This window comes from Acipenser ruthenus, chromosome 51, assembly GCF_902713425.1.
Source record: "Acipenser ruthenus chromosome 51, fAciRut3.2 maternal haplotype, whole genome shotgun sequence".
Classification (NCBI taxonomy): Eukaryota; Metazoa; Chordata; class Actinopteri; order Acipenseriformes; family Acipenseridae; genus Acipenser; species Acipenser ruthenus.
In genome coordinates, this window is record NC_081239.1 from 4895025 (window position 1) to 4967113 (window position 72089).

Consider the following 72089-nt stretch of genomic DNA (forward strand, 5'->3'; position numbering starts at 1 on the left):
TCTGTTGGAGAAACCATGGTGACGGGTTGATTGCAGGGAGGAGGTTTTGGGTACAAAGGGGAAACAGCTACGTTAGTATGGGGCCTTGCGCTGATGACGAAACACAGCCGGTGTTTGTTATTGTTTTGTTTTTTTGTCTCTGACAGAGGAGGAGTGAGAGTCGGGAGCTGCAGCCATGGAGCCAGCACAGACCCGGAGCACGTCCCTCACAACACAGCACAGCACAGCACCAGCACTCACCACAATTTCGTACACAGAGGATTGTGGTTTAGGAGTGTTATTTATTTTGTTTTTCAGGACTGTAAACCTGCCGTGTTCCCCCCGATACCATCGCTGGTAAAGGGGTGGTTTACTGTTATTATTTTTGGCTTTTGTTGGAATAAAAACACGGACCTTTTGGGAGAACTCTTGTCTGGACATTGTCTTATATTTGCACCACTCACATCCTGTTCACAAAGACATACAGCTAAATTTCAGTATTTACTGTTAGGCTACTTTTTTGTTCATGTGTTATTGGTAATCATGCTGTTTGTTGTGTTCATAAAGTTCATTCAAAGTGCTGTCGGAGAACAGGTACTGTGTGTGTTGCTGGTGATCTCCCGAAATAAAGTTATTGAATGTCAGTCTGCATCCATTTGTTTTAGTTTTATAAACCACTGATTAACACTTCACGATTAACACTGATTAACACTTTACGAGTTAAAAAAAACCATCATTTACTATTCTAAATTTAAATAGATACATTAAGGACAGCTAGGAGTGCGTGTACATCAAGCAGGAAAAAGGAAATAATATCACAAGCAAATATATACTGTAGGCCTGCAGTTTTTTTTCTTTAGGTGGATTGATTTGGAACGGTGAATAAACATAGTTTGAATACTATCAGCTTACAGGGAATCTCTCATCCATATTCTAATTAAGCGATAGAGCCCGTCGATTTCTCTACCGTGAGGTAGATGACCGCGACTGGAGTTATGCGTCCCAAGCTGTAGGCGAGGGCGGTAACAAAAGTCAATGTCATCTACCACATGGTACATCCCACATCGAGAGGGCTCTATCGCTATTAGAAAACGATTTATTTATTTCCTCTTTAAAAAATACTTATATTTACCTTGAACTTCTGATATTTTGCCGGGTAACCTTCCACTGAGGAAAATAGTCCCTAATTAGAATAGAAAAACGACACTCACGTAGAGAAAATGTTGTTATTATTATTATTATTATTATTATTATTATTATTATTATTATTATTATTATTATTATTATTTGGCTAACATATTTATTTATTGGGGTCTTACTCTTTCTTATTATAATTTATCTGGACATGTACAATTGTTAAATAGTCCGTGTAGAGTCGGACTCAAAACTTGGAGGCGGGGCGTCATTCAGTCAGGGAGTGGATTGGCTTGTGCGGAAAGAACTGAAGTAGGGTTGGCAGTTTGACTGGTTGGTTTTGAGGGAGTTGTTTAGATCCAGCTGATGACAGAATTGTGGACCAATCTTGTCTTTCCTGTCGAGAATTGAGCCTTCATTACAGTGTCCTGTCACAGACATGTTCTCTTTCAAGTACGAAATATTAACCATCACTAATGGGTTATTCCCCTTTAAGAACCCAAGAACTGAAAAGCATTATGCCAACAAACTCTCGCGAGAGTGCATGACGCAATGTGAGTTGCCCCGACAAAAGCACATTGCAGCCATTTGCAAATTCTCTTTTCCTTTTTCACTAAGAGTGAAAGCATCTGAGCTAAGTATTACTTAGTAGTATTGCCTGTTGTTTAAAATAATTATTATTTATTGCTGAGTTTTTGATCTAGTTAGCCCGAACTGGCAGTGAGCCAGCGGGAGCCTGCGACTTGCGTTCGCCCTCCCCCGGGTCTAGTTCACTATTACTGCAGATAACTCTCCTCTGGACAGGGCTCTGTTCCAGGAAAAAAAAAATGTCTATCCCGGTTGAGATAGTTTTGTTGTTGTATATTATTTTTTGTGTATTCAGTGTTGTTTTACATTAGTGTATATCCTTTCCCTTGTATTTCTTTATCTTACAGAAAACGGGATCAAGTTCTGTGGGCTCACTGTATGACGGCTGTAGTACAGAGGTTATCTTTAGGCTTGAGGATAACCTGTAACTGTGGATCTACTGAGTGTAGTATTCGTGCTGCTCATTCCACAGTTACGCAGTCTCCTCTGACTGTACAGCTAGCTAGCGTGCATCTCTTCGTGAGATCGCCTGCATTTTGTGGGATTGCTAGCTGCTGCTGTTGCGCATTAGCGCAAGGTTTGTGTTTTTTCTTCTTTGTACCTTGGTACCAGAGTTGACGCAGCCTTTGAGTTATTATTCTATATTGAGACAGTACCGCGTCTCAGTACCGCGTTTTCATACACTCGGTACTGACGCTACCGCGTTTGCATACGCTTTGGTACACGCAGTGTGCTGTTTTCAGAAAGCGATCACTACGTTCCAGACTTATGCACCAGTCGAGTGATGGCTCCATTACCCCGGCACAGTTACCTCCTATGGAGGCAGCTGGTAGCAGTAGGGGGCGCTCTAGGGAGCGCAGTTCTGGAGAGTGCTGCTCCAGGGAGCACCATTCCAGTCATTCCAGGGAGCTTAGCCAGAGACCTCGCTCAGCTGAGCACAGTGCCAGGGGACGTGGCTCCAAAGAGTCCGCCTCCAGGAAGCACAGGAGGAGGAGTCCTTCTTCTTCCTCCTCATCCTCTTCCTCTCCTGCTTCTTCTCCTTCCCCGAGGAGTAAGAAGAGAAGGCACAGGTCCCAATCATCGGACTGCTGGCGGTATATGTGTAAGATGTTCCAGCAACAGCAGTCAACTTTGACCCAGTTGTTGCAGGAGCGGTCTCTGTCAGTGCAGGCACCTGCTGTGGTGCAAGCGCCTGTTGTGATGCGAGCACCTGTTGTGATGCGAGCACCTGTTGCTCCACCTTCACAAGTGGCTTCTCTCTCCCCCCAGAACTGGCAGAGGGTGAGTTGGGGGGGGGGGGAATGGAGGACGCTCTCTCTGTCCTCGCTTCAGAAGGAGCTGAGGAGCGTGAGGTGTTCTTTTCAGAGGATCCAGCGTTGGACTCGCTGCCTCTGATTCCCTTGCCTGGGGAGCTCATACCCCTGATGCGTCGAGCCAATGACGCACTTAGGGTGCCATGGCCGACTGCGACAGTTGAGAGGTTTATGACGAGCGTTAGAAGCTACCCTCTGAGGCCCCGCCCATCCACCCAGATTTTTGGCAGGAACTGACCTCATCGTGGCAGCACCCGGCCACAGCCCCTGCAGCCCCTCGGTCAGGTACGACCTATAGGGTTCACGAGGGGGATAAAATAGGTTTGCTCCAGTTTCCCTCTGTCGGGTCAACTATTCCAGCCTTGGCACAGCCAGCGAACCTTGCGCTGCTGTCCAAGGACGTTGCTTGTCCGAACAAGCGATGTCGGGTTACGGAGGTCCTTCTAACAAAGCTGCTCTGCTGGATGCGCCCATCACACCAGGGCATACATTCGGCCCTGCAGTGGACGACTTGTTGCTTCGGTCCAAAACGGCAAGGGAAGCAACAAAGGTGTTCAGTGACCTTGCCCCTAAGCCGGCACCACCGCCTAAGAAGCAGTGGTATCAGAGACCACCGCCTCGGCCACAATGGCAGCCTCAGGGCGGTCCACGGGACTCTCCAGCGGACGCTGGTAGGTCGGGCCAAGGGCGCGGTAGGCAAAGGCGGTTCCAGCGCAATGCTCCTGATAAGAAACCGCAGGCGCCTAAACCAAAGCAGCAGCCCTAGGAATTTGCTGCCACAGGCCCAGGGCCCCTTCTCCAAAGCCCATCTAGAGTACTGGGGCCAGTGCACCCACGATTCGTGGGTGCTCACCACTATATGTCGGGGGTACTCCTTACAATTCAGCCATGGACCACCCCCCTCGGGGTGTGGTCCATACACTGGTCAAGGACCCCCAAGCCAACGACTCACTGGCTCAGGAGCATAAAACCCTCCTGCAGAAGCAGGCTATTCGCATCTTACCACCCTCCGACATGGTCGGGGGCTTCTACTCCAAATACTTTCTGGTGCCCAAACGGGACTGCGGCCTCAGACCGATCCTCGATCTCAAGACAGGTCAACCTGTATCTGAGCCGCAGGCGGTTCAAGATGTTGACCTTGCGACAGCTGTCGCAGTCCATCAGGCCGGGCGACTGGTTCACGACAGTGGACTTGCAGGATGCCTGCTTCCACATTCCCATAAAACCAGGGCACCAGAAGTATCTTCGGTTCACCTTTCAAAAGAAGGGCTACGAGTTCCGTGTACTGCCGTTCGGCCTATCCCTAGCGCCACGTGTTTTCACAAAATGCATGGACGCTATCCTGGCCACTCTGAGACTGAAGAGTATCAGAATTCTAAACTACCTGGACGACTGGCTCATTTGTGCGGAGTCACCAGGTCAGGTGCAGCAACACACAGAACTTGTCACCGATCATCTATCCAGACTAGGTCTGAAGGTGAATTATGCGAAAAGTCAACTTACGCCAGCTCAAGTAGAGCTCTACTTGGGTCTGAGTCTGGACTCCCAGTCCATGACAGCAGCGCTGTCGGACGACAGGGTGTCAAGCATATCAGCCTGCCTAGACCTATTCCAGTTAGGCAGAGCTTTACCAGTGGTGACATTCCAGAAACTTCTGGGCCTGATGGCAGCAGCTTCTCAATCCCTTCCCCTGGGCCTCCTGCATATGTGGCTCCTTCAGGCCTGGTTCAACAGGATAGCCCCTCACCCAATTCTGAACCGCAAGCGTTTGGTGACAGTGTCCAGATATTTTCTCCAGACTCTCTCTTGGTGGAAACAACTGACCCACCTACGCCTAGGCGTCAGAAGTCGTTACCACCGACGCCTCCAACTACGGTTGGGGCGGAGTGTGGAACGGTCAGGGTGCACAAGGGGTGTGGCGGCCTCTGTGGCGGGGCCAACACATAAATCTTCTAGAACTGCAAGCAGTGTTTCTCACCCTTCAGATCTTTCTAGAGGAGATCAAGCAGAGACACGTGCTTGTCCGGACGGACAACACGACAGTGGTGGCTTACATCAACCACCAGGGTGGTACAAGATCACCCAGTCTCAACAGGGTGGTCACCAGGCTTCTGGTCTGGGCTCACACCGACCTCCTCTCACTCCGAGCGGTACACCTACCCGGAGTGGTGAACATTGCCGCAGACCTCCTCTCGAGGCAGGTTCCGGACGGCTCAGATTGGAGACTCCATCCTGAGGTTGTGAGCCTCATATGGGAACGGTTTGGGAGAGCAGAGATCTACCTCTTTGCCTCCCGACACATTGCACACTGTGGTTCTCCATAAGAACAGACGAAGGGTGTCTAGGGGTCGACGCATTGGCTCACCAGTGGCCAGCGCGTCCACTATATGCGTTTCCGCCGATAGTCTTGCTGCCTCTGTGTCTGGTGAACATCAGACAAGACAGGGCCACAGTCCTACTAGTAGCACCTCACTGGCCCAAGAGAGTCTGGTTTGCCTCACTGATACAGCTCCTGTGCGGACAGCCTTGGCAGTTGCCCAGTCGCAGCGACCTGCTCAGCCAGGTACAGGGCGGTCTGTGGCATCACGACCCATCGAGCCTAGAGCTCTGGGTTTGGCCCCTGAGCGGCTCCATTTGAGCCGTCTGGGTTTGTCTAATAGGGTGATTGACACCTTACAGAACGCTAGGGCTGCCTCCACTCGTTCCCAGTATGGCTACAAGTGGGGCGTTTTTCAGACATGGTGTCTGTCGAAGGGAGAGGATCCCACGACATGCCCAATGGCAGTGATCTTGCAGTTTTTGCAAGACCTGCTGGATGATGGGAAGAGCCCTTCTACTCTAAAAGTCTACCTGGCAGCTATTTCAGCTTGACATGTGAAGATAGACTCAGTCTCCCCAGGAGCACATTTCCTGGCGGGACAGTTTTTGAAGGGGGCTAGGAGACTCCGTCCTCCAAGGAAGGACGTTGTTCCTCACTGGCGGTTGAATGTCGTGCTGAATGCACTAACGAAACCTCCTTTTGAGCCCATGCATTCCGCAGAGCTAAAGCTTTTGTCTTTTAAGACAGCTTTTTTGGTGGCAGTAACTTCTGCTAAGCGAGCAAGTGAGCTGCAGGCACTATCTGTCGCCAAAGCCTGTTTATATTTTGACACTCCGGACAAACCCTGCGTTTTTGATTAAGAATATTTCGGCTTTCCATGTCAATCAGTCGGTGGAGTTGGAGGCTCTTCACCCTTCTCCTTTTCAGTCCGACAGAGACAGAAAGCTCCACACGCTATGCCCCGTCAGAGCGCTGGTGTACTATGTGGAGAGGACAAAAGGTTGGCCCCAGTCAGAGCAACTCTTTGTTTGATACGATTCTCAGTCCCAAGGCCAGGCTCTGTCTAAACAGCGCCTGTCTAGGTGGCTAACGGAGACCGTGAAGCTGGCATATCAACTGGGGCAGCAGTGTGGAGTAGTGGTTAGGGCTCTGGACTCTTGACCGGAGGGTCGTGGGTTCAATCCCAGGTGGAAGGCACTGCTGCTGTCCCCTTGAGCAAGAGCAGTCGCGCGTGAGGAGAGCTCCTGCTCTGAGTTCATAAAACAGTGTGTTCAACTTTTTATTTTCAAAATCTTTTTATTTATTCTTATTTCTAAAGCAGCAGGGCACCTTTTTTGTTTATAAAAAACTTTTATTTAGTGTTTTAAAAACACATTTTATTTATTTTTTTCTTTTGTTCTCCTACACTTGCTTGTTTGCAAGTGTAGGAGGGCAGCCATTTTGGCTTGTTTTCCTTTGTTTGGTTTGTTCTTTTAATTTTTACTTCCTTTAAACTAGTTTCTTTTCTTTGCTTTTTAATTTTTTATTAAAGAGCACTTCCTTTAGTTTATTTTATAATTATTTTAAATCATTACACTGTTTTAGTTTTAGTTTTAAAAATCCTTTTGTTTTAATCCCCTGCTTCTGCCTTGTGCAGAGTGGGGGAAGGGCAGGCAAGGAGCACAGGCCATGTGCTCCTTTTTGCCCTTAGTTTGGTTCTTTCATTCTTTTTTAGTTTGAAACTATTTTTTAGTTTTAAACTTTGATTTATTTTTGAATTTTTCTTTTACCCCTGCACTATTGAAGTGCAGGGGTGTGTGATTTTGTATTTGTTTATTTGTTTAAAAAATAAACAAATACGTTTGTTTGTTAAAATAAAAAAAAAAAAAAAAACTTTGTGTTTTTGATTGTTTTATTTTTCTTTATTTTTGTGTGTGTGTGCCCCTGCACTATTGGAGTGCAGGGTGGGTGTGTGAATTTTTATTTGTTTGTTTTAAAAATAAATAAATAATTTTGTTTGTTTTTTTTTTGGAAAAAGAAAAAAAAAAAAAAAAAACCTTTGTGTTCTGTGTGCCCCTGCACTATTGGAGTGCAGGGGTGTGCAATTTGTGTTTGTTTTATTTTGATTTCTTGTTTGTTTGTTTGATTAATAAATAGATAAATAAACAGATAAGAATTAAATAATGAGTGGACAGACACCACAGCCCCCCAAACAATGGGCAAAGGCGGCCGCGAGCAATGCGGCCCCTCCATTTAAGAACATCACCAGGAGGCACGGGGTCAGGTGCCTCCTGCGGGACTCCCTCTCGATCGAGGGCTTCGTCAAGGCCATGGTGAAGGCGGTGGGACCAGCAGCAATCGTGGCGGCCTCCAAAATGTACGGGAAAGCCGTATTTTTCCTGAAATCGGAGGCCGCCGCGAACACCGCGATCAAGAGGGGTCTCAGCGTGGGGGGCATGTTCGTCCCTGTTGAGCCCCTTGCGGGGCTGGGCAGCAGGGTCATCCTGTCTAATGTACCACCTTTTATTCAGGATGCCCTGCTAATGCCCCACTTGCAAGCCCTGGGGGAACTTAAAACGGCTATCCACCCCATCCCCCTGGGCTGCAAGGACCAGGCCCTCCACCACATCCTGTCCTTCCGCCACCAGGTGACCATCCACCTGGCAGGTCGGGAGACGGTGAAGGGCAGCTTTGTGGTCCCCTTCGAGGGGACCAATTATGTAATCTTTTTCTCCTCGGAGGAGGTGCGGTGCTTCCACTGCAAGGAGCTGGGGCACCAGAAAAAGAGGTGCCCCAAGCTCCAGAAAAGCGCAAAGCCACCCGCGCAAGCACCGCGCCCCTCCGAGTCCACCTCGCCCCTGGGGCCTTCCAAGAGGCCCGCAGAGAAGGGGGGCAAAAAAATACCCGCCCCCCTACCAGTAACATCCGGGGGGGGAAAGGGAGAGAGGGCCCCCGAGGCGGCCGGACCCTCCGCGCCTCCCGAAAGCGCGCGGGGGGAGAAGGCCGCCGAGTGGACCTTGGTCGCCCGCCGCAAAAAGAAGGTGGCGGCCAGGTCCACCGGGGAGGCCAAGCGGGGGGAGATGAAGCCCGCCGCCGCACCATCTGGCGGTGGGTCAGGGGGAGTCCCAGAGAAAGGGACTCCCTCGACGGCTCCACCCGCGAGGCAGGGCGGTAAAGCCGCCCGTAAAACCAAACACCTCCTCCCCGGGTACGATGAAGAGAGAAGCGCTGCCGGAGGTGTGCTCCCCGTCGCCGTGGCAGGGCAGGGGACAGCCTCCAGCAGCATCAGGGGGAAGAGGAGGGCGCAGGCGCGCCTCCCCACGTGTGCACGCAAGTGCACACGTATCGGCATCTTGGTGGGGGTCCCCGGGGGGGCGAAAAAGGGCCCCCAAAAACCAAAGCGACCGCCTCGGCATCCCCCCTCTAACGGCAAAGAGGGCCTCGGCCCTCGTAATGCCACAGAGGGGGAGAAGGGTCCATCCCCCGAGGCGGTCCGGGGCTCCGCAGAATCTGCGGAGCCCATGGAAGAGGCCCCCGCCGAGAGGCCAAAGGGGAGGGAGGAACCCGTGAGGGCAAGTGAAGCCCTTCGGGTAGATCCCCTCCCCGTCACTACAGAGACCTCGGAAGCCGACCCCGACTCTACCACCGAGGGGCCGGCCGCAGCGGAGGTCGCTGAGGGGGCGCAGGAGGGGCCCCCGACAGAACACCTGCCTCGGGCACCGCCTTCCTCCAAAGGCGACACGGGTCCTGAAACCTGTGTTGCCGAGGAGGGGGCGGCGGAAACAGCTTCCGAGGCAGGCATGGGCTCCGCAGATAACGCGGAGACCATGCAGGCGACCTCCGCCGAGGGGCCGGAGGGGGGAGAAGAACCACTCCTCCCACAAAAAGAACTGCCTCTGGCTACCGTCTCCGGGGAGGAGGCGGATACGGCCCCCGAGGCAAGCGTGGGCTCTGCAAACAACGCGGAGCCCATGCAAGCGGCCCCCGCCGAGGGGTCGGAGGGGGGGGGAAGAACAGCCCCCCCAAGAAGAAGAGCCGCCTCAGGCTTCCCTCTCTTGCGGTGACGGGGGTTTCGGCCCTCGTGCTGCCGCGGAGGGGGAGACGGAAACACCCCCTGAGGCAGCGGCGGGCTCTGCGGAGCCCGCGCTTACATTGGTCTCCGGAGCGCGGAAGGGAGGGGAAGAACCAGAGAGGGCAGAAGGTGGTGCCCTCGAGGTAGATCCCCTCCCCGAAGTGCAACGGGGCCAAAAAACCGGTCCCCGACCCAACACCGAGGGACCGGTTCCAGTCACCGAGGGGGCGCGGGAGGAGCCCCTGAAACAACAACCGCCTCGGGCTTCCCTTTCCGGCGGCGACGAGGGCTCCGGCCCTCGCGCATCCGTCGGGGGGGGGAAACATCGCCCGAGGTGGTCCCGGTGACTGATGCGGGGGAAGGGGAAGAACCCGAAAGGGTGTATCCCCTTTCTCTAGGGGAGGGAGGGGAAGGACCCGAGAGGGTGGATCCCCTTCCTTCGAGGAAAGAGGACGGGCCTGAGACCGTGCCTCGGACCTCAAAGGAGGGACCCAGAGAGGGGACAAGACCATCTGGCTCGGCGGAGTACGCCGAGCGCCAGTCTGCGCCCCCGAAATCCAGGGTGCAGACGGTCCCCGCGAGGGTCCCTCCGCCGGTCTCTCCCGTCGCTTCTCCTGGGGGTGGGGCGCAGGGAGGACCGGTGAAGCTCAAAATAAGGCGCAACGTGCTCACCCACCAACGGGAGTGCGTTGTGCTTTACCATCGCGAGGGGGGCGATGGAGAGCTGAGGGAGAGGGAGGAGGATACCGAGTCCACGGGCAGCGTGGGCTCGGAGGTTCCGTCCGTCTCTCTCCCTGACATCCCTGCGGCGGATCTCCTGGAGTTCTTGGAGGCCACTGTCCACCGCAGGGACAAGGTACAGCTGGCCCTGGACAAATGGGGGGATTTCCAGAGGATCCTAACCTCTGTGAGGTCCTTCCTCAGGGCCAGCCACGCCAATAAAACTTCGGGCTCGAACGTGCACATTCGGGCCCGCAAGTTACACGACCAGTTGGTGAGCTTCGGGAGAACTCAGGATCTCCCGTGAGCGTCACCGACAACTCCTGACAGAAGATCATGTATCACATCGGTACCGTGAACGTCAACGGGTGTAGGGACCCTTTCCGCAGGGCCCAGGTAATCTCCTTCCTGAAAAAAGGGGGTGACTCTGTGTGCTTCCTGCAGGAAACCCACACGACTCCAGAGGCGGAAGCCAACTGGCTTCTGGAGTGGGGGGGGAGAGTGTCGTTCAGCCATCTCACCGGCACCTCCTGTGGGGTGGCGACGCTCTTCTCCGGGTCCTTTCTTCCCACGGTACTCGATGTGGTAGACGTCGAGCCGGGCCGTCTGTTACACCACCGGATCCGGGACGGCGACAGTATCGTTCACCTGGTGAACGTGTACGCGCCGTCCACGGGTCCGGCGAGGGTCCAGTTCTTTCGCCGGATGTCGACCTACATGAACAACATCAGCGCCGACGAGTGCGTGGTCCTCGGGGGTGATTTCAACTGCACCCTCGAGGCCGCGGACAGGGTGGGGGGTCAAGAACACTACCCTCTCTCGTCGGCAGCTCTGAGAGAGCTGACCGCTCAGCTCTCTCTGGTCGACATCTGGCGTTGGCATCACCCAGACGTCCCCGCCTTCACCTTCACCAGGGTGAGGGAGGGGCGGGTGTCTCAGTCCCGGATCGACAGGTTCTACGTCACCAGGAACCACGCTCACTGCGTTCGCTCCTCCGACATAAGGCCGGCGCCGTTCACGGACCACAACCTGGTGGCCGTGGCGGTGGCCCTGGTGCCAGTCGGGCACGCCTCCGCCTACTGGCACTTTAACAACGCCTTGTTGGAGGACGAGCGCTTTGAGCAGTCTTTCCGGGACTTTTGGACGGTCTGGCACGGCAGACGATCTCGCTTCCCCACGTGGCGTCAGTGGTGGGACGTGGGGAAAGTGCAGATCAAGATCTTCTGTCAGGAGTACACGAGGGGCGCAAGCAGGCGGAGGGACTCACGGATCGAGCGGCTGGAAAGGGAGCTGCTCGATCTGGAGAGCCGCCTGGCTCGCGGGGACCCACTCGAGCAGAGCGTGTACGAAGAGAAGAAGAGCACCCTGCGGGACCTGCAGCTCCAGCGGTCCCGGGGGGCGTTTGTGCGCTTGCGGATCCAGTTCCTTCGGGAGATGGACCGCGGCTCACACTTCTTCTACGCGTTGGAGAAAAAGAAGGGAGACCGCAGGAACATCACCTGCCTTCTGGCAGACGACGGCTCCCTTCTGACGGATCCGGAGAGTGTGAACGAGAGGGCCAGAGCCTTTTACTCTGACCTCTTCTCTCCGGATCCCGTCGACTCCGACGCGTGCTGGGTTCTGTGGGATGGGCTTCCCACGGTCGACGAGGGCGTCAGGGATGAGTTAGAGGGCCAGCTGACCCTGGCCGAGCTCTCCGACGCCCTCAGTCGGATGCCCTATAACAAATCGCCGGGCATCGACGGGCTGACCGTGGAGTTCTTCAGAAAGTTTTGGAACTTGCTGGGGCCCGCCTTTGCGCGGGTCCTGGCGGAAGCCTACGAGACCGGGGAGATGCCCCTTTCGATGAGGCGGGCGGTGATAACGCTCCTGCCCAAGAAGGGGGATCTCTGCTGCCTTAAGAACTGGCGCCCGGTCTCGCTGCTATGCACGGACTATAAAATCGTGGCCAAGGCCGCCTCCTTGAGGCTCAAGTCCGTGCTGGCAGACGTGATCCACCCCGACCAGTCCTACACGGTCCCGAACCGGACGATTTTTGATAACATCTGTCTGGTTCGGGACCTCCTGCACTACTGCAGGGGGACCGGTCGGTCGGTCGCCTTCTTGTCTCTCGACCAAGAGAAGGCGTTCGACCGGGTGGATCACGAGTATCTCTTTGGAACCCTGCGGGCATTCGGATTCGGGCCGAAGTTCGTCGGCATCTTCCGAATGCTGTACGCCTCTGCCGAGTGCCTGTTGAAGGTGAACTGGTCCCTGACCGCGCCCCTCGCCTTCAGGAGAGGAGTACGTCAAGGCTGCCCTCTGTCCGGACAACTGTACGCGCTGTGCATCGAGCCCTTCCTCTGCCTCCTTCGCAGGAGGCTCACGGGGATGGCGCTCGGCGCGCCGGACACGAGGGTGGTCCTGTCGGCTTACGCCGACGACGTGCTCCTAGTGGCCTCCGATCCGGTTGATCTGGAGAGGATGCGGAGCTGCCAGAGCGTTTACTCTGCCGCGTCCTCTGCCAGGATCAACTGGACCAAATGCTCCGGGTTGTTGGTAGGCCCCTGGCGGGTGGACTCCCTCCCTGCCGCGCTCCAGCAGTTCCAGTGGAGCGCGGACAGCTTCAAATACCTGGGAGTCCACCTGAGCCCCACGGAGACCTCGGTCGCAGCCAACTGGGTGGAGTTGGAGGACAAGGTTGCTGCGAGACTGAGGTCGTGGTCGGGTCTGCTGAAAGTGCTTTCCTTCAGGGGACGGGCTTTAGTGATTAACCAGCTGGTGGCGTCGATGCTCTGGCATCGACTCACCGTCCTGAGCCCGCCCCCTGAGTTTGTGTCCAGAATCCAGAGGAAGCTGACGGACTTCTTCTGGGCCGGAAAGCATTGGGTCTCTGCGGGGGTGCTGAGCCTCCCTCTGGCCGACGGGGGACAAGGGTTGGTGTGCATCAGGACTCAGGTGCACACCTTCCGCCTCCAGACCCTGCACAGATACCTGTACGCGGACCCGGCCCCGCAGTGGTGCGCGCTGACCTCCCTCTTCCTGCGCCAGCTGCACCGCTTGGGCTACGACCGGCAGCTGTTCTGGCTCGACCTCCTGGGGATCCGTCTCCCCGAGCTGCCGGTCTTTTACAGGGACCTGCTCAAGACCCGGAGCATGTTCGACATCGGCCGAGACGCGGTTCCGACCGAGGGGGAGGAATTCCTCCTGGAGCCCCTGCTGCACAACCCCCATCTAGGTGCGCAGGCGTTGGAATCCCCCGCGGTGCGGAGCCTGTTGATCTCGGCCAAGGTGACCAGAGTCTGGGATCTCCTGGATCACCAACGCTCGGCGTGGCTGACTCCCAAGTCGCTGGTCGCCAGGGCAACTCGGGGGACCCTCAGAACAGCCCGCCGAGCGATCCGGGAGTGCAAGGCAGCTTTGCACCCAGACTCTGTCGGGTATCTCGAGGGGGTCCTCAGGACCGGGGAGCCATCGTCCCTCCCTACCCCCGGCTCTCCGGTCCTGCTGATCAAACCAAAGGATCGGGCTCCCCCTCAGCCTCCCCTCGAGAATCACCTGAGCAGGATCTCGCAGTTCTCCTCGACCCCCCTTCGTTCCGTGTCGAGGAGGACCCTGTACGCGATGGCACTCCACACCCTCCACTTCCTCGCCCTCGTCTCCCGCCGAGACACCGCTTGGTGGGAGCCCCTCCGACCACCGGAGGGTGAGAGTCCCCAGTGGGAGGCCTTGTACTCCCCGCTGGTCCCCAGAGGTGCTGGGGACCTGGGATGGAGGGTGCTACACGGAGCGCTCGCGTCAGGAGAGGTCCTGCGTCACTTCACCGACTCGGACCCTGCATGCCCTTTCTGCGGCGAGTCCGAGTCGGTGTTCCACATTTATCTCCTTTGCGCCAGGCTGCAGCCGTTCTTTTTGTTCTTGAAGAACCTCCTGCTGCAGTTCTGGCTGCATTTTTCCCCCACCCTTTTTATTTTCGGGCACCCTGTTCGTGGCTCCACCAGGAAGAGGGACCTCCTGGTGAATCTGCTCCTGGCTCTTGGCAAACTCACCATCTACAAGACCAGGAAGCGTAAGATCACCGGGGAGGGTCTCTTTGACTGTGGGGCCATGTTCAGGGCCCTCCTTCGTTCCCGGGTGGCGTTGGAGCGCGCCGACGCGGAGTCCGCTGGCGACATGGCGGCTTTTGTCGACCAGTGGGCTCTGGGTGGCGTGCTCTGCACCACTCCCCCCTTTGTTTTGAACATTTAATTTAATTTACTGGCTTAGTTAATGGCTGGTTTTTGTTGGCCCCCCCTTTTGATTAGGGGGTGCCAAACCGAATCTTTTCACCGGCTGCCTTCGGGCAGCTGGTGCGTCGGCTGCCAATAGGCGGCCGGCGCAGTTTTTTATCTGCCCTTAAATAGGCTGTCCCCTTGAGCAAGAGCAGTCGCGCGTGAGGAGAGCTCCTGCTCTGAGTTCATAAAACAGTGTGTTCAACTTTTTATTTTCAAAATCTTTTTATTTATTCTTATTTCTAAAGCAGCAGGGCACCTTTTTTGTTTATAAAAAACTTTTATTTAGTGTTTTAAAAACACATTTTATTTATTTTTTTCTTTTGTTCTCCTACACTTGCTTGTTTGCAAGTGTAGGAGGGCAGCCATTTTGGCTTGTTTTCCTTTGTTTGGTTTGTTCTTTTAATTTTTACTTCCTTTAAACTAGTTTCTTTTCTTTGCTTTTTATTTTTTTATTAAAGAGCACTTCCTTTAGTTTATTTTATAATTATTTTAAATCATTACACTGTTTTAGTTTTAGTTTTAAAAATCCTTTTGTTTTAATCCCCTGCTTCTGCCTTGTGCAGAGTGGGGGAAGGGCAGGCAAGGAGCACAGGCCATGTGCTCCTTTGTTTGCCCTTAGTTTGGTTCTTTCATTCTTTTTTAGTTTGAAACTATTTTTTAGTTTTAAACTTTGATTTATTTTTGAATTTTTCTTTTACCCCTGCACTATTGAAGTGCAGGGGTGTGTGATTTTGTATTTGTTTATTTGTTTAAAAAATAAACAAATACGTTTGTTTGTTAAAATAAAAAAAAAAAAAAAAACTTTGTGTTTTTGATTGTTTTATTTTTCTTTATTTTTGTGTGTGTGTGCCCCTGCACTATTGGAGTGCAGGGTGGGTGTGTGAATTTTTATTTGTTTGTTTTAAAAATAAATAAATAATTTTGTTTGTTTTTTTTTTGGAAAAAGAAAAAAAAAAAAAAAAAAACCTTTGTGTTCTGTGTGCCCCTGTACTATTGGAGTGCAGGGGTGTGCAATTTGTGTTTGTTTTATTTTGATTTCTTGTTTGTTTGTTTGATTAATAAATAGATAAATAAACAGATAAGAATTAAATAATGAGTGGACAGACACCACAGCCCCCCAAACAATGGGCAAAGGCGGCCGCGAGCAATGCGGCCCCTCCATTTAAGAACATCACCAGGAGGCACGGGGTCAGGTGCCTCCTGCGGGACTCCCTCTCGATCGAGGGCTTCGTCAAGGCCATGGCGAAGGCGGTGGGACCAGCAGCAATCGTGGCGGCCTCCAAAATGTACGGGAAAGCCGTATTTTTCCTGAAATCGGAGGCCGCCGCGAACACCGCGATCAAGAGGGGTCTCAGCGTGGGGGGCATGTTCGTCCCTGTTGAGCCCCTTGCGGGGCTGGGCAGCAGGGTCATCCTGTCTAATGTACCACCTTTTATTCAGGATGCCCTGCTAATGCCCCACTTGCAAGCCCTGGGGGAACTTAAAACGGCTATCCACCCCATCCCCCTGGGCTGCAAGGACCAGGCCCTCCGCCACATCCTGTCCTTCCGCCGCCAGGTGACCATCCACCTGGCAGGTCGGGAGACGGTGATGGGCAGCTTTGTGGTCCCCTTCGAGGGGACCAATTATGTAATCTTTTTCTCCTCGGAGGAGGTGCGGTGCTTCCACTGCAAGGAGCTGGGGCACCAGAAAAAGAGGTGCCCCAAGCTCCAGAAAAGCGCAAAGCCACCCGCGCAAGCACCGCGCCCCTCCGAGTCCACCTCGCCCCCGGGGCCTTCCAAGAGGCCCGCAGAGAAGGGGGGCAAAAAAGTACCCGCCCCCCTACCAGTAACATCCGGGGGGGGAAAGGGAGAGAGGGCCCCCGAGGCGGCCGGACCCTCCGCGCCTCCCGAAAGCGCGCGGGGGGAGAAGGCCGCCGAGTGGACCTTGGTCGCCCGCCGCAAAAAGAAGGTGGCGGCCAGGTCCACCGGGGAGGCCAAGCGGGGGGAGATGAAGCCCGCCGCCGCACCATCTGGCGGTGGGTCAGGGGGAGTCCCAGAGAAAGGGACTCCCTCGACGGCTCCACCCGCGAGGCAGGGCGGTAAATCCGCCCGTAAAACCAAACACCTCCTCCCCGGGTACGATGAAGAGAGAAGCGCTGCCGGAGGTGTGCTCCCCGTCGCCGTGGCAGGGCAGGGGACAGCCTCCAGCAGCATCAGGGGGAAGAGGAGGGCGCAGGCGCGCCTCCCCACGTGTGCACGCAAGTGCACACGTATCGACATCTTGGTGGGGGTCCCCGGGGGGGCGAAAAAGGGCCCCCAAAAACCAAAGCGACCGCCTCGGCATCCCCCCTCTAACGGCAAAGAGGGCCTCGGCCCTCGTAATGCCACAGAGGGGGAGAAGGGTCCATCCCCCGAGGCGGTCCGGGGCTCCGCAGAATCTGCGGAGCCCATGGAAGAGGCCCCCGCCGAGAGGCCAAAGGGGAGGGAGGAACCCGCGAGGGCAAAAGAAGCCCTTAGGGTAGATCCCCTCCCCATCACACCACAGACCTCGGAAGCCGGCCCCGACTCTACCATCGGGGGGCCGGCCGCAGCGGAGGTCGCCGAGGGGGCGCAGGAGGGGCTCCCGATGGAACAGCTGCCTCGGGCACTGCCTTCCTCCGACGGCGACGCGGGTCTTGAAACCTGTGTTGCCGAGGAGGGGGCGGCAGAACCAGTTCCCGAGGCAGGCATGGGCTCCGCGGATAACGCGGAGCCCATGCAGGCGACCCCCGCCGAGGGGCCGGAGGGGGGGGAAGAATCACCCCTCCCAGAACAAGAGCTGCCTTGGGCTCCCGAGGCAGGCGTGGGCTCCGCAGACAACGCGGAGCCCATGCAGGCGACCCCGGCCGAGGGGCCGCAGGGGGGGGACGAACCGCCCCTCCCAGAACAAGATCTGCCTCAGGCTCCCCTCTCCTGCGGCGACGGGGGTTCCGGCCCTCGTGCCGCCGCGGAGGGGGAGGAGAAAACACCCCCTGAGGCAGAGGCGGGCTCTGCGGAGCCCGCGCTTACATTGGTCTCCGGAGCGCGGAAGGGAGGGGAAGAACCAGAGAGGGCAGAAGGTGGTGCCCTCATGGTAGATCCCCTCCCCGAAGTGCAACGGGGCCAAGAAACCGGTCCCCGACCCAGCATCGAGGGGCCGGTTCTAGTCACCGAGGGGGCGCGGGAGGAGCCCCTGGAAAAACAGCCGCCTCTGGCTTCCCTTTCCGGCGGCGACGAGGGCTCCGGCCCTTGCGCGTCCGTCGGGGGGGAAACATCGTCCGAGGCGGTCCCGGTGACTGATGCGGAGGAAGGGGAAGGACCCGAAAGGGTGTATCCCCTTTCTCTAGGGGAGGGAGGGGAAGGACCCGAGAGGGTGGATCCCCTTCCTTCGAGGAAAGAGGACGGGCCTGAGACCGTGCCTCGGACCTCAAAGGAGGGACCCAGAGCGGGGACCAGACCATCTGGCTCGGCGGCGTACGCCGAGCGCCCGACTGCGCCCCCGAAATCCAGGGTGCAGACGGTCCCCGCGAGGGTCCCTCCGCCGGTCTCTCCCGTCGCGTCCCCTGGGGGTGGGGCGCAGGGAGGACCGGTGAAGCTCAAAATAAGGCGCAACACGCTCACCCACCAACGGGAGTGCGTTGTGCTTTACCATCGCGAGGGGGGCGATGGAGAGCTGAGGGAGAGGGAGGAGGATACCGAGTCCACGGGTAATGTGGGCTCGGAGAGTCTGTCCGTCTCTCTCCCTGACATCCCTGCGGCGGATCTCCTGGAGTTCTTGGAGGCCACCGTCCACCGCAGGGACAAGGTACAGCTGGCCCTGGACAAATGGGGGGATTTCCAGAGGATCCTAACCTCTGTGAGGTCCTTCCTCAGGGCCAGCCACGCCAATAAAACTTCGGGCTCGAACGTGCACATTCGGGCCCGCAAGTTAGACGACCAGTTGGTGAGCTTCGGGAGAACTCAGGATCTCCCGTGAGCGTCACCGACAACTCCTGACAGAAGATCATGTATCACATCGGTACTGTGAATATCAACGGGTGTAGGGACCCTTTCCGCAGGGCCCAGGTAATCTCCTTCCTGAAAAAAGGGGGTTACTCTGTGTGCTTCTTGCAGGAAACCCACACGACCCCAGAGGCGGAAGCCAACTGGCTTCTGGAGTGGGGGGGGGAGAGTGTCGTTCAGCCATCTCACCGGCACCTCCTGTGGGGTGGCGAGGCTCTTCTCCGGGTCCTTTCTTCCCACGGTACTCGATGTGGTAGACGTCGAGCCGGGCCGTCTGTTACACCACCGGATTCGGGACGGCGACAGTATCGTCCACCTGGTGAACGTGTACGCGTCGTCCACGGGTCCGGCGAGGGTCCAGTTCTTTTGCCGGATGTCGACCTATATGAACAACATCAGCACCGACGAGTGCGTGGTCCTCGGGGGTGATTTCAACTACACCCTCGAGGCCGTGGATAGGGTGGGGGGGCAAGAACACTACCCTCTCTCGTCGGCAGCACTGAGAGAGCTGACCGCTCAGCTCTCTCTGGTCGACATCTGGCGTTGGCGCCTTCAGACGTCCCCGCCTTCACCTTCACCAGGGTGAGGGAGGGGCGGGTGTCTCAGTCCCGAATCGACAGGTTCTACGTCACCAGGAACCACGCTCACTGTGTTCGCTCCTCCGACATAAGGCCGGCGCCGTTCACGGACCACAACCTGGTGGCCGTGGCGGTGGCCCTGGTGCCAGTCGGGCACGCCTCCGCCTACTGGCACTTTAACAACGCCTTGTTGGAGGACGAGCGCTTTGAGCAGTCTTTCCGGGACTTTTGGACGGTCTGGCACGGCAGACGATCTCGCTTCCCCACGTGGCGTCAGTGGTGGGACGTGGGGAAAGTGCAGATCAAGATCTTCTGTCAGGAGTACACGAGGGGCGCGAGCAGGCGGAGGGACTCACGGATCGAGCGGCTGGAAAGGGAGCTGCTCGGTCTGGAGAGCCGCCTGGCTCGCGGGGACCCACTCGAGCAGAGCGCGTACGTAGAGAAGAAGAGCACCCTGCGGGACCTGCAGCTCCAGCGGTCCCGGGGGGCGTTTGTGCGCTCGCGGATCCAGTTCCTCTGGGAGATGGACCGCGGCTCACACTTCTTCTACGCGTTGGAGAAAAAGAAGGGAGACCGTAGGAACATCACCTGCTTTCTGGAAGACGACGGCTCCCTTCTGACGGGTCCGGAGAGCGTGAACGAGAGGGCCAGAGCCTTTTACTCTGACCTCTTCTCTCCGGATCCCGTCGACTCCGACGCGTGCAGGGTTCTGTGGGACGGGCTTCCCAAGGTCGGCGAGGGCGTCAGGGAAGAGTTCGAGGGCCGACTGACCCTGGCCGAGCTCTCTGGCGCTCTTAGTCTGATGCCCTACAACAAATCGCCGGGCATCGACAGGCTGACCGTGGAGTTCTTCAGAAAGTTTTGGGACTTGCTGGGGCCCGCCTTTGCGAGGGTCCTGGCAGAAGCCTACGAGACCGGGGAGATGCCCCTTTCGATGAGGCGAGCGGTGATCATGCTGCTGCCCAAGAAGGGGGATCTCCGCTGCCTTAAGAACTGGTGCCCGGTCTCGCTGCTGTGCACGGACTACAAAATCGTGGCCAAGGCCGCCTCCCTGAGGCTCAAGTCTGTGCTGGCAGACGTGATCCACCCCGACCAGTCCTACACGGTCCCGACCAAGAGAAGGCGTTCGACCGGGTGGATCACGGGTATCTCTTTGGAACCCTGCGGGCATTCGGATTCGGGCCGAAGTTCGTCGGCATCTTCCGAATGCTGTACGCCTCTGCCGAGTGCCTGTTGAAGGTGAACTGGTCCCTGACCGTGCCCCTCGCCTTCAGGAGAGGAGTACGTCAAGGCTGCCCTCTGTCCGGACAACTGTACGCGCTGTGCATCGAGCCCTTCCTCTGCCTCCTTCGCAGGAGGCTCACGGGGTTGGCGCTCGGCGCGCCGGACACGAGGGTGGTCCTGTCGGCTTACGCCGACGACATGCTCCTGGTGGCCTCCGATCCGGTCGATCTGGAGAGGATGCGGAGCTGCCAGAGCGTTTACTCTGCCGCGTCCTGTGCCAAGATCAACTGGACCAAATGCTCCGGGTTGTTGGTAGGCCCCTGGCGGGTGGACTCCCTCCCTGCCGCGCTCCAGCAGTTCCAGTGGAGCGCGGACAGCTTCAAATACCTGGGAGTCCACCTGAGCCCCGCGGAGACCTCGGTCGCAGCCAACTGGGTGGAGTTGGAGGACAAGGTTGCTGCGAGACTGAGGTCGTGGTCGGGTCTGCTGAAAGTGCTTTCCTTCAGGGGCAGGGCTCCGGTCATCAACCAGCTGGTGGCGTCGATGCTCTGGCATCGACTCACCGTCCTGAGCCTGCCCCCTGAGTTTATGGCCAGGGTCCAGAGGAAGCTGACAGACTTCTTCTGGGCCGGAAAGCATTGGGTCTCTGCGGGGGTGCTGAGCCTCCCTCTGGCCGAGGGGGGACAAGGGTTGGTGTGCATCAGGACTCAGGTGCACACCTTCCGCCTCCAGACCCTGCAGAGATACCTGTACGCGGACCCGGCCCCGCAGTGGTGCGCGCTGGCCTCCCTCCTCCTGCGCCAGCTGCACCGCTTGGGCTACGACCGGCAGCTGTTCTGGCTCGACCTCCCGGGGATCCGTCTCCCCGAGTTGCCGGTCTTTTACAGGGACCTGCTCAAGACCCGGAGCATGTTCGACATCGGCCGAGACGCGGTTCCGACCGAGGGGGAGGAATTCCTCCTGGAGCCCCTGCTGCACAACCCCCATCTAGGTGTGCAGGCGTTGGAATCCCCTGCGGTGCGGAGCCTGTTGATCTCGGCCAAGGTGACCAGAGTCTGGGATCTCCTGGATCACCAACTCTCGGCGTGGCTGACTCCCGAGTCGCTGGTCGCCAGGGCAACTCGGGGGACCCTCAGAACAGCCCGCCGAGCGATCCGGGAGTGCAAAGCAGCTTTGCACCCAGACTCTGTCGGGTATCTCGAGGGGGTCCTCAGGACCGGGGAGCCATCGTCCCTCCCTACCCCCGGCTCTCCGGTCCTGCTGATCAAACCAAAGGATCGGGCTCCCCCTCAGCCTCCCCTCGAGAATCACCTGAGCAGGATCTCGCAGTTCTCCTCGACCCCCCTTCGTTCCGTGTCGAGGAGGACCCTGTACGCGATGGCGCTCCACACCCTCCACTTCCTCGCCCTCATCTCCCGCCGAGACACCGCTTGGTGGGAGCCCCTCCAACCCCCGGAGGGCGAGAGTCCCCAGTGGGAGGCTTTGTACTCCCCGCTGGTCCCCAGAGGCGCTGGGGACCTGGGATGGAGGGTGCTACACGGAGCGCTCGCGTCAGGAGAGGTCCTGCGTCACTTCACCGACTCGGACCCCGCATGCCCTTTCTGCGGCGAGTCCGAGTCGGTGTTCCACATTTATTTACTTTGCGCCAGGCTGCAGCCGTTCTTTTTGTTCCTGAAGAACCTCCTGCTGCAGTTCTGGCTGCATTTTTCCCCTACCCTTTTTATTTTCGGGCACCCTGTTCGTGGCTCCACCAGGAAGAGAGACCTCCTGGTGAATCTGCTCCTGGCTCTTGGCAAACTTACCATCTACAAGACCAGGAAGCGTAAGATCACCGGGGAGGGTCTCTTTGACTGTGGGGCCATGTTCAGGGCCCTCCTTCGTTCCCGGGTGGCGTTGGAGCACGCCGACGCGGAGTCCACTGGCGACATGACGGCTTTTGTCGACCAGTGGGCTCTGGGTGGCGTGCTCTGTACCACCCCCCCCCCCTTTGTTTTGAACATTTAATTTACAGTTTTTTGTTGGCACCCCCTTTTGATTAGGGGGCGCCAAACTGTATTTTTCCACCGGCTGCCATTAGGCAGCTGGTGCGCCGGCTGCCAATAGGCAGCCGGCGCAGTGTTTTTCACCGGCCATTAAATAGGCTGTACCCTTGAGCAAGGTACTTTACCTAGATTGCTCCAGTAAAAACCCAACTGTATAAATGGGTAATTGTATCTAAAAAATAATGTGATATCTTGTAACAATTGTAAGTCACCCTGGATAAGGGCGTCTGCTAAGAAATAAATAATAATAATAATAATAATAATAATAATAATAATAACTTTCGAAGTTGCCCCCGCCGGGGAAGATCACTGGCCATTCCACTAGAGGGCAGGCCACTTCTTGGGCGATGTTCCAAGGTGCATCTGTCCTGGACATATGCAATGCAGCAGGGTGGGCGACCCCCCACACATTCACGAGGTTCCACAGGATGAACATCGTGGATCCGCTGTGTCCTGGGTTTGGATCAAGGGTGTTGAGGGCTGCCTCAGAGGCCGTCCCCTCAACTAACGATCGATCGGTAAGTGACTTGTCACCTTGTAGGACTGCGCTCATAAGAGTCTTGCGCCTGTCCTCACGACAGATTGGGTATACTTACCCATTAGTGATGGTTAATATTTTGTACTTGAAAGAGAACGTTTATTATCATAACCCTGGTTCTCTGAAATAGAAATATTAACCATCAGTCTTTGCAGTCGCTGCGGAACCGCAAGACTCAAAAGTAAAAAGAAAATTTGCAAATGGCTGCAATGTGCTTTTGTCGGGGCAACTCACATTGTGTCATGCACTCTCGCGAGAGTTTGTTGGCATAATGATTTTCAGTTCTTGGGTTCTTAAAGGGGAATAAACCATTAGTGATGGTTAATATTTCTATTTTAGAGAACCAGGGATATGATAATAACCTAATGATTTCCCGTGTCTCTAGACCAGCGCCAGAAAGTATGTTTAAGTAGCTTTTTATGTTATCAGGTTAGTTGTAGATTAGAGTGTTAAGGGAAAAAGCCGCTATTTATGTGCAGATTGATTTAAAATTTAATTCACAGATAAACACTTCAACGTTCCAGCGGGCATCTACGCAAAATAGAAGCCTGCTTGATCTGGAAACTGATTGGCTGTTCACACTCAATCGTTTTCTAATTGATATTAGTGTTTGAACAACTAACATGTTTCTAGTAATAGTGTAGTCCAAAATTCTATAATGTAGAGCAACTAAAGGTATTTCTATGCCTTTAAGGACATTACTTCTGTAACATATACCTTATTGCTGTATAATAAGCATACATTATGTGTTCTATATCAGTGGTTTTCAAAGTACGGGTCGCGACCCAGTATTGTATATATATATATATATATATATACACACACACACACACACACACACACACACACACACACACACACAACTAGAGTGATATAAAGCACACAGGCTCTTTTAACTGGTTTTCAGTATGAGCCCCTCCTACCCGAGCCAGACAAAGTAAAAAAATCAATCATATTTATTACAAGAAAAAGAGACTCCCCACACAGTCAGTCAGGTAACAGGGGGCAGAAACAGACAAGACCACCAATTGTAAAACCGCAACTGTGCTTGGACCACTCGGGCAGGTTAGTTCCCACCGTCAGGACTAAGAGAATTTACAATTAAAAAAGAAAGAAACAAAAAATGCAGTGAAATAAAGACCAAAAACACAAATAATCAATCAATTAAATTCAACAACAAAACGTGCAATTAAATACTCAGGGCTTCCAATGTCCACTAAATAATAACCCCGCCCTTCAAAATACCTCTTTCCGAAAGTTAAGTTTCACATACACAGTAAAAATACAAGTTAAAACAAACGTGCCAGCCGCGCACACTCTAAAATGCGTAAAACACACACACAGCGGAGGAGATAGCAGTGCTGACAGAGCGGAGCAGAGGTAGGGTGACCAGACGTCCTGATAAAATCGCGATCGTCCCGATATTTATTAGGGGCTTTGTCCCGCGTCCCGATTGAGGTACTGTCGGGACGCCATTTGTCCCGATTTTTTTAGTAAACGTTGAAAACCCAGGCGTAAAATGTCTATTTTTTATTTTCTCATTAGGAAATTTCGTTTATGTGGCTGCTGTACTGTCTCGCAGTGCAACAGCATTGGTTTATGGCTTGTTGTTTGAGTGAGTTGTTTGCATTGCAGCTATGCAGCTATCCAACCACGTTAACCTGCAATTATATGATGCGGTATGCGTCATGTGTTTTACTTGGTGCGTCTGGTTTTATTGGTGAAGTGTCATGGTGGCTGGTGTTGTTGACGAGCCTGTCACTAAAAAGCAAAAAAGACCAGGTACCGAACGCAGTGGGGGGAAACTGGATTCAATCATATGACTGTGTTACAAAGGCATTTTGTAAATTGTGTAAAAAAAAAGAGCGCGGCATCACGCCGGTGGGATACAACATTATTATTATTCGCTGCTCTGTCTGACAGTTTTAGTCGCTACTTTCCTGCAGAGGGGTTTGAAAATCTGAAGGAAAAGCTTTGGGTGAAAGATCATTTTGCTTTCGAAAATACTGAATCAATAATGGAGCTAAACTTGATGCCTGAGCAAGAAAACGAGTTGCTGCAACTCACCTGTGATAGCACACTGAAAACACGCCACAAGTCATTACATTTGTCATCGTTTTGGATCAGTGTTTTCAAGGAATATCCACTGTTAAGTAAGATTAGCGTTCTATTGTTGCTGCCATTCACAACAACCTACATGTGCGAACTGGGATTTTCGACTTTGACAAGGTTAAAAACAAAAGAAAGAAACCGACTCAACAGCGCACCTGACATGCGAGTAGCGCTTTCATCCTGTGATCCAGATTGGAGTGAGATCATGAACAGCAGGCAGGCCCACCCGTCACATTAGCTAAGTAAAACTTATCTGATCGTCTTTTTTTTTATTGAATTTAAAAATGTTATACAAGTAACGTCAATGTCTAATTTTAATTATTACTTAAAGTGAAGCGGTTAAAGCTAGCATGTATCAATTGCCCAGGCTTTATTGTGATTTTATGAAAACTAGTCAGAAGATATTATTGTTTTGGGTCGCGGGGTTAAGTGTTTTTCCTCCACTGGGTCGCGAGAAAAAAAGTTTGAAAACCACTGGTCTAGATCATTTTAAATGACCTTTGCTAATGCAACAGTGTTTGCCACTCCTCCTATTTTTGTGTCATCTGCAAATTTAACAAGTTTGCTCACTATACCAGAATCTAAATCATTAATGTAGATTAGGAATAGCAGGAATTAGGAATTCCTCACTCTTTCTTCTGTGTGACGCTCCTTAAAAAAGGAGAGTAATCCAGTCATTGCCGACAGGTGAGGGAGTAATTTAACTCGTACTAATGATTAAACCTGCATACATGGAAAGGGGAGGGGAGACTGCAAGAAAAACAGTCAACACAATTAACTGGTTTAAACCCCAGTATAACAGCTCCGTGGACAGGAGGGAAAACGTAAACCAACTGCATCCCAGTAGCTAATATTAAATTAAAGGAATGTTTAAAACACCATAGAAATGGACACTAAATAAAACATACATGTATTTCATAAAATAACGTTTGCTTTTAAATCACTTTTACTTTCAGTTTCAGTTAAGTGACAAAAGTTCTAGAAAGTGCAATACACAGCTTTGATTTAGATACAGTGCACACACACAGAGGTAACAGTTGTCCATTCACCACAATTAAAGGCATTCATTCCATACAGCAGCAGAACATTACCTTGCTATTTGTCTTGGGTCCAAGCAAAGAACAGGAATAGCGCTGTATCTCAATGCACTGTCTGAAGTTCTGAGTAAAAAAAAAACACTTCTGCAGTTGACATATGCTTCCGGTTTTATTGCTTGCTTTCCCCGTGTGTCGCTGGAACAAAACGTGATTGGTTGAAATTGGACTTGAAAACCCCCTGGACTGCAGCCAGGTAGTTTCTCGGAAACAGCCTATTTTGTGGGACTTATCACAGACTGGGTGTGCAAACAATGTGTGCTGGTATCTGTTGTACAAAGCATCCTGCACGTTTCGCATGGTATTGAACCTGTGGGTGTGCCGTTTAATTCGACCTGGCATGAGTGTTAAAGAAGACTAAAGGTTGAAGTTGATCTTCTTCCTGATTTGTTCTCTTTAGAGCAATCATACCTCATTTTAAAAGGGTATTCCATTTTGATGATCTAACTTTATCAATATTAAGTCGCCACTAGTTTGGCAAAACTCTGTTTTAATGTATATTCATAGCAGATACTATTCAAAGTAATTTGTTAACAAAAAGGAGTGGAAGGGAAGGGCTGCTTATTCTGTCCAAATCAAACACTGGGGGAGTGCTCACAGAGGAGATTGCTCAAATGGTAAAACTGTTCTACAAGAGGGAAGATGTTAGTGGGCTCATGGCCGGAAAGAAAGATTTAGTTTCTGTTTACAATAAACAGTCGGGAAGGGAGGGAGCACCAACAAAACCAGCTTGTTCTCTGCAATCTTATCTGAGTGCCTGTGTTCCCCACCTCACAGGCAGGCATAGCATGTAGATAAGGGTCTCGGCTACAGTCTATCAAAAACTGACACAAATACAAGCTTGCGTGATCTGACCTGGGTGAGGTCAAAGGTCACAGATTCACACAACTTCTCTTTCTTGTATTACACATCAATTTTGATATAATGAATATATAGTCCTATTTTAAAACACCAACTTTCTATGTCAATTATGAGGGTGTTAAGACCATGTAAAGCAGTGGTTCCCAAACTTTTTTTGCTGTGCCCCCCTTCAGAGATATTATTTTTTGCTGTTGCACCCCCCATCTAGTAAACAGTACATTTAGAAAAATATAATTTTCCTCAAATAACGAATTGTAACGTCACATGTAAAATGAACGCATGCTCCAAACAGGCAGTAGCTTTGTGCTCGAATTCAGCAGTTTATTCGCACAGGACAAATAAACAATTAAAGACCACACCAAAGCAAAAAAAAATTATAAAAACTCTCTGTGCTAAATTCCAGTCTACCTCTCGCTCTCACTGAGACAGCCCGCTTCTGGCACGCACTCACACAGCTGCGCTCAGGCATGCACTCCCATTGATCACTTTGCAGTAAACCGCGCCCTCCATCTGCCTTCACCAATCCCGGACATGGCATTGCGACCCCAATCTCCCGCCAGCATTCTTGGGAGGTATGACACCAGCCCGGTTTTTGGGATGGAATCGCATAACAGTCTCGCGTTTTGATTGGTTTATGTCTGTCACATGAATATGTCGTCACACGAGTGGGAAAGCTTGCAGGCTTTTTTAACATTGTGATCAGTGAGAGCGAGAGCGCGAGAGATCTGCTTTTCACAACCTTTCAATTAAAATCTAATGTGGTATTTTGCTGTACTAATATAACAAACTATGGGTTATTACTTTATATGACTTATCATGTTATGCACGAATTGGCTTTCTGTAGTGGTGTATTTTTGATTTCAAATAGCATATATCTGTAATTGTTTGCGCAATGTATTTTAATATCAAATGTATACACTATTGCAGTTTTGTTACAGGATACATTAGTTTATCTCTAATGTAATCACAGTTCTACATATAGACTGCCCCTGTTTTCATTTACGTCCCAAATTCTGGGCTGCTGTAGTTTTCAGATAACGTCCCAAATTCCGGGCCACTCTGATAACGTCCCAGTTTCTGGTCCGCTCTGGTTTTTAGATAACGTCCCAAATTCTGGGCCGCTTTGCATTTTCTAATTCAGCCTAGTTTTTGTCATGCATGGACAGTTTACCATAAACTGGATTGTGAATTCATTTAAGAGTAACCCTTAGTACACGAATCAAAGTTAATGTATTTTTTACTCTCCCATGAAGAAACTACACTACACTGAAATAGATACATGAAAATGAATTAAAGCAGTCATTTTCCTTTATTAAAGGCTAATATTAAAACACATTTTTGACAAATGTCCAGCAATATATTGTAGCATTTCGGGTTGTTTTTGGGACAGAAATGAGACTGCAAGCGTGAGTAGATGAAGCCTGTTTATTTTGACAATAATTAAATATTCACAAATTAAAATCATAAATTGAGGCAAAGGGGACTGGGAGTCGAAAGTGAAAATAAAGGATTGTATTTTTCTTTTACCCTACCCTTCCCGGTCTTTTCCCTGCTCCCCATTATATGCCCTCGCCTCCCGCCCCCTCTTTTGCGCCAAACCTACACTCCAATTCCGCTCCACACACATCCACACGCAACCCCTGCACGCACATACCACCATGCAACCCCTGCACACACCACCATGCAACCCCTGCACGCACACACCACCATGCAACTCCTACATGCACACACCACCATGCAACCCCAGCACGCACACACCACCATGCAACCCCAGCACGCACACACCACCATGCAACTCCTACATGCACACACCACCATGCAACCCCAGCACGCACACACCACCATGCAACCCCAGCACGCACACACCACCATGCAACCCCTATATGCACACACCACCATGCAACCCCTGCACGCACACACCACCATGCACCCCTATATGCACACACCACCATGCAACCCCTGCACGCACACACCACCATGCAACCCCAGCACGCACACACCACCATGCAACCCCTATATGCACACACCACCATGCAACCCCTGCACGCACACACCACCATGCACCCCTATATGCACACACCACCATGCAACCCCTGCACGCACACACCACCATGCAACCCCTGCACGCACACACCACCATGCAACCCCTGCACGCACACACCACCATGCAACCCTATATGCACACACCACCATGTCTACGCCTACTGTCCTGTTGGGTGACCTCAACATCCATCTCTCCAACCCCAGCCACTCGGCTGGATTCCTCCCTCTCCTTCACTCCTTCGACTTCTGTCTCTCTCCGTCCCCTCCTACCCACAAAGCTGGCCGTCAACTGGACTTCACCTTCTCTAGGGCCTGCTGCCCCTCCACCCTCTCTGTCACCCCCCTGGACCTCTCTGATCACTATTTCATCTCTTTTTCTCTGTCTCTCCCCACTCTCCCTTCTCCTCCTACCCCCACTGTCACCTCTCGCCGTAACCTCTGATCTCTCTCCCCCTCTGTCCTTGCCTCCACTGCTCTCTCTCACCTCCCTCCTATCGACTCCTTTTCACAACTCTCCGTAGACTCTGCTACCTCTACCCTCTTCTCCTCACTCGCCTCCTCCCTCGACTCCCTCTGTCCCCTCACCTCCCGACCTGCTCGTCCCTCCTCTCCCCATACCTGGCTCTCCTCTGCGCTCCGCTCGGCAAGAATCACACTGCGATCTGCTGAAAAGAAATGGAAGAGAACCAAACTCCCTGCTGCCCTAGACCTTTACCGCACTCTCCTCTCCTCCTTCTCCTCTACTCTCTCCTCTGCTAAATGTGCTTATTTCCAATCTGTAATCCAAGCCTCCACTAACAACCCACGTAAACTATTCTCTACCTTCTCCTCCCTCCTAAACCCTCCCCCCTCCTCCTCCCTCCTCTATCTCCCCTGACGACTTTGCCTCCTTCTTCTCTTCTAAAATCTGATATCCGCAAACTCTTTAACACCTCTCCCTCCCCCGCACCCCCTCCTGCTCCAACCCCTACACCCACTACATCCCCTACTAACTCGCCCTCCTTCTCCACCTTCTTGCCCCTCTCAGACTCTGACCTCTCCTCCCTGCTCCAGGGTCACAAACCCACCACGTGTGCCTTGGACCCCCTCCCCACTCACCTCTTTCAAGCTGCTGCTCCTGCTCTACTCCCCTTCATCTCCTCCCTCCTCAACACGTCTCTACTTTCTGGTATCTTTCCCTCTGCCTTCAAAAAAGCCTCTATCACTCCCCTCCTCAAAAAACCTACCCTCGACCCCACCTCCCTCCAGAGCTACCGTCCTGTCTCCCTCCTACCCTTCCTCTCCAAAACCCTCGAGCGGACTGTACACCGCCAGCTCTCTGCTTTCCTGTCCAACCACTCTCTGCTGGACCCTCTCCAATCTGGCTTCCGCTCTGCTCACTCCACTGAAACCCCCCTCCTGTCTGTCACCAACTCATTTAAGTGTGCCCGAGCTGCCTCTCTCTCCTCTGTCCTAATTCTCCTCGACCTCTCTGCTGCCTTTGACACTGTTGATCACTCTATTCTACTATCATCTCTTGCTGACCTGGGGATCTCTGGCACTGATCTGGCCTGGTTCTCCTCCTACCTCTCCAACCGCACTTACCAGGTAACCTAGCGTGGAGCAACCTCCACACCTCACCCACTCTTAACTGGAGTCCCCCAAGGGTCAGTCTTGGGTCCTCTCCTGTTCTCTCTCTACACCCGCTCTCTGGGTCCCTCATCGCATCCTATGGTTTCTAATACCATTTCTATGCTGATGATGCTCAGATTTTCCTCTCCTTCCCCACCTCTGACTCCACCACCTGTCTGTCTGCTATTTCCTCCTGGATGCACTCGCATCACCTCAAACTCAACCTCTCTAAATCTGACCTCCTTTTCTTTCCCTCCTCCTCCCCCTCCTGTGATCTCTCTATCTCTGTTCCTCTGGAATCTACCACTCTCTCTCCCTCTTCCTCCGCTAAGAACATTGGAGTCACCCTGGACCCCTGCCTCTCTTATTCCCAGCACATCTCCACTCTGGCACACACTTGCCGATTCTTCCTGAGCAACATATGAAGAATCCGACCCTTCCTCACCAACTATGCTACCCAGCTCCTGGTCCAGGCCCTGGTACTCTCCCGCCTAGACTACTGCAACTCCCTCCTGGCTGGCCTCCCTGCGTCCGCCACCCGTCCGCTCCAGCTCATCCAGAACTTTGCTGCCCGCCTGGTGTTCTCTCTGCCTCGCTTCGCCCACGCTACTCCACTACTCCGCTCGCTCCACTGGCTCCCGATCACCGTTCGCATCCAGTTCAAAACTCTTGTACTAGCCTACAGATGCCTTGACCAGACTGCACCCAGCTACCTCCAGACCCTCATCTCTCCCTACACCCCCACTCGACCTCTCCGCTCCGCCTGCACTAGAAGACTGGCTCTACCTCCGCTACGCTCCCCTGCCTCCAGAGCCCGCTCCTTCTCCACTCCTTCTCCACCCTTGCTCCACAGTGGTGGAATGACCTTCCTACAGATGTCAGGACTGCCCAGTCCCTGACCACATTCCGGCGCCTCCTTAAGACTCACCTCTTCAAACAGCACCTGTAGAACTCCTCTGTTGTATCCTGGGACACTATCACCCTTCATTTAAATGTGCTTTATTTTGCTTTTATCTGCCCCCTATTTTACTGCATTTAATCCTGTACTTCAGAATATTGTAATCTGCCAAGTGTTTAACCTGTAGTATTTTGTACTTAATCATATCCTGATGTAACTATCACTATTTAATCATATCCTGGTGTCACTATCACTATTATCTGCTCTATTATTGAATTGTGGTTTGTCACACTTGAACAAAAATATTGTATTTCTTGCTCTTATTGTATTACTTGTATTGTAACACTTGAAATGTATTTGCTTGCGATTGTAAGTCGCCCTGGATAAGGGCGTCTGCTAAGAAATAAATAATAACCCCTGCACGCACACACCACCATGCAACCCCTGCACGCACACACCACCATGCAACCCCTATATGCACACACCACCATGCAACCCCAGCACGCACACACCACCATGCAACCCCTGCACGCACACACCACCATGCAACCCCTATATGCACACACCACCATGCAACCCCTGCACGCACACACCACCATGCAACCCCTGCACGCACACACCACCATGCAACCCCTGCACGCACACACCACCATGCAACCCCTATATGCACAAACCACCATGCGAAAAATTATATATAGATCCTCCCAATAGTACTCAAAGAAATGAAAGAAGTTATTTACAAACCGCTAGCCAAGATCATGCAACAGTCTCTTGACACAGGGGTTGTACCGACAGACTGGAAAATTGCAAACATAATACCGATCCACAAAAAGGGAGACAAAACCGAACCAGGTAACTACAGACCAATAAGCCTGACTTCTATTATATGTAAACTTATGGAAACTATAATAAGATCTAAAATGGAAAATTACCTATATGGTAACAATATCCTGGGAGACAGTCAACATGGTTTTAGGAAAGGGGAATTGTGTCTAACTAACCTGCTTGACTTTTTTGAGGATGCAACATTGACAATGGATAATTGCAAAGCATACAACATGGTTTATTTAGATTTCCAAAAAGCTTTTGACAAAGTCCCGCATAAAAGATTAATTCTCAAACTGAACGCAGTAGGGATTCAAGGAAATGCATGCTCATGGATTAGGGAGTGGTTAACATGTAGAAAACAGAAAGTACTGATTAGAGGAGAAACCTCAAAATGGAGCGAGGTAACCAGTGGAGTACCACAGGGATCAGTATTAGGTCCTCTGCTATTCCTAATCTACATTAATGATTTAGATTCTGGTATAGTAAGCAAACTTGTTAAATTTGCAGACGACACAAAAACAGGAGGAGTGGCAAACACTGTTGCAACAGCAAAGATTATTCAAATGATCTAGACAACATTCAGAACTGGGCAGACACATGGCAAATGACATTTAATAGAGAAAAGTGTAAAGTATTGCATGCAGACAATAAAAATGTGCATTATAAATATCATATGGGAGATAGTGAAATTGAAGAAGGGAACTATGAAAAAGACCTAGGAGTTTATGTTGACTCAGAAATGTCTTCATCTAGACAATGTGGAGAAGCTATAAAAAAGGCCAACAAGATGCTCGGGTATATTGTATATAAATATATTTCTCATAAAAACTCTGGAGGCACGACAGGAGATGTGGTCGTTTCTTCCTTATCTAATTCATGAAATGATTCAGCAAAATGTGTTGCAAGGACTTCATACAAGCACATCAATTCTGTTTTTGAAAGATAACACGATAGAAGGTTACAAAACCAGTAGTTTAACTTTTGTATTGCCAGTTCTGTAACAAACAAAACAGTGTCAACTGTTTTAATCAGTGTACTTGCTCAGCTTAACGACAGGTTGTAAATGATGAGATAGTTAACATTTCCTGAAACTACCACGTCTCCTGTTGTCGTGCCTCCAGAGTTTTTATGAGAAATATATTTATCTACTAATGTTGATTTATTTGATCTCCTGGAGTTCTGTATTGCACATAGATAATACACTGAATATGGTAAGTTGTGTTTGGTAGATTGTTTGTTGACAGATTCAAATCCTTGCATTTACAAACATATGCATTTTAAACTTGGTAATGTCTCTATATGGATGATTGCCGTACATTGCTGTTTGCACTTCCACTCCTCAGAATGTATATATTTGTCTTACATTGTGGTAACCATTCTGAATTTTTGTTTTCAGTACTTACAGGCAGAAGTTATTAGAAGAATGTATAACCAATGTGAGTATATTTTAATTTAATGCAACAATAGTTACCTATGGTACCACATAGATAAGACTAATAAAAAGATTATTTTTGACATGCCTTCTGCAATTCCCTTTACAAATAATTTGCCCCACATTCAATCAATTTTACCTTTTTTCCAGATAAGTTCCATCATTTCTTTTCAGTATGCTTTGGTTTTGGTTGTGGATTAGTAAGCTACAGGCCTTATTACTGTAAGTAACCTTAATAGTGCTTTATGGTTTAATAAAGTCTCACAGCGTTGCCACATACTTAATTTCCAAACTAACATAAAAGCAATAGACTTCAGGATGAAGGAATTTTGGTTATTTTTAGGTTAACCTTACTATTGTTGAAAAGTAAAATAAACATGAGGCAGGATTAGAGTTTGATGTTTTGTTTTTAGCACCTGTATAGCAGAATCTTATTCCAGAAGTGATGACAACATTTGTGTTTTTCAGCCCTTACTATGCTTATAGTCCTGACTGTGTTTTTCACTTTGGTCTTTGAATTGGTTGGTGTGTCCTTTGGTAAGTAGTTGTCTTTTTTGCTTCAACTCAATTCAGTAAAACCACACTCATAATAATGAACTCACTCAGTGCTGCTTTATATTAGGACTTCCAGCCCACACGACAAGATGCAAAGGAAAACCATATAACAGAAGTGGTAAATGGATACAGTTTTCTTTTCAATATATATATCAAACACTTGTAATGTTTCACTATTATGTATAGCATTTTTCTTTTGGTGTGTGTTCCCTGTAGATGCATATTTTGGGTTATGTATTGCCCTTGGTGTTGCACTTCTTAACCTTGATACAAATTATGGTAAGTGGTACATGTTCTCTTGTTTCTTTGTCAAATTTTGAGTCAGTGAGTTTCATGCAATTATCTCTGAAGCATGTACACTGAAAAGCTGAGTAAATCAGAACGGTCAAATCCGTTAGGTTTGGGTAAGCCCTGCTGTGTGGCTAGTTTAAATTTATAAATATTGTTTCTGGATACATACAGTGTAGTTTAAAAAAACAAATATAACAATATAACATTAGTTTAAAAAACAAATATAACAATATAACATTGATATTATGCATAACATATATATATATATATATATATATATATATATATATATATATATATATATATATATATATATATATATATATATATTGTGGGGCAGTGAGGGCTAATAAGTATGTCAGTCTGAGGCTGACAAGATCTATGTTCCCCTGTTAAGGTGAAAAACTTGTAGTTCATGATAGGCGTCATGGCCGAAGTGGCTGGGGAAACTACATTTCCCAGAAGCCTTTAGGGCTGATGGTATTCAGCCAGAAAAGGGAAAAACACCTGTCTAATTGGGTAGATAGGGTGTTGATTGTCTGAGTGTTTGCAATTATCTGTGCTATATAAACTGTCCTTTTGTTCTTAGTGTAAGAAGGAGATGGCAGGAGTGTTGAATGTGGAGAACGTAAGTGCAGACTGATTAAAATAATTGATAAACTAGATTTAAGACAGGGAAACAGCTTAGCTGTCCTGTGTGAGTTAGGGACTTCAATACAGTGAAGTTAGTATCTTCAAGTGAAGATAGGCTTTTGGTTTGTTCTGTTTGTAAAAGGGTTTATAGTATTTTGGTTCAAATATTTACTTTGTTCCTGTGTTTTGTTTTATTTGGTGAGAATAAAAGTGCGCCAAGGCGCTGAACAATAACTCTGTCTGTGGGTGTTTGCTGTTCCTGCCGCTAGTCAGTCTTGACTGCCCGCCACGCTACCACAATATATATATATATATATATATATATATATATATATATATATGAATGAATGTTTCCACCCCAGTTTACACATTGTCCTACGGATCCGGTATAATGGCATTTGCTGTGAGAGGAGCTAAACAAAAATACAATTCCCTCTGGTAAGAAAAGACCCATCTCCTACTTCTGAAGCTTCTGAAGTGCAATTTCTGAAAATATATAAAGTATGCAGTTAATACACCTTTGACAACTTAACTACTACATTTTTTTTAGGAAAGAATGGTCATCTCATTAACCCATGATGAATGGTAACGGAATACAATTATGATAACTTCAAGTTATTTATTAAATAATTATTATTTTCAAATCAAAGAGCTTGTGATTTTCTCACAGAAATGTTTTTTTCCCTCTGCAGGTTCATCAAGATGTAAGCAAGTCTGTTGTATTAATCATCTTCTGAAGCTGCCACAGGATTCAATCAAACAGCAACATTTGAAAAATCTAATTGGATTATATTTTTGGTCTTTAAAATTCTTTCATCTAAATTTTCATCCTGTAAATATATTTAAAAAGTAAATACCTATTTTTTATTGTGCTGAGAAAACAAAAGTGAAACTATTCAGAGAGTGCTTGGGACTTTCCAGTTGGCACTGAGTGTGTGGAAAGACCCATGCACTCAGTGAATATTTTCGCTTTTGTAGGCCTATTCTCAGTACAATTAACACATTAAAAACTTCTTTATAGGATTATTGCATTTCCAGTATGCAACAAGTGAGTTTAGAGGTAAACATGCTGCTCTCTAATGTTGTGTATTTATCTGTGTAAATAATAAATCATTCATGTGCAAATTCACGTTAATATATATAGAGCAGTGTGGAGTAGTGGTTAGGGCTCTGGACTCTTGACCGGTGGGTTGTGGGTTCAATCCCCAGTGGGGGGACACTGCTGTTGTCCCCTTGAGCAATGTATTTTACCTAGATTGCTCCAGTGAAAAAAATCCCAACTGTATAAATGGATAATTGTATGTAAAATAATGTGATATAATGTATAATGTGATATCTTGTAACAATTGTAAGTCACCCTGGATAAGGGTGTCTGCTAAGAAATAAATAATAATAATATATATTTTCTTTGGTGTTATATGTTCCTCAGTATGTAATCCAGACTTTAATAATCCTCATCAACACTTGAATTCTTATTCGAAGATCTTTTGTTAGCTCCTTGTTGCTCATGGTTGTCTCTGCACACTAACATACACTATGCAACAAAGAAACCTTCAGGGGAATCCTACAGAAACAGCTGATTTTATTTTAATTTAATCAGAATCACTTCAGTTGATCTCAGGTGAAGGCAAATTAGCTTTGTGCATGATTTGGAACGTGATTGCTTAAATCTGAACACAATTACAACCCCCATTATGAGGGGTGTGTACACTTATCCAACCAAGGTGTTTTAGTTATCCATTTGTAATTAATTGTCAGAAATGTGTAGCCTTTTGCTTTTACTGTGATTTTGTAGGTTACCATGTCCAAATGAAAGTGATTTAATGGGTTTTCATTTCAGGCCTCAATGCAACAAACACTAGAAATTTTGAAAGGGTGTGTAGACTTTTGATATCCACTGTGTATATATATATATATATAATATATATATATATATATACAGACGTGCTCAAATTTGTTGGTACCCCTCCACAAAAAACGAAGAATGCACAATTTTCTCTGAAATAACTTGAAACTGACAAAAGTAATTGGCATCCACCATTGTTTATTCCATATTTAATAGAAATCAGACTTTGCTTTTGATTTTTTATTCAACATAATATTGTAAATAATAAAACAAATGAAAATGGCATGGACAAAAATGATGGGACCGCCAACCTAATATTTTGTTGCACAACCTTTAGAGGCAATCACTGCAATCAAACGTTTTCTGTAGCTCTCAATGAGACTTCTGCACCTGTTAACAGGTAGTTTGGCCCACTCTTCCTGAGCAAACTGCTCCAGCTGTCTCAGGTTTGATGGGTGCCTTCTCCAGACTGCAAGTTTCAGCTCTTTCCATAGATGTTTGATAGGATTCAGATCAGGACTCATAGAAGGCCACTTCAGAATAGTCCAATGTTTTGTTATTATCCATTCTTGGGTGCTTTTAGCTGTGTGTTTTGGGTCATTATCCTGTTGGAGGACCCATGACCTGCGACTGAGACAGAGCTTTCTGACACTGGGCAGTACGTTTCGCTCCAGAATGCCTTGATAGTCTTGAGATTTCATTGTGCCCTGCACAGATTCAAGGCACCCTGTGCCAGGCGCAGCAAAGCAGCCCCAAAACATAACCGAGCCTCCTCCATGTTTCACTGTAGGTATGGTGTTCTTTTCTTTGAAAGCTTCATTTTTTCGTCCGTGAACATAGAGCTGATGTGACTTGCCAAAAAGCTCCAGTTTTGACTCATCTGTCCAAAGGACATTCTCCCAGAAGGATTGTGGCTTGTCAATATGCATTTTAGCAAATTCCAGTCTGGCTTTTTTATGTTTTTCTTTCAAAAGTGGAGTCCTCCTGGGTCTTCTTCCATGGAGCCCACTTTCGCTCAAAAAGCGATGGATGGTGCGATCAGAAACTGACGTACCTTCACCTTGGAGTTCAGCTTGTATCTCTTTGGCAGTTATCCTTGGTTCTTTTTCTACCATTCGCACTATCCTTCTGTTCAATCTGGGGTCGATTTTCCTCTTGCGGCCGCGCCCAGGGAGATGGCTACAGTTCCATGGACCTTAAACTTCTTAGTAATATTTGCAACTGTTGTCACAGGAACATCAAGCTGCTTGGAGATGGTCTTGTAGCCTTTACCTTTACCATGCTTGTCTATTATTTTCTTTCTGATCTCCTCAGACAACTCTCTCCTTTGCTTTCTCTGGTCCATGTTCAGTGTGGTGCACACAATGATACCAAACAGCACAGTGACTACTTTTCTCCATTTAAATAGGCTGAATGACTGATTACAAGATTGGAGACATGTGTGGTACTAATTAAAGAAACTAATTAGTTTGAAATATCACTATAATCCAATTATTTATTATCTTTTCTAAGGGGTACCAACAAATGTGTCCAGGCCATTTTAGAATATCTTTGTAGAATAAGCAATAATTCATCTCTTTTCACAGCTTCTTTGCTTTATTCTATGACATACCAAAGGCATGCAAGTATACATGATAAAATAGCTTTTAATTTCATCACTTTCAGGAGGAATGAAGCATTATTTCAATGAGCTGTAAGGGTACCAACAAATTTGAGCACGTCTGTATACACAACAGCAATTGTGAGTGTAAAATCACAGTCACCACGGCGGGCTGACACAAGCTGGCGGATTCAACTCAACAGCGGGACACAGCAGAGCTGGGTTCCCGTGGAGGAATCCCACTTATTATTACCTATTTCTAACTGCATGTCAGAAAGAAATGAATACACATACATACAGGTGGGTGACAAGCCGGCGTATGCAACACAACAACGGGCGCAGCAAAGCTGGATCCCGGTAGAAATCATACGACATTTTCTCTTTAAACTGCAAGGCAGTAAAGAAAACACATATATACACACCCAATTAAAAACGGCCCGCCAAGTAGTCAACTCTACAGCGGAACATGGCAGAGCTGGGGTCCGATGGAGGATCACGCGTCTCTTTCTTTTAAACTGCAATAGCAGAGGAAACATCAAACAGTGAGTGCTGTAAGGTTTAAGCAGACTGCAATTGCAAAGCGATGCAGGCTGTTATACAGAAAAAGAGTAACACAGCATAGTGTCTGGACAGGGGTGTCTAGCCTGGACTATGTGCAGTCACACGACCGGGGCAGTGCGTCGCCTACAGCGGAGTGGAGCACCGTTTACAGGTAGAGGCAGCAAGGCACTGCTGCGTTAGGTCTGAAGCAGTGGTGAAGCACTGTGTGCACTGCGTGCACCGTGCGACCCGAGCGCCGTGTGCAGAGTACCGTGAAGCACTACATTCCCACACTAGCGGCAGATACCGTGCGCACCGCGTGCACCGAGCACCGTGCTACCACTTGCACTGAGTACTGCGTGCACAGATTCACCGAGTACCGTGCAGCACCCGCGCGCTAGCCTGTATCGGTACAGTGAGACAATGGGCACCGTGGGCACCGTGGTACCTGAGTAGCACGGGCAGAGTCTTACGCACAGCGGTATTAAAAAAACACCGGGGCAGCTGTGCACGGTGCCTACCCTGACTGCGTGGTCTCACGCCTGAGCAGCATGGAGCGTACAACAGGGGGACAGGGCCGAAGCCGCGGCAGGCAATTGACTTATACACACAGTAATACAAAACAGTGTTTAAATACAAAAGAGTGTTCAAATATTACAGGATGAGCACACTGTCTGTAGATTGAGCGACCTACACCAGAGGTGAAGGCCCACGCAGCCCGCGTACAGCTCAACCGAACAACGAGGGAAGCCTCGGTGAGGAGTATACGACTGGCCCGGCTGGAGCAGCCGCGGTATGGCTAGTCCTATGCTACAATCAAAACAAGGCCCAACTGTGGCCTGCAGGTGGCTGGTGGGCTAACTCGACAACGGGAACAAGGCAAGCCCAGTCCTGTGGAGTAATAGTGCTCTCCGAAGCAAGAAAGGGTGAAAAACACACAGAATTCTTACAATAATACTTACCGTACTAAGACGGACAGACAGAAAGAAGCAGCCTGACACGCAGAGCGTGCAGGTGCTGATAGTCAGAAATAGAATAAAAAGGCTACAAATTTAAAACTACTGATTCCAGGAAAAGCGGTGACAGCCAGCTTTCAGCACAAAGTGCAAGGGAACTAGCAGTAGTTTACGCGGCACTTTTTATAAGAAGACAGGGCTCAATGCAACACAGAGGTCTTACCTTACCAATGTGAGAAGTGAAAGAGGGTGTTCCTCCCCTGCATGACAGTTAAGTACCCTCGGGAGGCGGGACCGAGGGGGTCACTGGGGGGAGGGGGCCTGTTGGCATCTTTGATATAGGAGCTCAGTGACACCTACCAATAGGCAGGAGTGTATCCCATAACGATGTTTGGTGGCCATCTTCACATTGATCAGAATCTTCAAAAACTTGTGATCACAACATCTCAAAGTAAACTATACATGAGCAGCTAATCTGAAGTGCTTTAGTAGCCAATCCATCACATTTACCCAGTGGTTCTCAACGGGGGGGGGGGGGGGGGGGGGGGGGGGGGGCAGTATTCTGCATTTTGCACTTTGTTTATGTTCCAGAAGCTTCCCTCACATAAATATTAAATGTTTTCTCCTTTTTGTGAAAACCTGTTCACACCATTGCCTGATTCACTGAATGAATGCAATGTATCTGGCATAACATTTTATGAGGTGAGTGTGAGGGCATGGGTCAGGGTCCAAATGCGTGTGTGTCACAATTTAGGTATCTGAATAAGACTCACTGTTCTCATGATAGCCCCTAATAAAATAAAATGCTATGCTGAAACTAAACTCACCATGTGTTCAGTGTTCCAGTACTGCTACCTTGTAAAAAGCTATTTGATTGTCCTTTAGAAAGTGGCAGGAAGGAGTGGCTACATAATGATTAACTTCACAACATTTCCAGTAACTCTTATCCTAGTCAATACCTGACACTCAGCCTCCCCAGACGACTGGGCATTAGTTGAGAATGTTTAGATTTGTTGTTCATTAGTTGAGCAACCCATTTTCTCCCTAAAGAGCTGCCCTATAGTTTGAATTAGTTGATCAGATGCTTAGAGTACCAATTATATTATAGATTGCTCTGGCTCTTTCAGCCAATCAGAGCATACAATTCACATTCTGTATTCGACAATAAGCGAGGACCTAAGCCACTAACAGTGTTCTCTTCATCAACCGCTTCCCTCTTTTCAATGACATTCACAACTGACTAAATACAGGCTGCTAATGACTAGAAAACAAATCTAGATCACTTTTTAACTTGTACAGGTATATTAATAGTAAAGCAAACTATAACAGATGTATAGGAATGTGTTCTCTTCTACTCATGCACACACATGCACAATCCTATAACCCTATGTGACAGTCTGGCTCGCAGTGGTGTGGTGGATGACGTCACGGACCAGGAAGTAACTGACTCCAAACAGTGGATGGGCGGGTGAAACTGAGTGCAAAAGCACTCAGCGTATTTAATAACAAACAAACAAAATATTTAAACAAAATACAAACAAAAGGGCACGAGGGCCAAACGAATAAATAAACAAACAAGTAAGTGCCGTGCTGGATTATCCAGCACGTATTAGCAATTGTTTTTTAAATATTATTCCTTCTCTCCGCTCCCCGTACTCTCTACTCCAACACCCCAACATCAAGTGCAGAGAGCTGCAGGTTTATATACTCTGGCCGAGGGATTAACTAGTTGGTAATTATCTTATTATCCCCCGGCCAGAGTCTGCACGCGTTTGGTAAGGATGCATGACTGTCAGCTATTTAAGTAATCAGTAGCTGATCAGCCATGCATCCTCACGGGGTTTTTAAATAATAATAAAAGACGCGGCGCTTTTACCCGCGCCGCAAACAAAAATACAAATAATAATAAATAGGGGCGGGACACTCCGCCACACCCTATAATATACAATAGCTGGTTCTACAAACCATTAAAGTAAATAGATATAATAACACATTAGTTTGCTATTTATTCAGTTCAGTGCATTGTACCAGTTTGTTGCAGCTGTTTTCATTAAATGTCCACGTGAAGTCTTCTTTGAATCTTTTCATCTAAAAAAATAAAACATCCTCGAAATGAAGATTTTTTTTAATTTATATTTTTAAAGTAAGTACCACACTCTTTAATCCTGCAAGTTATTGTATTTTAAGAATATTTGAATCGTAGCTTAGAAGTAAAAGTACCATTGTCATAGATTGATAAATTACGCTGAAGCTCCCATTATTAACGTGACATTTGAGATCTGAATAACTCGGGTTTAAAAGCAGTTTTTAAGTATGAAACTCACTAAACACGGAGTCATCCAGATTGTCTCTGAAATTGGAAAAGGGTTTAACTCTGTTTTGTACTTTAGTTAAAGAAAGTGCCTAAAGATTTGTAAAATTCCTGTTTCTGCCACCCATAGCTCAAACTGTGAGGTGTATACACATGCAGGAATCCAAAATGATTTTTTTAAAAAAGAGATATTAAGGTTTTAAAAATGTAATCTGTGTTTCTTCACATCCTCATCCCCCAGATTAGAACACTTGTGTTATGAACATTCCAAAACCCAACAGAGCTTGTCAATCACCGTCCCGGAACTATGGAATGCCCGTGGCTGTACACTTTCTGTGATACAGCATTATTATGATGATGAAAACTGTTTAAATAAAATAGAATATTTAGGAAGTAACAGTTAAATGTTATCACTGAAAAACAAGCAACACACTACAAATACTTCATCAATAAGTTTCCTAGAAGCAGCTTTGTCTCCATCAGGAAATATGAGAAACACTGAAAAGGCTTTCAGTACCTGCGTTTTTTACTGAAATCTTATAGAATGTTGTTCTATAAATAACAAAATATGACAAATCACGTTAAAATTAAGGATATGCTGTCATGGCTTCTATTAATCGAAGTGTCGGCCCCAAAATCTCTTAAGGGTGGTTTTTCGCCTTCTTTTGATTCATCAATGCCCTCCGAACACCCACTCTGAAGGGAAAGAGCTGCAGGCTTTTGTGCAGATGACCATCTCCCGATTAGCAACAAATTAATCACTTAATTCAGGAGATGGCCATCTTCTACACAAGGATTTTTTTATGAATTATTCCTGAGGACAAGCTGTTACCTTGACCCTGCCAGAACACACCCACACAAAAACAATAACAAAACAACACAGTGCTTTGTTGTCATATATATATATATATATGTTACACCCTGATGGTGTAATAGCAATGAATGAAAACACTGGAGAGTTCAGTGTTCATTTGCCAGTCCACTTTATCCCTAAACATAACAATGGAGAATCAAACAGGTAAGTGTGAATACCAACAAGTCAGTCAGCAGCAATCAGTCAGTCTCTTGTTGCACTGGGTTTATATCTCTGCCCAGCGCCGCTGCTCACAGTATCTTTATGGCGATTGCTCCCCTCAGCTACCGGAGGCTGTATTCAACTGCTTCCCTGTACTGTGGTTCCATTACACTCTCCCCCACAAAAGAAAGTCGTCCACAACGTTTCCAAACTTAACCCACATTTCTCTCCCGAAGCCTAATATCAGCCAATGCAGACACCTGTGTCCCTAAATGTTTCTATCAAGGCACTCATCACTGCTGGCCATTGTCCTTCTACCAATCCACAACCGACTCGCTGCACCATCACTCTGGTAATCCCATGCTGTAGGCAGTGCTCCCTCATGGCCTCCATACTCCTACAGGCACTATCGTCATCCAGCTCATGTATGTTTCTGCCCTTCATGATTAACAAGAACACCCAACTGCCCCCCTGCATTAGTCTGAGACATTCCCCAGGTCTCCCTTGTAGTCGTGAGGTTCCGCTAACGCCAGCTGGTCGGTTTTCCAGCAATGCTGCTATTTCTGCTCCAATGCCACAATCCTCACTGATACAGTGTACTACTGCCTCGCTGACTCACCTCTAGTGGACGTGGTCCGGCACCTGGTGGAGCTGGGACTCTTGTGTTCTGACTTCTCTTCTCACTACCGATGGTTCGCCCAGGGCCTCATAAGTCAGCATCTTTGGGGGATGACTTTGGCGTTTTGGTCTTGCAAATATGGCGTTCTCCCGATCTTCTGTGTCCTCAGTCCCGATTTCTCCTTCCATCTCCTGCAGATCCTTTAAATCCCCCATAGCTCCTGCTTCCGATTCTTCGTGCAGATTTTCACATGATGGTGTCAGTGACGGATCTCTCTCTGGTCTTACTGCGTGCTGCAGGGTAGCTGGTGTGGACTCTTCCGCATCTGAGCTGAGCATCAGTGCGTCCTGTGGTTCCAACACCTGCCATACAGCTCCCTCCTCAAGGGTCTCATCCTCACTCTCACTATCTGGGCTCACTGTCCTCTCTGTGCGGTCTTTTCTCATCCTTCTCAGCTCCAGCTGCCTCCCCTGTCCCTGTGGTCTCTTGTGTAGCTGTGTTTCAGGGTTCTCTACTGGAAGGAAATCACAGGGCAGCACAAGGTTGCGGTGGAGGATCCTCGACCTGCCTGTACCATTCTCGGGGTACACTTCATACACCGGGATATCATCACCCTTCCGCCCCGGACTACATAAACCTGGTCCTCCCAGTATGAGCGGATTTTTCCTGGACCTCCTCTTTCAATCACATTCCTGACCAAAACACAACCATTATACGCTGGTATAATACAGCTTCCTGCATCACAGTGGAGGACAAACGGCTGGTTGAGATTCGGGTAACCTAGTACTGGGGGTTTCGTCAGGCAGTCGGCTAACTGTTCGAGAGCATGCTGATGTGTCTCCATCCATTCAATGGGGCACCTGCTCGGTAACTGGCCTTGCCCTTTCCCCCCCATGTGCCCTTCCTTCTCGGTGGTTTCTTTGCTCCCAATGATGTCTGTGCTGTCTGTTTCTCCACCTGTGAGCCTGCTAGAAGGTCGTAAAGGGGTTTTGCAATGCCCGAGAAGTTTGAAATGTATGCCCTATAGTAAGACAAGAAACCTAAGATCTTCCGCAGTTCTCCCACTGTGGCTGGCCTTTTGGTCTTCAACGCCTGGACTGGGGCTATCTCTGCAGGGTCCATGGTGTAGCCTTCTGCTGATACCACTCTCCCCAGGAACCTCACCTTGCACCGGAACAACTCACACTTCCTGGGAGACAGCTTTACCCCATGTTCCTGGTATCGCTGAAGTACAGCTTGAATGTGACATACATGAACCTCAAATGTCTTGCTATGGACCAGGTTGTTGTCCAAGTAAGGTAGACAAATCTCATCACGGAGGCCCCTCAGGCATTCCTCCATACTCCATTGGAACTCAGTGGGGGTGTTGCTCAATCCAAAGGGAATCCGCACCCACTCGTATAGTCCCCATGGAGTGATGAAGGTTGACAGCGCCGGCTTTCCTTATCTAAGCTTCCCTGATGATGCACCTTGCCCTGGTCCATCACTGAAAACCATGAACTTCCAGTCAAGCTGTCAAGCATGTCTTGAATGCGCGGGATTGGGTGACGGTCAGGGACAGTCTTGCGATTTAGTTTTCTGTAATCAATACAGAGACGAAGTCTGCCATCCTTCCGGACACACATGATCGGAGAGGAGTAATTTGACCTGGACTGGGTAATCCAACCCCGGTTCAAGAGGTCCTGTAAATACTCCTTCACTTCTCGGTGGAGGGGCTTCGGCACGGAAGCGTAGGTCTTCTGTACAGGAGTCGGTTCCAGGAGGGTGATGTGCATCTGCAGATTTGGAATGCAACCCACGTCGTCCTCATCTAGAGAGAAGGCGCGACACTCTTCCCTCAGCATTCTCCACATGATTGCCTGTTGTTCCGCTGTCAAGTGGTCGAGAGTGACTGGAGGGTGCCACATCTGCTCGAGGGTCCTGGTCCCTGTCCTGTCCTGGGAATGGGAGGTTGTTGCAGCCACTCTAGTGGGCTTCCTTGTCTGTGCCTTCTCTTGGTCCAGCTGTACTGAAGGTTCAGCATGGGTGAGTGGACGCACTGCAGCCGGGTAAGCTGCTTTCACCAAGTGGAGGTTCCACCAGGGTTTTCCGTTTTCGGAGTATGATGTGACAGTGCGTCGTGTTGAGCATGGGGATGGTTGTTGTTGGAAAACTCCCACTGCTCACTTTCACCAATGTCTCCCCTGCAGTCAAACCTTTTATCCCAAGCGGCAACTCTTGAGGTACAAACAACATCTCTTGTCTACCATCTAACTGGCCCAGAGGTATGTGGCATCTGATGTTGGTCACCTGCCCTGGTGTTGCCTGTCCTTACTGGATATCCCTTGTTTTGTCCACTGCTCACCTTCATCAGCTGCACCAGTGCTTCTGCAGCCTCAGGGTCCAAGGAGAGAGCATCACTCATCATCTCAACTGCCCCAGGCAGCATCGGCACCCCCTCGCCTCCTTGGAGGAATTCCTCAATCACGTTATACCCAATGATGGGGTCTTCAGCCACGTTCGGGTCACTGGAAACCAACATTGGAACTCTCAGCTTCCGGCTCCGTTGTGTGGGGCTGTCCAACTGGAACTCAACCTCTATCCATCCAATGAATGGGATCTCAGACTGGTTTGCTGCATAGCCCACTAGGGTAAGGGGCCCCAGAAGTTCTTCTACTGATCGTATTTGTGTCCTTGGCAGAAACTGTCTTATACATTTCTCATTGAGGAGGCTGGCCTGTGCCCCTGTGTCCCAGAGGGCAGTAGTGGGCTTACCGTCGAGGAGAGAATGCACTAAACATCTCTGGCCAATCAGTTTCAGTAGCTTCTTCTTGTGCTCGGGAGTACCAAGGCTGATCTGCTTGGGGGGGTTCCTATCCTCCCCCACTAACTCCAACTGATTGATGGAGGTGCATGCTATAGGTTGCCTCTGGTCCCCTGGCTGTTCTGTGAGTTTCCTGCTTCCTGGGTGTCATCGTTGCAGTTTGGGCATGGGTTTCTGGGTCACTGCTGGCCCTCTCACAGCGGCCCCACCCCATTTCCCTGCGGCTGGCCGGATCTTCTGCATCCCCGGGACAGGTGTCCTGCTTGCCCACTTCGAAAACAGTGGTCACACGCCTGTTCTGTACCGGCCTCCCAGCATACTGGACAGCCTCGTGACTGCCCTCTTTTTCCCCCTGGTGATGCATTGGCTCTCACTGCCGCTGTCAGCATTTCCCGGATCTGTGCCAGCTCCGCTTTCAGCTCTTGCACCATCACCTGGGCCTTCCCCTCTGCGACCGTCTTTCCCTGAGTTTTTCCACCATTGGGTGTCCTGCTGGGGGAGGGCAATTCTCCTTTCCAGTGCCCCTTGCCGTCAGGCTCATTCTTTCCCTCAGCCTGTAGCTCTGTCACTCGAGCAGCCCGGGCTGCAACCTGGTGGGCTTTACATTTCTGCTGTTTTTCCCTCTCCCAGTTGGTTGCTTCACCAGTTTTCTCTAGCAGGACCTCATCAGTGACAGCAGGGTGATCCAGATACGGCTTCAACATGAACTTGATACTGTCACTTGACAATCCCGTACTAACTGTCCTCAAGAACTTCCTCTGGATCAGCTCTGGCTTGAACGACCCCTCTGACCCGTCCTCTGTTCCTGCAACACTAAGCCTTTCTCGAAACTCAATGACCCGGAAGAGAAAACTCTGTGGTGACTCCTTGGGCTTCCTCTTCATGGTAGTGCCTCTTCAGGATGGTCTTTAATTGGCTCAGTGTTAAGTTTTTCCTGGACTCCAGCATATCTCGGAGACTATAGATATCTCGGGCTTATAGCTTTAATGACCGCTTCAACTATCTCCAACTCTGTGTGTCCTTTTTGGAGGCCTTTCTCTATCTGGCACCGCAGGTTGTTGTAAGTAAGCTTGTCCCGCTGACCTTCTTCACCAATCTGCCCTAGAATCTTAAATTCCCTCCGAATGGTCACTTCTGGGATGCCCTGAGCACCTAGAACAGGCGCAGGTATTGTCGCTGTACTGGTCTGACTCAACTGCTCCATTTTCTCATGGAGGACCTTGATTGCTTCTTCCAGTGTCTCTCGGGACTCTGGTTCTTTCAGTTGTTTCTGTATTTGTTCTGTACTGGTCTTGTTATCCATTGCCTGGATATAGGAGAGGAGGTCTTGGATGTATTGGCAAGTCATCTCCTCATCTCCCTCATTCTCCACTTCCTCTAGTACCTTTTCTGCTGCACGGATTAGGGCACGCCTACTTTTCCCATTACTGTCTTCCTCCTCAGTCGGGAAGCACTTCAGCTGTCTGCAGATGTTGATCAGCTGGTCCCTCGATAGCCTATTCAGCACTGTGGTGGACTGCTCTTGTTGTTCTTCCACACTCATCTTGAAACAGCAACACTGGTCTCACTGGAGTGGGTTACACTGGGACTTGCTTTGTGATTGGGTTCTAGGTTCGTCTTGCAGGAGGTTGGTTCACTTTCTGAACTTCTCTCCTGGCTGTGCTCGCCAATATGTTACACCCTGACGGTGTAGTAGCAATGAATGAAAACACTGGAGAGGTCAATGTTCATTTGCCAGTCCACTTTATTCCTGAAACATAACAATGGAGAATCAAACAGGTAAGTGTGAATACCAACAAGTCAGTCAGCAGCAATCAGTCAGTCTCTTGTTGCACTGGGTTTATATCTCTGCCCAGCGCCGCTGCTCACAGTATCTTTACGGCGATTGCTCCCCTCAGCTACCGGAGGCTGTATTCAACTGCTTCCCTGTACTGTGGTCCAATTACAAATACATAAATACATAAATACATCATAATAAACAAATACAACACAGGGGCGGAGGGGCGGAGGGGGAGACCCCGTTCTAAAAATAAACAAAACATTTAAACAGCAGGGCTTTCCTACCGCCCTGCTACATATCCCCCTCCTTGTGTGAAGCAAACACAGCCCCAACGGCCACCTCCCTCCTTAGTCTCAAAGTCCCGGAAGAGGGGGAGCAAGGTGTCGATGGTGGCGGCCATGTTGGGAGGTCCTTCAACCCCCATTCCTTCGTGGCTGGCAACTCCCTCTTCTGGGACTTCAGCCACTCTTTCTCCTGCGGCTGGGGGAGCTGGTCTCCTGACCTTCATCACCCCCCCCCCCCCCCCTCCTTCATGGCCGGCAGCTCCCCTCTATGGGGCTCCAGCCACAGTATTTCCTGCTGCCTGGCAGAACTGGCAGCGACTCCAGGCGAGGCAGAGCAGGCAGCGACCCCAGGCGACGCAGAGCAGGAAGCGACCCCAGGCAAAGCAGAGCAGGCAGCGACCCCAGGCAAAGCAGAGCAGGAAGCGACCCCAGGCAAAGCAGAGCAGGAAGCGACCCCAGGAAAAGCAGAGCAGGCAGCGACCCCAGGCGAAGCAGAGCAGGAAGCGACCCCAGGCAAAGCAGAGCAGGAAGCGACCCCAGGCAAAGCAGAGCAGGCAGCGACCCCAGGTGAAGCAGAGCAGGAAGCGACCCCAGGCAAAGCAGAGCAGGAAGCGACCCCAGGCGAAGCAGAGCAGGCAGCGACCCCAGGTGAAGCAGAGCAGGCAGCGACCCCAGGCAAAGCAGAGCAGGAAGCGACCCCAGGCGAAGCAGAGCAGGAAGCGACCCCAGGCGAAGCAGAGCAGGAAGCGACCCCAGGCAAAGCAGAGCAGGAAGCGACCCCAGGCGAAGCAGAGCAGGAAGCGACCCCAGGTGAAGCAGAGCAGGAAGCGACCCCAGGCAAAGCAGAGCAGGAAGCGACCCCAGGCAAAGCAGAGCAGGAAGCGACCCCAGGCAAAGCAGAGCAGGAAGCGACCCCAGGCAAAGCAGAGCAGGAAGCGACCCCAGGCAAAGCAGAGCAGGCAGCGACCCCAGGCAAAGCAGAGCAGGCAGCGACCCCAGGTGAAGCAGAGCAGGAAGCGACCCCAGGTGAAGCAGAGCAGGCAGCGACCCCAGGCAAAGCAGAGCAGGAAGCGACCCCAGGCAAAGCAGAGCAGGAAGCGACCCCAGGTGAAGCAGAGCAGGAAGCGACCCCAGGTGAAGCAGAGCAGGCAGCGACCCCAGGCAAAGCAGAGCAGGAAGCGACCCCAGGCAAAGCAGAGCAGGAAGCGACCCCAGGCAAAGCAGAGCAGGCAGTGACCCCAGGCGAGGCAGAGCAGGCAGCGACCCCAGGCGAGGAAGACTAGATTTTGTTGGGGATGGCCCTCTCTGCAACCGCTGTGACCCAGCAGCTTTCCCCCTTGCTCCGCCAGCCTCTTGTCCTGGTCCGTCCTGTCATGAAGGGAGAGGTAGCACCTGCTCCTCTCCCTCGGGTGGTGGTGGAGACAAAGGCAGCTCCTGCTGCTCTGCTCCTGGCAAAGGCGGTGGGGGAACCAGCAGGCATGCTCCCTCTGCTGGTGGAGGTGGGAGCGGCAAGTAGTCCTCCCACGGCTGTGGAGGCGGAACCAGCAGGTATTCTCCCTCCGCTTGTGGGAACCTGGGCTGTGGACGCACCGACTCCCCCCTCTTGGGCTGTGGGCACACCGACTCCCCTCTCTTGGTCTGTGGGCGCACCGACTCCCCCCTCTTGGGATGTGGGCACACAGACTCCTCTCTCTTGGGCTGTAGACACACCAACTCCCCCCTCTTGGGCTGTGGGCACACCGACTCCCCTCTCTTGGGATGTGGGCACACAGACTCCCCCCTCTTGGGATGTGGGCACACAGACTCCCCTCTCTTAGGCTCCTCCCACTCAGGTGCAGGACATTCAGGCTCCTCCCACTCAGGTACAGGACATTCAGGCTCCTCCCACTCAGGCGCAGGACATTCAGGCTCCTCCCACTCAAGCACAGGACATTCGGGCTCCTCCCACTCAGGCACAGGACATTCGGGCTCCTCCCACTTGGGCGCAGGACATTGGGGCTCCTCACTCTTGGGCTGTAGTGGGGGTGGAAACAGCAGGCGTTTCTCCCCACAGATGCAGCAGCAATACTAGGTGCATATTATTATTTGTTTCTTAGCAGACACCCTTATCCAGGGCGACTTACAATTGTTACAAGGTATCACATTATACATTATTTCACATTATACAGATATCACATTATTTTTACATATAATTACCCATTTATACAGTTGGGGTTTTACTGGAGCAATCTAGGTAAAGTACCTTGCTCAAGGGTACAACAGCAGTGTCCCCTACTGGGGATTGAACCCACAACCCTCCGGTCAAGAGTCCAGAGCCCTAACCACTACTCCACACTGCTGAACTATACTGCACTCCCAAGCTGTGGAGGAGGCCTTCCCAGCCAACCTCCTCTTATGGCTGTAGCCCCGGTTCCACTTCCTCTTCCTAAGGTAGAGAGTGGTAGCAGGCGGGTGAAACGTGGCCCGTCTGCCAACCTCAAAACACGACTCCTTCCCCCCTCAAGCAAGTTAGGCAGACGTCCACTTTGCCAGAGATGCTTGCGACCAGCCCCTCGCTGCTGCTGCTTCTTTCCCATCCTTCCTCACTCCACACGTAATAATAAAAAAAAGACTGCAATAACTTTTCCGGTCCAGGAGGCGCTGGTGATCCCACGTCAGGCCAGATTCAGGAACTGAAAAGACACAGAGGCAGTACTGCAGTGCAAGATGCAGCTGCGTCGTTTTATTACACACAAACAAAAATAAAATAAACTATTTCATAATAGAACTATTTAACAAACCGGTCAGGCTGGGCAATCGCCTTCACTGAACCTATAAGGTAAGTGTAGTTTTGTTTTAGTTTTTGTTCTTTGATTCTGCGCTAGATCGCTCTCTCATTCACTCCTCCGACCACCCACCCTGAAGGGAAAGAGCTGCAGGCTTTTATGCAGATGACCATCTCCCGATTAGCAACAAATAAATCACTTAATTCAGGAGATGGCCATCCCGTTTAATGTTCTGTGTATTGTGAGGGTACGGGGCACGCCGTTAGTGTGTGTCTGCGTTAGTGTGTGCGTGTAGTGAGCAGTTCCCCCGGAGGCTATAAGTAGGAGGGGGGGGGGTAGCCGCGAGCGAGAGAATGCGTGTGGATGTGTGACTGGAGAGAGACTGTGAGAGAAAGGCTAAGAGATTGCTTGCCTGAGAAACAGTATGTGAACCTCCAGTGAGTCTGCGGTGTAAGAGAGAGAGAGAGAGATAAAGAGTTATTATTTTGTTGTGAACCCCGGCTCAAACAGAGATTTGTTGTTGTAGGGTTGGTCGAGTGATCTTATGGTGTAGTGCAGAACGGCAGAAAAAGGTAGACAGACAAGTTGAGTCGATAGAGGATTTGTCCAAACTTTATTTGGAATAAAGTGGCCCAGTGCAACAAACAAACTCCACCAAAAATAACTAACTTGTTTTGTTTTCTTTAACATACAAAAAAAAAAAAATAGTTAAACAAACCAAACTTCTTTTAGTAGGCTAAAACTATTACCTCCAGCATTATACGCTGTACCTGATACCAGCTATCTCCCCCCTCCTCTCTCCAACTGAATCCCTTTATAGAGCCACCCATCTGTAACTCCTCCCCTGGGACTCAACCAAGATTACTAAAACTCCATTCATAAGTTACCATACAAAATATACTTTATCATTAAATATCAATAACTAGTATAAACATTAAAATTCAAATCTTGCAGAAATTATTGCCCAAACCCCTAACTGAATAGCATGTGGCTTAGTTTAAATAATAACTACTCCCCCCTGCTACTACTGGGTGCATCCAAGGGTCCGGCTATTAACAGCAATACGGTAAATAAAACTCAAAGTGCCCGCATTACATCACTTTTGGTAACCCGAAGTTATATTAGTCTCCGCCCACAACATGGCGCCTTCTATCTCCACCCTCCTGCTGAATGGTAAGTGTTTCTAATCTTTTTTTTTTTTTTTAAGTTACTCGTTATTAAAAATAGTTAATTTTAAAACACCACAACAATCTTCCGTGCAACTAACAGCAAGAAAATATGTGCAAATATACCGTACATTTATTTAAGCTTTGCGTGTGCTAATGCTGATCGCACAGCAAGCGGAAAAATGTGCACCTTTTCCCGTTTGCTGGGAGATTAAACTGCATTCAGCACGCATTATTTATTTATTTATGTTTTTAACTTAACCTTTCTGTTCTGGCCTGTTTTCTTTTCCCCTCCATCACCACCATCATTACCCCGTGTATCACGGCCCTTCACCATACAAAGCCAAAGGTAAGTGTTTTTTTTTTTTTTGTTTTGTTTTTTTTTTAACCACACAATACAATACATTAGTACAAAATGAAACCATGCTGTCCCCGTCTCAACAACGGTATTTATTTCTTTCATCGTTGCCGGGTTACAACAAATAGTCCAAGTTCAATCGAACTGTAAATAAGTATTTCAGCATCCCGATATCATTCCATACACAGTTCACATGGGTCTGTCTCACATCCATAGCACAGAACGCTACAATATAAACACATTTATTTTCAAATGTCTGTTTATTTACAATGTTTCAGTTGTGTAGATGCTTTATATGATGTTCCTGAATAAAACTATGACTTATATTCAATTGCTTGTCCTTTCATTATAATATTTATGGTGTTTTTAATACGCTGGTCAAATTGATTGTGTATATATATATATATATATATATATATATATATATATATATATATATATATATATATATATATATATAGTCTAGATAGCATTTTCATATCTTATATACAAACTATGACACAATTAAAGAAATCCTAGCATGTGATATCCCAGACAACTTGAACAAGAATGGCATGATGAGAAAAGGTGCTGACCTGTGTATTGTTCCAGATAGCTACATGGTTAGAAATCCTAGACACTGAACTCCATTTCCCAATGCCATTTTATAAATGATTAACTTCACAACATTTCCAGTAAGCCTTACCCTGTTTATTTAGCATTTTATTACCTAGCCAAGCATGTGCTATCTCAGAATGTGTACAATACAGTGCAACAGGGTTCCCACGCATTCTGGAAAAAACCGGAAAACCTTAAAATTAAGAGTCATTTTTAATGCATGGAAAACAGCTGGAAAATGAGAAATATTAAACGTCCTGGAAAATACCTGGAAAATGAAGTTGTGATATTGCACATACAGAATATAATGAGTTGTGTTTGTGATAGACTACATTTTTGATGACACGCGTTTGTTGACAAAAATAGCTCAAATGCAGTTAATTGTCGTTGGATCTCTGTAACTGTAACCACGGCACTGTAGCTGGCTATCCCAGTGCTTGAGCGATTCATGGCAGAAACCAGTGCATGCACGATGGTGCGCATGCAGAGTTCAAGGACTGTGTGAGCTGAGCACGCACACGCTTGCTTTGGTCTGATAACTACATCAAGGCTATGAACTCCGGTAAGATTTGATAGTAAAATTAATTTACTAACATAGGTAATTGTTGTTTTAACGTGGTCGATTGAACTTGACGTCTAGCTAGCTATCTAGTGCTAACTAAGTGTTACTGCTACTGTATATTAACGTTAGCTAGCTAACTCACTGTTAATGTTACCGTGATTTGAATAAAATAAGAATGCTCGAGTTATTACCACAACAAACTTTTCTGCTTACCTAAATGGCAAATCGATTGTTTGATTAAATTTATAAGGCTACAGTATTTTATGATCCAGCTCTCCGACAACTTGCATCCCTCATTCTCAGTCTCAGAATTAGCCAACGTTACCTGAATTAACTGCAAGGTAACAACTTCAAGCTAGCTAACGTTATACTTGTCCTACTTTTTTCCGTGCATACAGGGCTCTACATTTAGATTTTCTACTCCTGGCCCCTTGGGCCACTGAAGTGATGTTTTTACTGGCCTGGACACAATTTTAACTGGCCCAATAATAAATACAAAATTGAATCACCCTGCTCAGCAAGTTAATAGCAGAGTAATGTATTAGGTTGTGTGTTAGCGCCATTCAAGAACAAAAGAAACAATCTTATTGTTTAACTATTCTGATTATGTGTATATCATATGTTTAAATGGTAATAGCTGATCTATTTTTTTTTAAATCTGGCTTTTTGCACATTTAATACGTTTTGACTAGATGACAATGTAAAAATAAAATAATGAGTTATCATCGGGAATAAATTCACCCGATGTTTAATTATTAAACTATTTAAATTTTAAACTATTATACTGTTATTTTTGGCTTCAGAGTTGCTATACCGTCAGTAAATTAAAGAAGAAAAAAAAAACAATTTCACTGTGGAAATCTGGTGATCCTAAACTACATGGACAGTGAGAGAAACTGAAGTTCTGGTAGAAACTTTGGTCAGTCACTAAAATCTTGCCGAACTCGACAAAACTCACAAAATAGTAATATATATATATATGCAATCTTTTCTCAAATGACTTTGTTTAATGCCGACAGTAGAAGAACTGTGCAGCATTGCGTGAACTGCATTTTCCTACTGAAGGCATTCAAGAACTACATCCATTAAATTAACAAAGTGCGCCTTTTCTTCCACAGAAATATGTAACATGCTGTATTAAAAACCGGAGCAATACATCAATAGCTGTCATCTTTCAATATGCCTTGCAGGATATTGTACGCGTCCGGTTCACACATCATATAAACGAGCCAAGTGCACTGGCTAACTGCACTGTGAACACAAATGGCCGGTCCTGAAAAAAAAAACCGAACGTGAAAAAAAAAAAAAGAAAAACAACTTTAGCTCGCACACATACTCTTTCATGATGGTTTTTCATTTTCATATGTTTAGTAACGTGTACGGTAACCAGAGAGCCCACGTCTCAAATAAAAAAAAGCGGCTAAGCGAAACCTTTCAATATATGCTATTGTAGTTATTTCAACCATTTAACATGCACACATTGGCGTGCTTGTCAGAAAATGAAAATACTGTATTCAAGATCTGAAAATGTGTACAAATGATACTCGCTTTTTTACAAGCAAACCCGCAACCGAGCTGTTGCCATGGTAACAGCAACGTTAAAAGGCTAACGGATGTATACTACTCCTAATAATACACTATTCAAACAATAATTATAATAAAAATAATCGTTCTCAGATCGTTGTCGCTTGTAGCCTCTCCCAAGTCAGCACCGATCTTACTGCTGATACGAACGAGTCCTGTAAAGATTTTGAATGACATTTCTGACCTGAACACATTGTATGCCTGTGGCAATGTGCCCCGCCCCTGTGTGCATGTCTGTTTGTGTGTTGCGTGTGTTAATGTTGGGGTATAGTCATTGGTACACGGGATATAATGTGGGTAATGAGCACGAGTATTTAAAATGAATAATTGTATTTAGGCACGGGATTGCACTATCACTTCACATGCATTTAAAGTATTTATTTAATATGTGAGCACAAAGAAAATAAATAGACAAACAAAATGGACTAAACAATAACTTTGTACACTGTGGAATCTCCGCCCTCAGTCTGCAGCTTTACTGTGTTGGATTTATGCAGAGGTGGAAGAGGCTTTAACTGTCTCACTTTCAGCTTCCAACAAAACCATAACCTTTCCCCTGATAAATATTACTGTGGCCGGGCAGAAGAGCCCTGCGTGCAATCATAAATCTAGTAATATTTAAATTAATTTGTTCTGATTTCAAATGTCATTTTGATCGTTTTTGGAGTTTCAATTTAAATTGTGGTGCGTGTGTTTAAGATACGGAGCTGTGCTTGCCTGACTTTTCCTAAATATATATATACTAATTACCCTGACAAAGAAAGAATCGCGTAGCTGCAAAAATGAGGGAGATAAAATACTGTCATGCGTATTCTGACCAGGAGCCCAAATACATATTGAAAATGGATTGTGAAAGATGCAGGATAACAAAGCAGTGTCTGCAATTACAGCAAAGTTTACCAAACAGCAATTGTGATGCATCAGAAACAGACAATGATGAATCTGGCTCTGAAGCAGACTGGGTTTGTGAAGATGAATCTTCCAGCAGCAATGACAGTGAGGAGGATGCCAGCAAAGTGCCAGGACGGAGTGTGCGAAGAGGGCACAGGAGATCCCGTGGGAGAAGAAGCAATGCTGTGGCAGCCCCTGCAAGGATGCCAGCCACTTCACCTGCATCAGCCTCTGCACCTGATCCAGCCGCTACTTCACCCGAGGCTGCCGCTTCTCCAGTGGTAGCTCCAGCACCACCTGGCACTCAAGAGGCTGGTGATGATGGCACTGTTTGGTGTTGAAGCTGCAGGTAGAAGGGGTGAACATAATATTTTGAGGGAAATTCCAGGGTCCACGGCATATGCAAAGTTGATTCCTGGTCAATGCCCTTGGAGGAATTAGAAGCTTTCTTTGCACTAGTACATGCCTGTGGAGCATTTAATGCCAGAAGCCTGGGTTACTGTTGATAGTTGTGACAAATGTGCAAAGACAGTCTGCGGTAAGTGCACTGCATATGTTGAAAAGAGCAGGATCTATGTGATTTGTGCAGCACTTAGACTTTGTAAATGAAGCCCATTCTGTTCAAATGTATGTTTATTCATGTCATTTCGATTATAGTGTGTCTGTGTATAAACACATAGCTTCGGTTGAGGGTATGCGCTTTGTTATGTAGGCAATATAAACCCAATTTATTTAAAAAATGTGATACTTACATAGTTTCAATTGCATGTACATGTATGACAGGATGACGAGTGGTGACGTCAGGCCAGATTCAGGAACTGAAAACACAGAGACAGTACAAGACGCGGCTGCGTCATTTTATTACACACAAACAAAAATGAAATAAAAGATTTCACAAAAACAACCGCTCACAGAGCACAGAAAATAAAAGGTTCAACAAAAATGATCATGGACACCAAACAGACCGGTCAGGCTGGGCAATCGCCTTCACTGAACCTATAAGGTAAGTTTAGTTTTGTTTTAGTTTTTGCTTTTTGATTCTCCGCTAGCTCGCTCTCTCATTCACTCCTCCAAACACCCACCCTGAAGGGAAAGAGCTGCGGGCTTTTATGCAGATGACCATCTCCCGATTAGCAACAAATGAATCACTTAATTCAGGAGATTTTTTATGAATTATTCCTGGCAGAGGACAAGCTGTTACCTTGCCTCTGCCAGAACACACCCACACAAAAGCAATAACAAAACAATGTGGCGCTTCGCCATCATATATAAATACATAAATACATCATAATCAACAAATACAACACAGGGGCGGAAGGGGAGACCCCGTTCTAAAAATAAACAAAACATTTAAACAGCAGGGATTTCCTACCGCCCTGCTACAACATGATATACCTGTATATACAGAAATGTATTTTCAAATATTTGTTTATTTCATTTTTTACCGTTTTTTGAGATTGTGCTTTATTTAATATGTCTGTTTATAAACACATTTCTGTTCAAATGTCTGTTTATTTACAATGTTTCAGTTGTGTAGATACTTTATATGATGTTCCTGAATAAAACTATGACATATTCATTTGTTTGTCCTTTCACTATAATATTTATGTTGTTTTTACTACACCGGTCAAATTGATATATATTGTCTATATATCATTTTCATATCATGTATAGAAACTGTACCACACGATTAAAGAAATCCTAGCATGTGATATCCCAGACAACTTGAACAAGAATGGCATGAGGAGAAAAGGTGCTGACCTGTGCATTGTTCCAGATAGCTACATGATTAGGAATCCTAGACACTGAACTCCATTTCCCAATGCCATTTTATAAATGATTAACTTCACAACATTTCCAGTAAGCCTTACCCTGTTTATTTAGCATTTTATTACCTAGCCTAGCATGTGATATCCCAGAACGTGAACAATGCAGTGCAATATCTGGAGCCGTTATCTTCCACAGACTCCATCATCCGAGCACCTGCTCTGTGCCTTGAGAAGGATGGCGGGCATGACTTCTGTTTAATGCATTACCTTGAAAATGAATTGGAACCCATTTTGATTCCAGCTTTGTCATAACGGCTTGTGGCAAAGTGCCCGCCCCTGTGTGTATTTTGTGTGTTATGTGTTGTATGTTGCGTGTGTTAATGTTGGTGTATAGAGATTGGTACACGGGATATAAACGGGTCTGTGTTTCACGTGTGTTTAAAGTGTATAATTATATTTAGCACGAGGATGGCACATCACTTCACGTGCAGATAAAATGTGTATAATGTGTGGCACGGGGTTGCACGTAATGAATTCACGTGCTGGGATTCAAGTGAATAATTAATTAGTAATTGAATCCCAGCACAACAGTATAAATAGGCACATTTTTAGTCACTCGTGGTTAGGTGTTCAGTGAGTGGAGAACGGGATTGGAGACGGAGGTAATAATAAGAAGAATAATAATAATAATAATAATAATAGTTAAACGTGTCTGCTCACCCTGTTTTGTTCGTCTGTCTGTGCACTGTCTAGTCCGTTTTGTTTGTCTGTTTATTTTGGCGCAAGTGCCGTGTCCAGTGTTTTTGTGTGTTTAAAACCTTTTATTTTCTGTTCTGTTATTAAATGCTGAGCGAAAGCATTCGCTCAGCCTCACCAAACAACATCTCTCTGTCTGTTTATTTCCTGTCTCTGGTCTGACACCACCCACTCCGGCCGTCTTTGTGACACGTGGTGTCCTGCGTGGGATCGACAGCGCCTCCAGGACTCAGGCCAGAGCAGGAACCGCAGTTTTGGATTTAAAAAAATAATAAAAAAAATAAAAAAATAGTAAAGCGAGGATGGGAAGAAAGAGCTGCAGGAAGCAGCAGAAGCAGCAGCAGCAACAACAGCTGCAGCCCTCATCCTGCATGCCGGGCTGGGAGGAGGACAGCCACAACGGGGCAGTAGCCACCCCTCTACCCCCACTGCCACCGGGTTCCCCACCGTCCCGGGAAATATGGGACTGGCTGGTGCACCCCGAGGGGAACTTCGCCAGTGACCTCCCCTGATTTATTCACGCACTGCAGATGCGAGATGGGAAACGATGGGAGGACTGGGAGCAACAGCACAACCCGGCATCCGTTCGTGACCTCACCATGGTGGTGCTGGGTTACCTAGCTGCAGACATGGGAGGGATGCCTTCCAGTGAGCAAGAGGGAGAGGAGCAGTCGCTGCCCTCTCCAGTACCTGAGTGGGAGGAGCCTGAGCGTCCACAGCCCGAGTGGGAGGAGCCTGAGCGTCCACAGCCCGAGTGGGAGGAGCCTGAGCGTCCACAGCCCGAGTGGGAGGAGCCTGAGCGTCCACAGCCCGAGTGGGAGGAGCCTGAGCGTCCACAGCCCGAGTGGGAGGAGCCTGAGCGTCCACAGCCCGAGTGGGAGGAGCCTGAGCGTCCACAGCCCGAGTGGGAGGAGCCTGAGCGTCCACAGCCCGAGTGGGAGGAGCCTGAGCGTCCTACGCCTGAGTGGGAGGAACCCGAACGTCCTACGCCTGAGTGGGGGGAACCCGAGTGTCCACAGCCCAAAAGGGAGGAGGTCGGGGATGATGGCTGGGAGGTTTTTTTAAAGAACCTCGCAGCAGAGTTATGCCCTGGCTGTGGGGCTTATTGGCACACATTAGCCATATGCCCCACCCAGTATGAAGAGGAGGAACTAGCGCCCAGACGGGGGGACCGCGAGCGTCCAGCGCCCAGACGGGGGGACCGCGAGCGTCCAGCGCCCAGACGGGGGGACCGCGAGCGTCCAGCGCCCAGACGGGGGGACCGCGAGCGTCCAGCGCCCAGACGGGGGGACCGCGGGAATCCGAAGCCTGAGAGGCAGCTGTTCCCACCTTCACCAGCAGAGGAAGAATGCCTGCTGGTTTCCCCAGCACAACCAGCAGAGGAAGAATGCCTGCTGGTTTCCCCAGCACAACCAGCAGAGGAAGAATGCCTGCTGGTTTCCCCTTCAGAGGCAGAGCCACACCAGTCCCCTGCAAGAGAGGCAGAGCCGCACCAGTCCGCTGCAAGAGAGGCAGAGCAGCACCAGTCCCCTGAAAAAGGGGGAGACTACACGCTGCTCCCACCTCAGTCGCCAGGAGACTACACGCTGCTCCCACCTCAGTCGCCAGGAGACTACACGCTGCTCCCACCTTCACCGGCAGGAGCAGAGCAGCCGGAGCTGCCTCTGCCTCCGCCACCTACACCGAAAGGAGCAGAGCAGCAGGAGCTGCCTCTGCCTTCGCCACCACCACCGCCAGGAGCAGAGGAGCAGGAGCTGCCTCTGCCACTTCCAGGAGCAGAGGAGCAGGAGCTGCCTCCGCCACTGCCAGAAGCAGAACAGCAGGAGCTGTCTCTGCTTGCCGTACCTCCACCACAGGGAGTACGGTGGCCGGAGCCCCAGAAAGGGGAGCTGTCGGCCACGAAGAAGGGGGAGGAGGTCTGGAGACCACCAACCCCAGCAGCAGTTTCGCTGCCGGAGATCGTGGGGGAGGTCAGGAGACCTGCTCCCACTGCAGCAGTTTCGCTGCCGGAGATCGTGGGGGAGGTCCAGAGACCTGCTCCCACTGCAGCAATTTCGCTGCCGGAGATCGTGGGGGAGGTCCGGAGACCTGCTCCCACTGCAGCTTCTTCGCTGCCGGCAGTACTGTGGTCGGAGCCCCACCAAAGGGAGCTACCGGCTACAAAGACAGGGGGAGAGGTCTGGAGACCACTTTCCCCAGCAGCAGTATCGCTGCAGGAGTTCTTGTGGCCGGAGCCCCACAGGAGGGAGCTGCCGGCTACGAAGAAGGGGGAGGTCGGGGGACCACCTGCCCCCGCAGCTTTTTCGCTGCAGGACTGGACCGGCATGCTGTCAGCCGTGCCACTACCGGCAGGGGTGCTGACAGCAGTGCCAGCATTGGGCCCACTGAAGCCTCCCTTCCCAGCCCGAGACTTTGTGCTGGACTGCTGGATTTTTAAGGGGGGAGGTGGCCGTTGAGGCCATGTGTGCTTTGCACAGGGGGGGGTATATGTGGCAAAGTGCCCGCCCCTGTGTGTATTTTGTGTGTTATGTGTTGTATGTTGCGTGTGTTAATGTTGGTGTATAGAGATTGGTACACGGGATATAAACGGGTCTGTGTTTCACGTGTGTTTAAAGTGTAGAATTATATTTAGGCACGAGGATGGCACATCACTTCACGTGCAGATAAAATGTGTATAATGTGTGGCACGGGGTTGCACGTAATGAATTCACGTGCTGGGATTCAAGTGAATAATTAATTAGTAATTGAATCCCAGCACAACAGTATAAATAGGCACATTTTTAGTCACTCGTGGTTAGGTGTTCAGTGAGTGGAGAACGGGATTGGAGACGGAGGTAATAATAAGAAGAATAATAATAATAATAATAATAGTTAAACGTGTCTGCTCACCCTGTTTTGTTCGTCTGTCTGTGCACTATCTAGTCCGTTTTGTTTGTCTGTTTATTTTGGCGCAAGTGCCGTGTCCAGTGTTTTTGTGTGTTTAAAACCTTTTATTTTCTGTTCTGTTATTAAATGCTGAGCGAAAGCATTCGCTCAGCCTCACCAAACAACATCTCTCTGTCTGTTTATTTCCTGTCTCTGGTCTGACACCACCCACTCCGGCCGTCTTTGTGACACGGCTACATTTCAGCTCATCCTGAAATGAAAGTTCAGCTGCTGGTTTCTGGTGTTACTTCCAGCAGCTCACACCTCAGGTTCGTCCATCACAAGCAGATCTGAAAGTGATTCAATACATGTCTTAAGAGTAAGTAAGGAGTGTTTTTACAATAAGGAGTGTTAACACTGCCTCTGAACACTAACAGCTCACATTCAAGGATTTTGCAAATACAAAGGTTACAATCGTCGCGGTGATGGGAAATATTTTAAAAGATCTCGAGATTTTTGGAGTAGAGATAGAGCTCTCTTTCACCACTCATGGTATACCCTCTCTAACATGATTTCAGATGTTCTGTAATAAATAATAACTTTGTACACTGTGGAATCTCCGCCCTCAGTCTGCAGCTTTACTGTGTTGGATTTATGCAGAGGTGGAAGAGGCTTTAACTGTCTCACTTTCAGCTTCCAACAAAACCATAACCTTTCCCCTGATAAATATTACTGTGGCCGGGCAGAAGAGCCCTGCGTGCAATCATAAATCTAGTAATATTTAAATTAATTTGTTCTGATTTCAAATGTCATTTTGATCGTTTTTGGAGTTTCAATTTAAATTGTGGTGCGTGTGTTTAAGATACGGAGCTGTGCTTGCCTGACTTTTCCTAAATATATATATACTAATTACCCTGACAAAGAAAGAATCGCGTAGCTGCAAAAATGAGGGAGATAAAATACTGTCATGCGTATTCTGACCAGGAGCCCAAATACATATTGAAAATGGATTGTGAAAGATGCAGGATAACAAAGCAGTGTCTGCAATTACAGCAAAGTTTACCAAACAGCAATTGTGATGCATCAGAAACAGACAATGATGAATCTGGCTCTGAAGCAGACTGGGTTTGTGAAGATGAATCTTCCAGCAGCAATGACAGTGAGGAGGATGCCAGCAAAGTGCCAGGACGGAGTGTGCGAAGAGGGCACAGGAGATCCCGTGGGAGAAGAAGCAATGCTGTGGCAGCCCCTGCAAGGATGCCAGCCACTTCACCTGCATCAGCCTCTGCACCTGATCCAGCCGCTACTTCACCCGAGGCTGCCGCTTCTCCAGTGGTAGCTCCAGCACCACCTGGCACTCAAGAGGCTGGTGATGATGGCACTGTTTGGTGTTGAAGCTGCAGGTAGAAGGGGTGAACATAATATTTTGAGGGAAATTCCAGGGTCCACGGCATATGCAAAGTTGATTCCTGGTCAATGCCCTTGGAGGAATTAGAAGCTTTCTTTGCACTAGTACATGCCTGTGGAGCATTTAATGCCAGAAGCCTGGGTTACTGTTGATAGTTGTGACAAATGTGCAAAGACAGTCTGCGGTAAGTGCACTGCATATGTTGAAAAGAGCAGGATCTATGTGATTTGTGCAGCACTTAGACTTTGTAAATGAAGCCCATTCTGTTCAAATGTATGTTTATTCATGTCATTTCGATTATAGTGTGTCTGTGTATAAACACATAGCTTCGGTTGAGGGTATGCACTTTGTTATGTAGGCAATATAAACCCAATTTATTTAAAAAATGTGATACTTACATAGTTTCAATTGCATGTACATGTATGACAGGATGACGAGTGGTGACGTCAGGCCAGATTCAGGAACTGAAAACACAGAGACAGTACAAGACGCGGCTGCGTCATTTTATTACACACAAACAAAAATGAAATAAAAGATTTCACAAAAACAACCGCTCACAGAGCACAGAAAATAAAAGGTTCAACAAAAATGATCATGGACACCAAACAGACCGGTCAGGCTGGGCAATCGCCTTCACTGAACCTATAAGGTAAGTTTAGTTTTGTTTTAGTTTTTGCTTTTTGATTCTCCGCTAGCTCGCTCTCTCATTCACTCCTCCAAACACCCACCCTGAAGGGAAAGAGCTGCGGGCTTTTATGCAGATGACCATCTCCCGATTAGCAACAAATGAATCACTTAATTCAGGAGATGGCCATCTTCTGCACAAGGATTTTTTATGAATTATTCCTGGCAGAGGACAAGCTGTTACCTTGCCTCTGCCAGAACACACCCACACAAAAGCAATAACAAAACAATGTGGCGCTTCGCCATCATATATAAATACATAAATACATCATAATCAACAAATACAACACAGGGGCGGAAGGGGAGACCCCGTTCTAAAAATAAACAAAACATTTAAACAGCAGGGATTTCCTACCGCCCTGCTACAACATGATATACCTGTATATACAGAAATGTATTTTCAAATATTTGTTTATTTCATTTTTTACCGTTTTTTGAGGTTGCGCTTTATTTAATATGTCTGTTTATAAACACATTTCTGTTCAAATGTCTGTTTATTTACAATGTTTCAGTTGTGTAGATACTTTATATGATGTTCCTGAATAAAACTATGACATATTCATTTGTTTGTCCTTTCACTATAATATTTATGTTGTTTTTACTACACCGGTCAAATTGATATATATTGTCTATATATCATTTTCATATCATGTATAGAAACTGTACCACACGATTAAAGAAATCCTAGCATGTGATATCCCAGACAACTTGAACAAGAATGGCATGAGGAGAAATGGTGCTGACCTGTGCATTGTTCCAGATAGCTACATGATTAGGAATCCTAGACACTGAACTCCATTTCCCAATGCCATTTTATAAATGATTAACTTCACAACATTTCCAGTAAGCCTTACCCTGTTTATTTAGCATTTTATTACCTAGCCTAGCATGTGATATCCCAGAACGTGAACAATGCAGTGCAATATCTGGAGCCGTTATCTTCCACAGACTCCATCATCCGAGCACCTGCTCTGTGCCTTGAGAAGGGTGGCGGGCATGACTTCTGTTTAATGCATTCCCTTGAAAATGAATTGGAACCCATTTTGATTCCAGCTTTGTCATAACGGCTACATTTCAGCTCATCCTGAAATGAAAGTTCAGCTGCTGGTTTCTGGTGTTACTTCCAGCAGCTCACACCTCAGGTTCGTCCATCACAAGCAGATCTGAAAGTGATTCAATACATGTCTTAAGAGTAAATAAGGAGTGTTTTTACAATAAGGAGTGTTAACACTGCCTCTGAACACTAACAGCTCACATTCAAGGATTTTGCAAATACAAAGGTTACAATCGTCGCGGTGATGGGAAATATTTTAAAAGATCTCGAGATTTTTGGAGTAGAGATAGAGCTCTCTTTCACCACTCATGGTATACCCTCTCTAACATGATTTCAGATGTTCTGTAATAAATAATAACTTTGTACACTGTGGAATCTCCGCCCTCAGTCTGCAGCTTTACTGTGTTGGATTTATGCAGAGGTGGAAGGGGCTTTAACTGTCTCACTTTCAGCTTCCAACAAAACCATAACCTTTCCCCTGATAAATATTACTGTGGCAGGGCAGAAGAGCCCTGCGTGCAATCATAAATCTAGTAATATTTAAATTAATTTGTTCTGATTTCAAATGTCATTTTGATCGTTTTTGGAGTTTCAATTTAAATTGTGGTGCGTGTGTTTAAGATACGGAGCTGTGCTTGCCTGACTTTTCCTAAATATATATATACTAATTACCCTGACAAAGAAAGAATCGCGTAGCTGCAAAAATGAGGGAGATAAAATACTGTCATGCGTATTCTGACCAGGAGCCCAAATACATATTGAAAATGGATTGTGAAAGATGCAGGATAACAAAGCAGTGTCTGCAATTACAGCAAAGTTTACCAAACAGCAATTGTGATGCATCAGAAACAGACAATGATGAATCTGGCTCTGAAGCAGACTGGGTTTGTGAAGATGAATCTTCCAGCAGCAATGACAGTGAGGAGGATGCCAGCAAAGTGCCAGGACGGAGTGTGCGAAGAGGGCACAGGAGATCCCGTGGGAGAAGAAGCAATGCTGTGGCAGCCCCTGCAAGGATGCCAGCCACTTCACCTGCATCAGCCTCTGCACCTGATCCAGCCGCTACTTCACCCGAGGCTGCCGCTTCTCCAGTGGTAGCTCCAGCACCACCTGGCACTCAAGAGGCTGGTGATGATGGCACTGTTTGGTGTTGAAGCTGCAGGTAGAAGGGGTGAACATAATATTTTGAGGGAAATTCCAGGGTCCACGGCATATGCAAAGTTGATTCCTGGTCAATGCCCTTGGAGGAATTAGAAGCTTTCTTTGCACTAGTACATGCCTGTGGAGCATTTAATGCCAGAAGCCTGGGTTACTGTTGATAGTTGTGACAAATGTGCAAAGACAGTCTGCGGTAAGTGCACTGCATATGTTGAAAAGAGCAGGATCTATGTGATTTGTGCAGCACTTAGACTTTGTAAATGAAGCCCATTCTGTTCAAATGTATGTTTATTCATGTCATTTCGATTATAGTGTGTCTGTGTATAAACACATAGCTTCGGTTGAGGGTATGCGCTTTGTTATGTAGGCAATATAAACCCAATTTATTTAAAAAATGTGATACTTACATAGTTTCAATTGCATGTACATGTATGACAGGATGACGAGTGGTGACGTCAGGCCAGATTCAGGAACTGAAAACACAGAGACAGTACAAGACGCGGCTGCGTCATTTTATTACACACAAACAAAAATGAAATAAAAGATTTCACAAAAACAACCGCTCACAGAGCACAGAAAATAAAAGGTTCAACAAAAATGATCATGGACACCAAACAGACCGGTCAGGCTGGGCAATCGCCTTCACTGAACCTATAAGGTAAGTTTAGTTTTGTTTTAGTTTTTGCTTTTTGATTCTCCGCTAGCTCGCTCTCTCATTCACTCCTCCAAACACCCACCCTGAAGGGAAAGAGCTGCGGGCTTTTATGCAGATGACCATCTCCCGATTAGCAACAAATGAATCACTTAATTCAGGAGATGGCCATCTTCTGCACAAGGATTTTTTATGAATTATTCCTGGCAGAGGACAAGCTGTTACCTTGCCTCTGCCAGAACACACCCACACAAAAGCAATAACAAAACAATGTGGCGCTTCGCCATCATATATAAATACATAAATACATCATAATCAACAAATACAACACAGGGGCGGAAGGGGAGACCCCGTTCTAAAAATAAACGAAACATTTAAACAGCAGGGATTTCCTACCGCCCTGCTACAACATGATATACCTGTATATACAGAAATTTATTTTCAAATATTTGTTTATTTCATTTTTTACCGTTTTTTGAGGTTGCGCTTTATTTAATATGTCTGTATACAAACACATTTCTGGTCACATGTCTGTTTATTTACAATGTTTCAGTTGTGTAGATGCTTTATATTACGTTCTTGAATAGAACGACGACTTATATTCAATTGTTTGTCTTTTTATTATAATATTTATATTGTTTTTTAATATGCCATTGATCAAATTGATATATATATATATATATATATATATATATATATATATATATATATATATATATATATATATATATATTGTCTATATATCATTTTCATATCATGTATAGAAACTGTACCACACGATTAAAGAAATCCTAGCATGTGATATCCCAGACAACTTGAACAAGAATGGCATGAGGAGAAAAGGTGCTGACCTGTGCATTGTTCCAGATAGCTACATGATTAGGAATCCTAGACACTGAACTCCATTTCCCAATGCCATTTTATAAATGATTAACTTCACAACATTTCCAGTAAGCCTTACCCTGTTTATTTAGCATTTTATTACCTAGCCTAGCATGTGATATCCCAGAACGTGAACAATGCAGTGCAATATCTGGAGCCGTTATCTTCCACAGACTCCATCATCCGAGCACCTGCTCTGTGCCTTGAGAAGGGTGGCGGGCATGACTTCTGTTTAATGCATTCCCTTGAAAATGAATTGGAACCCATTTTGATTCCAGCTTTGTCATAACGGCTACATTTCAGCTCATCCTGAAATGAAAGTTCAGCTGCTGGTTTCTGGTGTTACTTCCAGCAGCTCACACCTCAGGTTCGTCCATCACAAGCAGATCTGAAAGTGATTCAATACATGTCTTAAGAGTAAGTAAGGAGTGTTTTTACAATAAGGAGTGTTAACACTGCCTCTGAACACTAACAGCTCACATTCAAGGATTTTGCAAATACAAAGGTTACAATCGTCGCGGTGATGGGAAATATTTTAAAAGATCTCGAGATTTTTGGAGTAGAGATAGAGCTCTCTTTCACCACTCATGGTATACCCTCTCTAACATGATTTCAGATGTTCTGTAATAAATAATAACTTTGTACACTGTGGAATCTCCGCCCTCAGTCTGCAGCTTTACTGTGTTGGATTTATGCAGAGGTGGAAGAGGCTTTAACTGTCTCACTTTCAGCTTCCAACAAAACCATAACCTTTCCCCTGATAAATATTACTGTGGCCGGGCAGAAGAGCCCTGCGTGCAATCATAAATCTAGTAATATTTAAATTAATTTGTTCTGATTTCAAATGTCATTTTGATCGTTTTTGGAGTTTCAATTTAAATTGTGGTGCGTGTGTTTAAGATACGGAGCTGTGCTTGCCTGACTTTTCCTAAATATATATATACTAATTACCCTGACAAAGAAAGAATCGCGTAGCTGCAAAAATGAGGGAGATAAAATACTGTCATGCGTATTCTGACCAGGAGCCCAAATACACATTGAAAATGGATTGTGAAAGATGCAGGATAACAAAGCAGTGTCTGGAATTACAGCAAAGTTTACCAAACAGCAATTGTGATGCATCAGAGACAGACAATGATGAATCTGGCTCTGAAGCAGACTGGGTTTGTGAAGATGAATCTTCCAGCAGCAATGACAGTGAGGAGGATGCCAGCAAAGTGCCAGGACGGAGTGTGCGAAGAGGGCACAGGAGATCCCGTGGGAGAAGAAGCAATGCTGTGGCAGCCCCTGCAAGGATGCCAGCCACTTCACCTGCATCAGCCTCTGCACCTGATCCAGCCGCTACTTCACCCGAGGCTGCCGCTTCTCCAGTGGTAGCTCCAGCACCACCTGGCACTCAAGAGGCTGGTGATGATGGCACTGTTTGGTGTTGAAGCTGCAGGTAGAAGGGGTGAACATAATATTTTGAGGGAAATTCCAGGGTCCACGGCATATGCAAAGTTGATTCCTGGTCAATGCCCTTGGAGGAATTAGAAGCTTTCTTTGCACTAGTACATGCCTGTGGAGCATTTAATGCCAGAAGCCTGGGTTACTGTTGATAGTTGTGACAAATGTGCAAAGACAGTCTGCGGTAAGTGCACTGCATATGTTGAAAAGAGCAGGATCTATGTGATTTGTGCAGCACTTAGACTTTGTAAATGAAGCCCATTCTGTTCAAATGTATGTTTATTCATGTCATTTCGATTATAGTGTGTCTGTGTATAAACACATAGCTTCGGTTGAGGGTATGCGCTTTGTTATGTAGGCAATATAAACCCAATTTATTTAAAAAATGTGATACTTACATAGTTTCAATTGCATGTACATGTATGACAGGATGACGAGTGGTGACGTCAGGCCAGATTCAGGAACTGAAAACACAGAGACAGTACAAGACGCGGCTGCGTCATTTTATTACACACAAACAAAAATGAAATAAAAGATTTCACAAAAACAACCGCTCACAGAGCACAGAAAATAAAAGGTTCAACAAAAATGATCATGGACACCAAACAGACCGGTCAGGCTGGGCAATCGCCTTCACTGAACCTATAAGGTAAGTTTAGTTTTGTTTTAGTTTTTGCTTTTTGATTCTCCGCTAGCTCGCTCTCTCATTCACTCCTCCAAACACCCACCCTGAAGGGAAAGAGCTGCGGGCTTTTATGCAGATGACCATCTCCCGATTAGCAACAAATGAATCACTTAATTCAGGAGATGGCCATCTTCTGCACAAGGATTTTTTATGAATTATTCCTGGCAGAGGACAAGCTGTTACCTTGCCTCTGCCAGAACACACCCACACAAAAGCAATAACAAAACAATGTGGCGCTTCGCCATCATATATAAATACATAAATACATCATAATCAACAAATACAACACAGGGGCGGAAGGGGAGACCCCGTTCTAAAAATAAACAAAACATTTAAACAGCAGGGATTTCCTACCGCCCTGCTACAACATGATATACCTGTATATACAGAAATGTATTTTCAAATATTTGTTTATTTCATTTTTTACCGTTTTTTGAGATTGTGCTTTATTTAATATGTCTGTTTATAAACACATTTCTGTTCAAATGTCTGTTTATTTACAATGTTTCAGTTGTGTAGATACTTTATATGATGTTCCTGAATAAAACTATGACATATTCATTTGTTTGTCCTTTCACTATAATATTTATGTTGTTTTTACTACACCGGTCAAATTGATATATATTGTCTATATATCATTTTCATATCATGTATAGAAACTGTACCACACGATTAAAGAAATCCTAGCATGTGATATCCCAGACAACTTGAACAAGAATGGCATGAGGAGAAAAGGTGCTGACCTGTGCATTGTTCCAGATAGCTACATGATTAGGAATCCTAGACACTGAACTCCATTTCCCAATGCCATTTTATAAATGATTAACTTCACAACATTTCCAGTAAGCCTTACCCTGTTTATTTAGCATTTTATTACCTAGCCTAGCATGTGATATCCCAGAACGTGAACAATGCAGTGCAATATCTGGAGCCGTTATCTTCCACAGACTCCATCATCCGAGCACCTGCTCTGTGCCTTGAGAAGGGTGGCGGGCATGACTTCTGTTTAATGCATTCCCTTGAAAATGAATTGGAACCCATTTTGATTCCAGCTTTGTCATAACGGCTACATTTCAGCTCATCCTGAAATGAAAGTTCAGCTGCTGGTTTCTGGTGTTACTTCCAGCAGCTCACACCTCAGGTTCGTCCATCACAAGCAGATCTGAAAGTGATTCAATACATGTCTTAAGAGTAAATAAGGAGTGTTTTTACAATAAGGAGTGTTAACACTGCCTCTGAACACTAACAGCTCACATTCAAGGATTTTGCAAATACAAAGGTTACAATCGTCGCGGTGATGGGAAATATTTTAAAAGATCTCGAGATTTTTGGAGTAGAGATAGAGCTCTCTTTCACCACTCATGGTATACCCTCTCTAACATGATTTCAGATGTTCTGTAATAAATAATAACTTTGTACACTGTGGAATCTCCGCCCTCAGTCTGCAGCTTTACTGTGTTGGATTTATGCAGAGGTGGAAGAGGCTTTAACTGTCTCACTTTCAGCTTCCAACAAAACCATAACCTTTCCCCTGATAAATATTACTGTGGCAGGGCAGAAGAGCCCTGCATGTAATTATAAATGTAGTGTTATATAATGTGTTTGTTATGATTTCAGATGTATTGTTTGGGGTTTATTTAAAAAAAAACCTGCAATGTTTTGTTATTGTTTGGCAGCGTGGATGGGGTCAAAGCCCCGTCACTCTCCACATGTATAAAAACCTGCAGCGTTTGCTGAATGGGGCGGGTGTTCAGGAAGGAGGAACGTGAGCGAGAGAAACAGAAAGCAGAAAGAATACAATTGCTGCTCGTGCAGGAAGGAATTAGTGAATTATTTTGTGTTCATGATTTATTTAGTGAAATCTTTTTATTTTGCTCTTTGAGCGCTGTTTTGTCTACCTTTTTTATTTATGTTTTTAATTAAATTGTATTCGACGAGCGAGTACCTTTGCCAC

General features: G+C 47.9%; 1 long non-coding RNA gene across 1 annotated transcript; it reads left to right on the top strand.

Annotated features, from left to right (window-relative positions):
* The first annotated feature begins 32279 nt into the window (after positions 1-32279).
* On the top strand, positions 32280-34663 carry LOC131722780 (uncharacterized). Its single transcript, XR_009320027.1, has 5 exons — positions 32280-33399; positions 33585-33624; positions 33771-34157; positions 34243-34293; positions 34392-34663. It is a non-coding gene; the product is annotated as an uncharacterized LOC131722780 (long non-coding RNA).
* Positions 34664-72089: the final 37426 nt, after the last annotated feature.